This window comes from Phragmites australis, chromosome 7 (assembly GCF_958298935.1).
Source record: "Phragmites australis chromosome 7, lpPhrAust1.1, whole genome shotgun sequence".
In the NCBI taxonomy this organism is placed as follows: Eukaryota; Viridiplantae; Streptophyta; class Magnoliopsida; order Poales; family Poaceae; genus Phragmites; species Phragmites australis.
In genome coordinates, this window is record NC_084927.1 from 36,694,263 (window position 1) to 36,746,830 (window position 52,568).

Here is a 52,568-nt window from a genome sequence, read left to right on the forward strand (position 1 = left end):
TGATGATTATCACTGGTAGTGATAAATGCATAGTTAGATCCGGAAGAGCCACAGTCACACTACCTATGGGAACTACTTTGCACATTGAAGAAGCATTGTTGTACCCTGAATCTACAAGGAATCTCTTAAGTTTTAAAGACATTCGCGCTAACGGTTTCCATGTAGAAACTGGTGAAGAAAATGATAGGGAGTACCTATACATCACTAAGCGTGATAGTGAAGAAAGAATATTAGAAAAACTTTCCTCCATGAGCAGTGGCTTGTACTACACTCGTATTAGGGCACCTGAAGTGTTCACTACCTTAAAGACTGTATTCCGTAGTGCGAAATTATTCTCTCTATGGCATGATAGATTAGGTCACCTGGTCTTAGAATGATGAGGAGCATGATTACTAACTCACAAGGTCATGACATAAATGTGAAGAATTTCCCGAATCATGAAGATTTTGTATGCCCTGCATGTGCTACCGGGAAATTAATAGTGATACCATATGTCTTGAAGGTACAGGATGAAATCCCTGCATTCCTGGATAGAATCCAGGGGGATATCTGTGGTCCTATTCAACCGCTTTCTGGCCCATTTTGGTACTTTATGGTGTTAATAGATGCGTCCTCGAAGTGGTCGCATGTATGTTTATTATCTACCCGTAACCACGTCTTTGCAAAGTTGATCTCGCAGATCATACAAATCAGGAATAATTTTTCGGATCATCGAGTGAAGTCCATTAGAATGGACAACGCTGGAGAATTTACTTCGAAAGCGTTCGATGATTATTGCACTGGCATGGGGATTAAAGTTGAATATTCTGTACCGCATGCCCACACCCAAAATGGACTAGCCGAAGCACTGATCAAGAGAATAAAGTTCATTGCTAGACTGTTGTTGCAGCACTGTAATTTGCCTGCTACATGTTGGGAACATGCAGTTTTGCATGCAGCAGCCCTCATTAATTACACACCCTCCTCTTACAACATCCATTCACCTATGCAACTAGTGCAAGAGATGACCCCGAAGATTTCCCATTTACGCAAATTTGGATGTATGGTTTATGTGCCGATACCACCGCCACAGCGGACTGCTATGGGGCCTTTGCGGAAAGTTGGAATCTATGTCGGTTATGAGACTGCATCCATAATCCGATATTTAGAATCAGCAACTGGAAATCTGCATACGGCCCGCTTCGCTGACTGCATTTTTGATGAAAATAATTTTCCATCATTAGGGGGAGGAAATAAACCCTTAGATGAGAAATATCGGGAAATTATATGGCAGGCTGAAGGAATTGCGGCACATGATCCTCGCACTAGTGAAGCAAATGATGAAGTACAGAAAATCATCGACTTACAGAAATTAGCAAACAATCTGCCTGATCATTTTTGTGATTTGAAAAGCGTGACTAAGTCGCATGTGCCAGCACGTAATGGACCGGAGAGGGTGGAAGTATCAAAAGAAGGTACCCCTCATCTTGTCCTAGGAGCTCCGAAAAATAATAAAAGGACAAGAAATCCGGTTACTCAAGTCCCAAATAGCCGGAGACGTCTGGTGAAAGTGGGAAATGAGAGCTTACCACAGTCGGTCATAAAAGTGTCTCAAAGAAAAAAGAAGGGGAGCCAGTTGAGACCTAGCGATGGTATGAAATCTTAGAAAGTAGGCATACCATATTTGAATCTTCCCACGCAGGAAGAAACCAGCGAAAATGCGCACGTTGAAATCGACGCTGGTAAACTAAAGACCCTTGCCCCAAATCATGAAGAGCAAGATGAAGAAGCACCTGAAAGTGCAGCCCATGATGAAATAGCAATAAACTATGTGAATTTAGGGGAATCCTGGAATAGAGCAACCACGATAGTCGACACATACTTCGCAAATAAAATTGCCACAGTAATAGATTATGACCCTGAGCCTGCATCGCTCGCTGAATGTAGAATAAGGTCAGATTGGAAAGACTGGCAATAACAGCTAAACTGTTATCCCTGAACAAAAGAGAGGTCTTTGGGCCAGTATACCGCACACCTCCCCACATCAAACCAGTAGGATACAAGTGGATTTTTGTTCGTAAGAGGAATGAAAATAATGAAATTGTGAGGTACAAAGCACGACTAGTGGCACAAGGTTTCACTCAACGATCAGGCGTTGATTATGAAGAAACCTATTCCCCAGTGATGGGCGGAATTACCTTTAGATATTTAATCTCGATGGCAGTCAACCTAGAGTTGAAAATGAAGTTGATGGATGTTGTGACCGCATATCTTTATGGGAGCCTAGATTCGGACATTTATATTAAGGTATCTGAAGGAATACCATTGCCGAATCAGGATAGAGGAAATAGGCACCTTTATAGCGTACAATTGAAGAAGTCGTTGTATGGGTTGAAACAGTCAGGTAAAATGTGGTACAATCGTTTGAGTGAATTTCTTGAAAAACGAGGCTACACAAATAGCACAAATTACCCCTGTGTGTTCATAAGAAGGTCCCAGAATGGATTTTGCATAATATCTGTATATGTAGATGATCTGAATATCATCGGTACAGAAGAAGATATTGAAGAAGCAAGTTCATACCTGAAGTCTGAATTCAAAATGAAAGATTTGGGTAAAACCAAATTCTGCTTGGGCCTGCAGCTAGAGCATGTGGCAGATGGAATCCTTATACATCAGTCATACTACACTCAGAAAGTGTTAGAGCGGTTTGATTTTGAAAAATCATTTCCTGCTAAAACTCTTATGGTCGGAAGGTCATTACAAACAGATCAAGATCCCTATATACCTAGAAAAGAGGGGGAGGAAGTATTGGGAGCGGAATTCCCATACTTAAGTGCAATAGGTGCACTGATGTATCTGGCTAATTGCACTAGGCCAGATATAGCATTTACGGTAAACCTACTTGCACGGTACAGTGTAGAGCCCACTAAAAGACACTGGAAGGGCTTGAAGGATATTCTGCGCTACTTGCAAGGTAGCAAAGATCTAGGCCTATTCTACAGAAAGAATCAGGATCTAAGTCTTGTTGGATACGCGGATGCTGGGTACCTGTCAGACCCGCATACAGCAAAATCACAGACTGGCTATGTTTTCCTATGTGGTGGAACTGCAATTTCTAGGAAATCGTCAAAGCAGAGTCTTGTATCGACTTCGACGAATCACTTGAAAATAATAGCTCTATATAAAGCCGCACGAGAATGCGCATGACTTGGAAGAGTGATCAATCACGTGCAACAGTCATGTGGCTTGAACACTACTAACACCCCTACCATTATCTATGAAGATAATGCTGCATGTGTCGCACAAATGCAAACGGGATATGTGAAAAGCAACTTAACGAAGCATATCAATCCCAAGTTCTTTTATGCTCATGAATTGCATAAGATGAACGAAATAAAGGTAATGCATACCAAGTCGTGTGAGAATCTTGCAGACTTTTCACTAAGTCTCTTCCTGCATCTAGTTTTGAAAGATGTGTTCGTGGCATTGGGATGATGAGGCTTAGAGAATTGCACAGTTCAGGGGGAGATATTTCACATAACACCGATAAGAAGAATTAAATTTTAGTCAAGAAGATTAAGTACCCAAGGTTAATCATGAAGATTACTTTAAGAATTTGGGTGAATTGTACTCTTTTTCCCTTATATGAGTTTTCCTGAAGTTTCTCATGAAAAATGTTTTTAATGAGGCAATTCGTGTGACCATGTCATGAGCTATGTACTCTTTCTCCTAATTTTTTCCACTGGGTTTTTGAGGAGTTTTGATGAGACATATGCATTTCACGAGAAGTGTCCAAGTGGGAATGTTAGGAAACCTAGCAGGTTACGTATTAAAGTGGGCCCGTCTCGAATCCTAGTAGAATTGGAGTCTAACTCTTAGGAGTTTTTGGTTCTTTATATATACGGGGAGACCCCTCATTGTAACACACAGAAAAACAGATCAATAAAGAACATACAGTTTTCCCCTACGCTTGTGTCTTCTTTTTAAAATTATTCTCTCAGAAAACCGTTGGACTACGCTCGGCAGTAATAGTTTCTCAATAATTTCTATTTAGAAACAGAAGAATCTTTCTCAAACAAGTAGTTTTTTTTTAATTCTAGTAAAAAATCAAAAGAAACATTTTTATTTTTTTACTAACAGAAGAATCATTTAAAATAGTGTTTTTCACTAGAACCATCTCCTACTATCTTAAAAATCCGAACCTATTGAAGTAGCCGGATAATTACACAAATTAATTTTGATTTACCGTAAAAAACGTTTTCAGGAAGATATCGAATCCGAAATATTGGTAGGAGAGTCCAAAACCATGTCAGACGGGGACTTAGCTCTGCATTGGTTTGGCCAGAATTACTGTACATCGATGTAACGGTAACGACAGGGAAACGTACCGGCGCGCCTTTGGCTGCTTACATCTTCACAGTACTTGTATAGCCGCGGCGATAAAGAAACTTCAGGCCTGCTTGGTTTGTGCTAACGTAAATAAACTCTGGTACGAGTTTTTCATCAAAACAAACGACGGTAAAATGGTCACAATCGACAAGGTTTATCTCGAATCAAACAAATCCGCTCAGTTGTCGACGTCAAACTTGTCTGGCATGTACTATTCGTGCTCAATAAGTGAGGAGGCATGATGTACTACGACAGTACTCGATTGGATCTGACTGGAGTCAGTTGTCGCTGGAGTGCCACGTCATTTCCTTCTCTCTCTTTTTTAAGGCATGCCCTTTTTTTAACGGAGAAGTGATTTTGCAAGCACAGTTGGGGCTGTGAGCCAGGGACTATTGATTGGGCCAGCATTGTTCTGCTATCTCTGGGCCGAGCCGAAGGCCGAGCCGAAATTTCTCCAGGCCTTGTTTCAATAATAGCGTGTGATCACTGCATACCTGCATCATGGCGAGGTCAACATCGCTTCACGTCACGTAGGCATCACTCTGACACAAAGGGGCGGCGGTGAAGAAGAGAGAAATTTTATGAGGCCGCTGCACGCGGGCGTGCCATGCGATCACGCATATAGGGCGCGGATAAAGATCTCACAAAAACCTTACGCGCGTGGATGTCATAAAATTTGTCTCCCGATGAAGAGGCCGGCGATTACTACGGCTTTGAGCGCGCGCCGATGTAAACGCTGCACGACGCGAGTAGCCGAGTAGGGATGGCAACCCGTGGTATCGGGTACCAGCAAAGCAGATTCTATCCGACCTCCCACTTGAATTGTCTGACGTGACTCGACTCGTGCGTGACAAGCAAATTTCTGTACCCATGCCGGTGCTCACCGGGTACTAGAAACACATAGATTTGTAAATAAGTTAATATTATTACCGTTCAAGAACGGAAAGGTAAAAGCTAATCTTTTTATTACAATTCAGAACTTGTGTTTACATGTATTCACTGAACAAACATGGGCAGATCACTGATTCACAATTATTCAAGAAACTAGACTAAAAATATTAGAGAACACTAGAGGGGAGTTGAAGAATTCCTACACACAATCGTACAGAGACAGACGAGTACATTCAAACCTTACACAGGAGGCATAAGATACACACGACACTCAAGAGATTCCTCTTCTCATCTAGGATCCGAACTTGTGGGCGGCCTAGGCGGCCGGCGTGGGGCATGAGGATGGCAGCCAGGAGCCGCGATGAAGAAATCAATCCAAGTCATCGGATGGATCTATGCTTCTTGGGCGAATGGGTGGCTGCGCCTGGGGGCGTGCGTTCGGCGACGGCTGAGGGGTGCGAGCGTGTGGCGACGACCGGCTGGGGCAGGGTGTGAGGGCGGTAGCTGAGCGTGGAGCATCCGCGGAATGCGGCTCTGCACGTGTGCCTCGTACATCCGTGAAGGAAACTGAAGTCCAAAGCGCTATGGTTAGCAATGGACTGAGCTGAGAATTATTGGATTGGACCAGCATTGTTTATCAGGTATATCTGAAAATACCTAGATGTTTTATAGGTATCCTATCTGTTATACTTGTGAATAAAAACTCAGAACTATACTCACACCCGTGGTACACGGTACCCGCGATTCCTAGGATTGCATCCTAGACGCGAGTCACCAGGCACCACATCTGCAAACGCGACCCATACGAATGGTCAAGTTAACCAGTCAACGTCAGCACCGCGCTGATTGGATTTGACGCGATCATCTGATGGCGTGGCGCGAGTTAGGCTACGTCAGCGCACACCTAGACGTCGTGTCGGTCTGATTCTTTGATTGGACTTGAGATCTCAGCCCAAACCCCATCTTTATCTTCTTTGCTTGGTTATGAAAAAGAGGATCATCGGATAACACAAGCTAGTACTACTATGCACGGAGATACTAATTCTCGGCGCAAGTTGCTACTTTTTATAACTAAAGACAGTTAACAGTTCTCAGAATAATCGATGAAGCATGATTGAGTACAGTTGTTCGGTCAAATTAGTGCTCTAATCCCTTTAAAAAGAAAAACCAGTGGTCTGAACCCTTGTTACTTATTTTCCAACAGAGAAAAAAAAAATCAACCCGCAGAGTGGCATCTTTTCTTTAGCAGCCTTTTCACCACTGAATGCCGCCCTAACCCCACGTAACTCTCAACCAGTTCACTAGATATAACAGTGGCCAGTAGTGAAGTGTTTATGTGCGATCAGTGATGAAATTTTGGTTTAGCAACAAAATCGGTATAGTAAAATGATTCAGGATAACGATATATGATGCGCATGTGTTGTTAATACATTGCTTGGATATGCTTGTAGTAGCGTGCTTGGATATTCTCATGATAGCATAGTATTGTTGCTTGAATAATACACTTCTGGTAGCGTAGTCAGTGTTTTGATATGGATGTAACACACTCATACGAGTGATGCTATATGGATTGATCTTAAGTTAAGTTGAGAAAAATTTGTGCTCGTCTGGAGGACGAACGTGGTCGATGACGGGATCATAACTAAGTTTAAAGAGGAACTAATGTTCTAACGATTAAAAATATCATGCGAGACGTTCGAGTCAGAGAATAGTGCATGTGAAGACGATATTGCAGGTGTGCAATGATATGCATGCAATATAAGGGTGGACATCGTCGACTTTTGCGACAACAAGAAAAAAGAGAGAAGGAGAAATCCATCTAGGATTTTAAGAATTTTTTGAAGAATTCTTGTTGAATGTTTGCGAGAGACATCTTATTAACTTATCTAAGGAATAAAGATCGAGTTTTGCAAGTTGATGTATTGGTAATCTCATTCTCTTTCCTCGTTTATCTTGTTGCATGCCAATTTTGGTTTTTGATTGATTTTGTGTTTCAATGAGTTTTATTTGAGTTTGATCTATCCAAAACTTTGATAGGGTATTAAGTGATTGACCTGAAAATTTTCATTGGTTATTTTTGTGTAGTTTTTGCTTAATTTTGTGTTTCAATGAGTTTTACTTGAGTTTAATCTATCCAAAACTTTGATAGGGTATTAAGTGATTGACCTGAAAAATTTCATTGGTTATTTTCGTGTAGTTTTTGCTTAATCACAAATGAGGACTTGATCAATTTTCATCATAATTTGATATAGTCTGCTTGTGAAAGTTATAACTATTGATTTACATATCCGATTGACTTAATTTTTGTTAGAAACATTGCAAAATTGTATTAGTTGGCTCTATCAAAATTCCAGGTTGATCGGAGCTGCAGATTGAGATCTGCATTATTTTTACTAACGTGCCTGCAATCATTCACCCATTAAGGTGAATTGTTAATTATTAAAATTTGATTTTAGCTTACACAATCATTCACCCATTCTGATTGATTTATTAGTGAATAGTCGATTCTGCAGTTCCATCCTCCAGATACCAGCGAGTGTTTTTTTTTAATCTCCATGTGTATTCCTAGAGCACTCCATCCGATTCAAAATATACTATGCATGTCATTTTAGGATTCCTGCCGGCCATTTTTTTAACTTATACAGAAAATTTGCAACAGACCGCGACCCAAAAAAGCATCTCGAGATTAATTAATTATTTAAGTCCCCAGAGTGACCGGGCGCTGTGCGGAAATTCCCCAATTAAGGAGATCTCTCTCTCTCTCTCTCTCTCCACTGCTCGCTACTGTTCGCGCACGGAAATGTCGGCCTCCGCGTCGTCGCCGTTGCCAGCCGCCGAGGAGAAAGCGCAGCTGGCGCCCGTGGAGCACTGCAAGGGCGTGAACGGCCTCGACAAGGTCGTCCTCCGCGAGGTCCGGGGCAGCTCCGCCGAGGTAGAATGCTGTAACCCCCCCCCCCCTCTCCCTGTCTCTTCTCGATCAGCTAGTTCCGCCTGTTGAGTGTTCTGGCGGCCAGATCCCGGCGCCGATCCGTGGCACTTGCCATGGTGGTATGTGTTACAGAGCAGAGTTGGATGCAGTTGCTTTTCCCGTCACGTAGCCGTGCTCCTTAAGCTGGTTGGTGGTAGTAGTACTCGTGCAGCGGATTTCCTATGCGAGATCAGATTCATTCGTCACGGGAAGTACGGGTGGCTCGTTTCGAAGTGACTCGGTGTAGCAGACCATTGTTCTGATCCCGGTCGGAGTCTGTCCCATGTATTCAGTTTTGATTCTTTGCCTTCTCAGAAGTCGTTACTGAAGAATGGTGATCCAAAATTAACACAATACGAGAAGAACTAGCTATTGTGATCAATCATGGTGTTTCTGTAATTCCTGAACACGGAGCTTTGATACGCTAATAGAACCATTTTGCAGAATTCCTTGTACTCGAGAAGAAGCCAAGGACTCTGAAATTTTCTGAATAGCATGGAGTATTTTTGACTGGAGCTAAGCCGCGCTTCTGACCACCATTACCCATCATCGCTATAGAATGCCTCCGGTTGCTCACAACCCAAGATTTTGTTCTGCTGGTCTAACTGTGGGAACTGGGTACACAACAGACCTGGGTTTGTTGATGATTGGATTAGGTAAGCTCTGTAAAGGATGAAAGGGAGCTCACCAAGAGGGTTCTTTGTTTGGCTAACCGATACAACTGTGGAATAATGTCAAGGTTGGCATATTATGCACTTTTGTATTGGAGGAACGTAAATATATGTCGTGCCATGGTGAACGGTTAGAAATTCATGTGGCCAGCCATCCTAAAGACTATCCTTTTGCATGCTAGGATTAATAGGAGTGGTTCGTTACATTGACAGAGAGTTTGGTTGATGATTCGATCAATATTTCCACACCATTTGAAATCTCATGCTTTTGGGATTTAGGTTCATATGCATAGACTGGCTTACAGTGCAGCTATTTCTAGTGCATTCCACTAAAGACAGCCTTGCAATACTACAGGTGGGACATTTACCTGAGAATATCGCTTTGTTTTGCAGTTGGCTTACCCATGCTTCAATCTATTATCTATTTAGAATGTCCAGTTGTTTCATATCTTGTTGCTTGTGATCTTGTGATAATTTTCTTTCTGTTTTCTACTAAATCCTAATGGACCAATCCTGTTGGGATTGCTCTTTACAACCCGCATTCATTCCTTCTTGAATTTGACATTTCCTTGCTCCTAATTGCTCAAATATGTGAACAAGTTCCCCAAGTGGCTTAGTGAATAGTATGGGGTGGATCAGAGGCAAAAAGAAAAAAATACTATGGACACAGCCACTTATAGTTGGAATTTGGGATACCAAAGAACAACTTAACTGTTTGTGTAAAGGCCTACTTTGCGGAGCCTTATTATCACACATCAATAACTCCTCGTGGAGCTTCATTCAATCTACGTCTTGTTGTTTACTTTAGTCTTTACCATGGCATTGATGATGATTGATGAATAGTGGGGTGTTCATTTGGGCTGCTGCTCTGCCATGATGCACTTTCTGCTTAAGTATAGAGAATCATGAAGTCAACACCGGTAGATCATTGATGAGAATGCCATAAGATAATTTGAGCTGTTGGAGAGTGGACAAGCTTGTGCACAGTGCACTATCTGTCTGTGATGTTGGTCCAAGTTACCTTTTTGGGTTGTTGGCCCAGGCGCCCAGTCTCGCTGAAGCACTAACCTTTAATCTTGCCATGCCTTTATTGTACTTGCACAGTGCACTAATCTTGTCATTACAGAATCTACCTAAACATGCTTTTAGTCGCACCATCTCGTCGATCTTCTTGACTTGAAATTAACTAACGAGCACAACTGTTGCATCTTTGGCGAGTCAAATGAATAACAAGGTATTTGAGGTTAAGTAACCACAGACTGACATGCTGTTGCAGAAGGTCTTGCTATTAGAAACTCATCACTAAGTTGCTATAATAACTTTATAAATTATATTAACAAGAAAATTATTCGTCGAATAATTAGCTACATGGTTTCCAGTGGATGCATATAGGAAAATTATATTGTACTCATTTTTGAATTTTGCGCTATCAAGAAAGCTGTTACAATGGACACTATCATTTGTCAAATAATTAGCAACATGGTTTCCAGTGGATGCATATAGGAAAAGAACGGCACTGAAACAGAACAATACATTTATTAGAAATTGCATGTGCAATTATTTGCATCGTTTTCTTTTTCCTTTATGCTATTTTGATCTCCTTTTAAGAGCTATTTTATGTTGTGTTTTTTTTTGCCTGTAACTTATTACAAACATATGGTCATTTAATTATCATGCATTTCATTGCTTTTAGGTGTACCTGTATGGTGGGCATGTGACATCATGGAAAGATGAGCATGGAGAGGAGTTGCTTTTTGTTAGCAATAAGGTGCTATTATTTTTTTCTCTTTAGTATGAATACGTGCAAACGGCTTAAAATCTTTCAGCAGTGTGTAAATTACAGTGAGCACTTGTTTGTTTGATTGGATTGGTTGAACCGTTAGAATTAGGGTATGATCCTCGGCATGACTGTAAATGCCCTGGCTTTATTTCATCCAGTCTATAGTCTGTGTCCTTCTCCTAAAGTTCTTGCTCTTCAGCTGTTCTGTCTGTGCAACCTCAGTATGGTATTTACCCTGTAATGACTTAAGGACCATTGCATACACACTAACAATCACATACCTATTGTGAAAGGTAGTCTGCCACTTTTATGAGGTCAATACTAGGGGGGAGTTAATTTCTGCAGCAACAAGTTTTATCTTGTGTTATGGTTGATTGTTGAATTCAGTAAGTCAAACAATCTCTACATCAATGTTCACTGTAGTCTTTCTCATACACCTTGTACCTCTTTGTTATCATTTGCTCATATGTTGTCATAATAATGTGAATGTTCTGACACTTCTCTGCTGCTCTTTTGTGTTGCATGGAATAACACGTGAACCTGAATATCACTAGAGTATTAATTGCATCTTGCTCTTGATTTCCTAACATTGGTTGCTGCTATCGCTGTTCTATCAGGCTATTTTCAAACCTCCAAAACCTATACGTGGAGGAATACCAATCTGCTTTCCACAGGTATGCTATTGTCCTTCCACCACCTTTTTGCTTCTCTAATATCTTTTGCCTTGTGAATTTTAATTTTCTTAGTACTTCCGATGTAGTTTTCCAACTTTGGAAATCTGGAACAACATGGATTTGCAAGGAATAGATCCTGGAGCATTGATGCTGATCCACCGCCATTTCCAGTACCAACCTCCAATAGGGCTTATGTTGACTTAATCCTTAAATCCACTGAAGAGGATTTGAAGATCTGGCCTCATAGGTGAGCGCATCATTACATGCTGATAGTGATTTAATGCTATCGTAGGAAATCTGGAATGCTTATTTTTGTTATATTTCTTTGTTGTTGCAATAGAAGGCAAGCATAGCCGCCTCTATGTTCACTTGTATCAGTAAGAGCAAATCCTTATATTGCAGTTTTGAATACCGTCTGAGGGTTGCACTTGGTCCTGGTGGTGATCTGATGCTAACTTCACGTATAAGAAATACTAATGCAGATGGAAAGTCGTTCTCTTTTACCTTTGCATACCACACGTACTTTTCGATCTCTGATATCAGGTATGTTTGTTCAACTCTTGATCATGGCCATCATCTTTGAAATATTCAATCTGTCAGCATAGTTTCAGAAGTAATCTGGTAGCAACATGTTTATCCCCAATCTAAATTTGTTTGACCCAACACTGATATTAAATCACTACAATTGTTCCAACTCTTATCTCCTTTACGGTGTTTATATAGAAGCATTTTCTTCTCTGCATGTCTCCATGCTAATATTTCAGTGAGGTCCGAGTAGAAGGCCTGGAAACTCTGGATTACCTAGACAACTTACAAGATAGAGCCCGCTTCACTGAACAAGGCGATGCGATTGTTTTTGAATCTGAAGTGCGTTAGCAATGTCTTTTTACTTATATACCTTTATCCACTTTCCTTTGCATTATTACTCAAGAAAGCATATGTATTTTTTTACAGCTGGACAGAATATATCTGGGCACGCCGTCAAAAATTGCCATTATTGACCATGAGAAGAAAAGAACATTCGTTGTGAGGAAAGCAGGCCTTCCTGATGCTGGTCCTGTGATTGCTGATCTTTTCTTTGCTTACTACTGCAAATGATTATTGTCACTGAAATCATCCAAGAATGAAGTTGATGAGGTTTTGTACATTCTTTGATACAGTTGTTTGGAACCCCTGGGACAAAAAGGCTAAGGCTATGTCAGATTTTGGGGATGATGAATATAAACGCATGGTATGTGTGGAGGCAGCTGCCATAGAAAAGCATATTACTCTGAAGCCTAGTGAGGAGTGGACTGGAAAGTTGGAACTTTCTGCTGTGCCATCTAGTTATTACAGTGGTCAGCTAGACCCTGTCCGTGTGATTCAGGAATCAAGTGTCCCAGAGGATTCATTCAGCTAGTCTGTACTGTATTTCTGTGCAGGTAACATTTCTAGTAGTAATATGCCCTGCATAAAGACTGTGATCGTAGCCAAATACAAATCAAACATAGCAAGAATTCATTCAGCTAGTCTGTACTGTATTTCTGTGCAGGTAACATTTCTAGTAGTAATATGCCCTGCATAAAGGCTGTGATCGTAGCCAAACACAAATCAAACATAGTACTATGGCCAATTCATATTCTATTGTATTCTATTGGAGTTGTTTCTTTTAAAAGTATAGTCAGCCATATACATTTTCTTGTGCATGTACGCATTCTATTTTGTATAAGTGCTTAAGTTTGTACGTGATCTGTTGTGCCAGAACATGTGTTTGACATACTTATCTCTGGAGCAACCCAAGTGTTCATACTCGTTGATCAGCATATGGAATACATTGCCCAGAATCATGACAGATCATGAGGTCATTAAAGAAGGATACTTGGCATTATACAGAGTGAACAGAGTGACTTGTCTCTTATGTATTACCCCTTGGAAGTACCAGAATAATGATTTCAGTGGAGAGTAATAGGAAATCATCATAATTTACAGTTAAAATGGCAACCACATTGAGGAAGACTGGCTAATGTGCACATTGTAGTTTCAGTTGTTTAGAGCGATAGATATTTTCTGTGACTCTTAATTCTTGTGTTGGATTCACACTGATATGTTTCCAACATTGCAGGTAGACCATCAATTATATCATATGCATAAGGGACACTGGCAACAAGGAATGCCAGCACGTTTCCATTCTATTCAAATCTTTGTTGCTTTCTATTGGGAATGCATATCCGAAATGAGGAATATCAAAATTGGTTTCTTTTTTGGGGTCCACATGACATAAGGGACAAGTCAGTGTTCATATCCTGTACAGGGATGTTTGAGGCAGAAACATCTTCCATGTGTTGTAAAATAAAAGAAAAATTCCATCTTTCTTTGATCCATTCTTTTTATATTCAGATGTGTAAGTTCTATAGTGGACCTAGAAAACGGAGATGATGCGGAAATGAACACACATTGTGTAAACATTCTAATGCTGTGGCTGCGTAGCTGCTTGTGGTTGCAGCACAAAAACTTATTACATGGGCATTTTACTTCCCATGATTATCTAGCCCCTATTGGACCCTTGCTCCTTAATAATGTAAGTATAAGATCGTCTTGATTCTGGTGCTCCATGGCAGTCTCGTGTTACGGACTGATGAGGTGTTGCTTGTTTGGTCTTCCGAATCGGGCTGGTCTATGAATCAAGGATTGGTGTTTTCGGGTCCCTTCAAGGTTGTCATCAATGATGGATCATGCAACAGTATCTAGTAAAATAATAATTATGAGATATCTTGTATTCAAAACTGCAACTGTTTGACTGCACAGATGTAATCAGTTTCGACTGAAGGGAGTAACAGTAAAAAAATCATTTGGGTAGGCATTGATGCGCTAAGGCACCAGATTTGTGAGGGATTTAGTCCGTTCTGTTTGCAGTGCACTCAAGGGTGGACAGTTTTGGCAGATGATTAGATTGAACGGTCGTATATTTTTGGATGGAGAGTCCTGGTAGATATTGTTGGATTGATATGCAATATTGACATCATGGTGAGGATTCACTAAGCTACGTTCCCATCAGGTTCACACAATTCGAGTCCAGTGGTTTGCGAGATGAACTGATAGTTAAAGAGGACAGAAATAATGAGGAAGTTTAGGCAAGTTTTTTTATTATTTTGAATTCGAACACATTTTGTTGAACTATATGTTCTTCATTTCTTTTCTCCAATGCGAGGTGGCCTCAATTGATACGCTTAAGACTGACTGTTCTTCTTCTATAGGAAGCAACGGTGTGGAGTTCCCACATGAAGTTAAACTCAATTTAAACGAGGCTCAGGTATTCAGCTGGAAGGAGGGGGGCAGGGTAGGTCATTTCATGAATCAATTGAGAGCACCAGTCCAAGGCGATGGATGCTGTGTCCCCAGTTCACGGCCGGGCGAAACCTAAAGCTCCAGGTGTTGCCTAACACATGTCAAGTGTGGAGGGGGGAGTTGCAGAGCGACGTAGTTGAAAACTTTCTTGTTACTTAAACCCTAATTGCAATTAATACTATCGAGATAACCTATGCAGCTTCCTTGCTTATCGGATAGTTTGAGGTACCTCTTTTGAAAGAGACAAAAGCATAATTCAAGCTACTCAACCCTTGGTAGTTAATTGTGTTGGCCCTCTGCAAACCAATTGCTTTTCTTAGGAAGCAACCAATGAACCGGCCTCCTTTCCTATCCTAAATATCATGGAGTAATTAGTTAAAAGAGCCTAAAACCCTTGACAAAAGTGGTTTCTAGCTTTTTTTAACATACCGGAAGAGGGCATGCCTATTATATAAAAAAAGGGCAAATCCTACCAAACAAAGGATAACCAAAACAAATTCAAAATCCTATTCTCGAATGCTCATAAGTTCTCGAATGAATGGAATAGGATATGGGTGGCAATGTGTTCGGTTAGAGCCGGGTAGAGCGAGAATGCACCTGATCTGAAACCCGAGATCTTAAACCCGACCCGGCCCCGTCGGGGATTTGAGACTTAACCGCCACGACGTATTGCGGGAGGGCGACACAGGCAAGGCAACGACGGACTGAGGGAGAGCAGATGCGACAGCGGTGGAGCCACACAGGCGAGGCAGCGACGACGTACTGCAGGTGGGAGGGCGACATAGCCCATGGTGGCAATTGACGGAGTAACGGATGCTGAATCTGCTCTGACCTGGGTCCGACCCACTCCCGCCCCTGTCCTGCTCCCATCGGGTCCAAAACCCATGGATCTAGACCCAACCTAACCCATTACCACCCTTGAACAGGAAAATCAAGCTTTGGTCTCATGATCATACTGCAATCAGACTCCAAATCACCAAATAATCATAACTTCACAAGCAGATGACACATGGCAAACAGACCGGGAAGCAAAAGGCTTCTTCGCTGACGCCGAGCAGTGCCCCATCCTTTCCTTCTCTTTTCGGCTCCCCTGCGCGATCAAATCCAATTCAACGGCCGAAAAAAAAAAACCTCGAAGAAGAAACAAAAAAAAAAAAAAAAAACATAAGAAGAAAAAAAGAAAAGAGAGAGAGAGCCCAAGCCAAGACGAACACGAAGAAGCAAGGAGCGAAGCAAACACGAGCGAGCCCATCCCAACCACGAAGCAGCAGCAGCAGCCTCGCCGCGCGCCCGAGCAACGCTGCGGAGCAGCCCTCCGCGAGAGTCCGCCGGCCGGTGAGCAGTGGGGGCGCAATTCTTCCTCGGCTGGTCCCCGACCCGTTTCCGCCGCCAATCCCAATTGCTCCCCCCGGAGGTCAGCTCAATTCCTGCTGTTTCTCGGATTCGATTCGGTTCGTCCAGGTACGTTGTCACCCTCGCCGGAGATCCAGTCGGTGCGAGCTCGACGGGGTCGGGATCACGCCTCCATTGCTCTAGGGTTTGGGCGGGTAATACAATTGGCTCGCCAAGCCCCGGACTCTATGCTTGATTCGGGCTTGCTGCACCGCACCCGGGGCGGCTTCTTTATTTCGTGGCGATTGGTGCGGCGCCTGTGGAGATGAGATCCCCTCCATGGCCGGCGAGCTGGGAATTGGGTTACGGGCTCACGCTCTGCAGGAAGCGGCGCAAGCCCTAATGGTTTGATCCGAGCTGGGTACGGTGTGCTATCCCCGATTTTTGGTTTCTCTACCCCGAATACGATATCGGGGTTCGCTGTGGTGGTAATTGAATGGAAACGGTAAGGGATGAGGCCTGGCCAGTGGTTGCACCGCAGCAGCGGCAGCAGCCACCAGCGCCCCAACTGCAGCAGCAGCAGCAACAGAATGGCCGTATTGATCTCAGGGGGCTGAAGGCTCAGATGGAGAAGCGACTTGGTCCAGACCGTTCGCAGCGGTACTTTGGTTACTTGAATGGCTACTTGTCGCAGAGGCTCAGCAAGCCAGACTTTGACAATCTGTGCCTGCAGACCCTGGGGCGGGAGAACCTCCAGCTCCACAACCAGCTAATCCGTTCAATTCTTTACAATGCCTACCAGGCAAAGTGTCCACCTCCACCAATAGATGTGGGGAGGCCTCTGGTAGCATCGGCAAAGAAGGTTTCTCAGGCTGCTGAAGTGTTCAATACTTGCAATGGGGATGTCAGGTTGTTACAGGTTCAGGGATCAAGGCCCATGGGCACAGCGCAAATTCGTCCTTTGAAAGACCGGATGAATAACATGGGTCCAAACAGTAGGGTGGAGGCTGCTGTCAATTACACCCAGGTTTCTCATGGTGTTTCCGCAGCTCCAGAGAATGGTACTCTAAGCTCACTTGAGTTGAAGAGATCGGTGCATTTTCAACAATGTGAACCTGCAGAGCCATTGCCAAAGCGCCCCCATGTGGAGAAGTTGCCACCTGATAATATGCTCTTGCAGAGAAGAAGTATGTGCAGTGGTACAGATTGTTCTGTGGGAATGTTGCAAAGTCCTGTACAGGCTCCACTTGGAATTCCTTTTTGTTCAGCAAGTGTGGGTGGGGCAAGGAAATTGCCACCACCACCAATGAGTGCAGGTGACGATCGCTTTAACAGCTGCCTTGAGCATGGTGGCCTGTTCAACACTGAGGTGCTGCATAGGCGGATGGAGAAAACAGCAGAAACACTGGGCTTAGCGGGTGTCACAATGGATTGTGCCGAGCTTCTGAATAATGGTCTGGACATGTACTTGAAGAACCTGATTAGGTCGTCTGTTGAGTTAATAGGAGCTAGTTTTCAGAGGGATGCAAGGAAAGGGACACCATACAAGCAGCAAGCTTATGGAAAGCAGATTAACGGTGTCCGGTTGCCGAACCATGTTCACATGTATTCAGGCAGCAGACCATCGGGAGCCACAAATGAGATCAGAAGTAACCACTTGATCTCTGTCAATGATTTCAAGGTAGCTATGCAGCTAAACCCTCAACAGCTTGGGGAGGACTGGTCAGTCCTTCTCGAGAAGATATGTCTATGTTCTTCGGAGGAAAATGACTAACAGATTGCGCTTTCTACTTCACATGAAGTTTTGTACCAATGTGCCTCTTGGTGCCCCTCCGATGTACATTTGAGCTGGAAGTGGCAATAATGCAGGCACATCACAGAAGATGCACATTTGGGATCATGGCAGAATTCTGCTTTAACATTCAGGTGTCAGGTTTGTAGTGAAAGAAAACCATTCTTTTTTTCCTGATAAATGATGCCCAAATAAAGGAAAACATCTTCTGTCCAGCTTAGGCCTCATTAGCATTTACGAGGTGGATAGTGTTACATCCAAAAAGTCCCAACTTCTATGTAACATCTGGCATAAAGGAGACTATGGACAGCAAACTGCAAGTGCTGTCTTGTAACTTATAGGAAAATGTTCTGTAAGTTTCTAGGTCAGGATGTACATTATTGATTGCAAAATTTTCTAGGTATCTTCAGTACTAATTTCAGGGCTCTTGAATGTTTATTTAATTCTTTTTGTAACTGTGTTTTGAAAGTGATATTTTAGATCTCTAATCTTTTACCTTTCTCCCCGTATGTGCACATGTCTGTCTTCGGGATTTGGTTGGTGCCCTATACATCTTTTTGTGTATAAACTCCAGATAAAAATGAGAGATTCATGATCAAGCTGTGCTTCTGATCTTCACTTGTCGTCTGAAACAAATGGATGCCCTTTTGAAAATCGTGATACTTGATGCTTTCTTTTTATCGAACTTTTATTTACCATTTCAGTTTTTTTGAGCGATTTCCATATTTTCGTTTGGAAAGGATAGAAGATGTCTGGTGGTATTATAAGGCTGAGGGAAGAATGTTCTGTGTTCATAGTTACGCACTGCAACTCTGCAAGTATGTTGTATCTGAACTTGTGCTCTATCAAAAGTAGGGAAGGACACTGGATGATGACTGCGTTACTACATCAACTGTCTGAACTCTGAAGCTCTGTGTATTCCAAGCCTGTACTGTGAAGAGGCTAACCGGTAGTCCAAACATCCAAGTTCAACAAGATAATAGTGGAAACCTTTGATGCTTTGTATCTGCTAATGCACAACCTTTTCTGCTGGTGTTTTAATATGATGTGTAAGACTCTTTTGCGAAATATTGGAGCCTGGGACATTCTGGCTTTGTTTACCTGGAAGATCCTATTTCCGAAAGAGTAAATTTTACAAAACTATAATTATTTATACTATTATAACATAGAACTATAACTACTTTGATTCTCGGTAACAAGAAGCTACATCTTTTCAGCACATGTGTGATTGACAGGTAGGATTAGACCATATAGCACATGTATGACTAACGGGTGAGATCAAACTAAAAAGTTATACTTTTACGTTATTAAAGGCACGAATAATTGTAGTTTTATAAAATAGATTTTAGAAGTTGTAGTTTTGTGTTATAAAGGTACAAAGGAGTTATAGGCTTGTGAAATTTACACTTTATAAAAAGATTTGTTTTTAATCTTGTGTGTTTCTGTCGAGGATTTATTCCTGACTATATCCGAAAAATAACAGGGTTACCTTCGTGGATCAGATTTCGAACATGAAGCGAGGCATACGCGATGTATATAGGTTTGAGTTTTCGGTTAGAGTAATACCCTACGTCATATGTAGATGATTATGTATATGGATTTACTTGAGTATAGACAATGTGGCTAACCTATTACAAGGAGTAGATAAGATCTAATCTAACATAGAGTTAAAGTCACTGAGTTTCTCCTGCGTCAAGGTCCTGATGCTTATCTCGAGTGGTTGGAAAAAAGAGTCTCTCCTAGGGGATATAGGTCCCCGCCTTATATAGGGATGATGTACCACCTTCTATCTATCCATAATCGATAGGGAGTCTTTTTTTTCTTCACTCAAGTAGATAAATCTATTATGGATACTAGTCTTCTCGAGTTGAGTAAACAATCGAGGCTTTCTTAGTGTACACCTTTTAAATTTTGGGAGTTTCAGATACCGCAGATTCGATTTTGTAATATCCGGAGTTGTTAAGTATGCACAAGATATATCCCATCTCTATATGGTATATTCTATATACGTATATACCCTATAGTTAGATATTCGACAGTATCCCCTTAACTCTATTCAGCAGGAAGGATCTCTGCAAGCGCTTACTCAAGTACCCCAAGCCTAAGCCTAGTCGATAAGATAGATCTAACTTACAATTGAAAGAATCAAATAAGAAGAGGCTCTCTTTCGAGTATTGAGTGAAAACACTTTTAGTAGAGCGTCATGTTGTTATCCGCACTCGAGACTCGATAAGGGTCAGTAATATCAACTTCTCAATATCCGTCTCTTAGTAGAATTAAAAAGATCTCCAAAATTTGAAACAATGGGTATATGCGCATTAAATGCGATCAGACGGGCGTGCAGAGATTCGCACGATGCCATCATCCTATCTTTCACACCGAACGAAGCACCACAATTTTTATCTGAAGCTGAAACGATTTCCGAGTCTCACCTCAAGGCAAGACCTATTTAGTTATTTAAGGGTAGAGCTCCATTATCTTATCCCCGTTGTCTCCTTTGCAATTTCGCCTTTCGAACTCATCCACCATTTTTTTTATTCTACTCAAGAACTTGACCTTTCTCCTTGATCTTATGACAGAAATCTGAAAGTGCATCTAGACCCTCTATGTGAGTTTTGAATAATTGAGGATAAACGATTAAGGGACTAATGAGTTTATTAAGGTTATGAATAGATTTTAGTCCCATTGAAGTGTTAAAAAGCGTTAGCGTCCCTCAAAAAGAAAAAAGAAACGAAATGTAGTCACTCAATAGATTTTTTTTTTGAAATTGAGTATAGGTGTGCCATACTATAAAGAGGGATACGTATAAACTGTCTTGAAGATGTCTTAGTGCTCAAGGTACCCATTTAGACCAAGATAAGTGACACAAGTTACCCCACAAACACTAGGAAATTCTAAGCCTTTGTCTGTACCTGGATATTCCAGACTAATCTAGATACTCTGGGTTATCGGAGTCTTCGAGTTTAGCTCCGGAATGGGGTGCTCGGTTTGGTGTTGAAGTCCAACATAGAGGTTTCGGGTTGACCCAGATACTCCGGGTTGGCGGAGTCTCTGGACTTAGCTCCGGTAGAGGGTGCTCGGTTAAAGTTAAAATGTTTTATCCAGAGTCCGGGATGATCCGGATACTCAGGAATCTGGTGTTCTGTCCGAACTCTCTGACTAGGGTTCCAGCCGTGGCTTTTAGTTTCGCATTCAAGTGCCAACCCGGAGTCTCTGAGTTGAACCTGGATACTCCAGGTCAGTACAAAAGGTACTGTAATGGCTAGTTTTGGGGGGTTGAGTTTAAATACCCCCTCACCCCCTCCTTTTGATGCTGAACTAACTCGAGATAAAAGCATTCAAAGCCTCTTTAGAGCCCTTACACTCCTCTAGTGCATTAAATCTTGCAGGGATTTGAGAGTTGGGTTGGGAAAGTAAGATCGAGTGCTAGTGAGCATAAATTCATCATTTGAGCACTTGAGTTCATCATCAAGTCGTCGATTCGCATTCATTACTTTTGGAGCTCCTAGACGATTATGCGTCACCTGGAGGGCACCCAAACTTGCGGAGTGCCCTAGGAAGTTTGTGAAGGTCATCCTTGCCTCCGCAAGGAAAGAGGAAAGTTGAGTAAGCCTTGAGCTCGATCTTTGTGATCGTTCGGTGAGGATAAGGGTTGAAAGAGACCTAACTCTTTATGAGATACTTCTAGATTGGACCCGCCTTGAACATCTCAGGCCATCGTATCGACCGAAACTCGTGTATGAAAGCTTCAAAACCTCCATTGAATTCTTCAGGAGGAGGCAGGGGAGGACTATCACGTCTGTTCCTTCGAGTAGGGGTGTCACGTCGACCATCTCATCCTGGAGATCTGTGATCATAATGACGACAGTCATCCTCGCGGCATTCCTCACGACGATTATCATCATTGTATGTACATCATACCGAATATGAGGAATGCGATTCCTTAGGTCTTCCTGGTTCCTATGCTTATGGATATGGCAGTTACAATTTGGCCTGTAAAGTGGTGCTCAGGCTCGATCACCTGAGCTTTCCGTCTGGGATCTCTTAACTCGAGGATACTCATGTTTGTGGCCCCTCGAGTCAACGCCTTGCCTGCTGGGGCGCCTAGAGTTGCTGGGATTGTTTGCTCGATTGGCTTGGATTTTGACCGCATCGAGTAAGGTCCTAACCTGATAAACCATAGGGGTTAAAGGATTCGTCAGATCCAACTCCGGAAGAGATTTGAGAATTAGATGGGCTCCCTGGATATTAGCATCTATAGTGCTAAAAACATCGTTGCCCAGACTTGATTGGGGTCGAGATGATGCTGCTCCGTGGTTGATATTCTAGGGGAGCTCGTCCCTTGATGTTGGCGGCGGAGGTGTGCCCACCGGAAGTCGTTGTTGAAGACCATAAGGTATCTGACTTCCTGCGGTCCGTCGTTGGAGAGTTGTGTTAAGGACACGTAAGGCCCTAGCTGCAGATATTTCCAGTAGCGTTATCACCAACAACGCAGGTACCATGAGGGGCGGCTACCGCTGCTTGATCTTCGGGACTTTTTGTGCCATTGTTTACCATGGTATTTGGATCTATCACCATTGGGTTAGTAGATGGGGGTATCAGCTCCTCTAGCTATGAACACGAATCGATCTATACAGCTGCTATGGTTGGCAGTGGAGTCATCGTCTCCACCCTCGTTGTTGTCGATGTTCATGCATGGGAGAACATTGAGCTCCTTGGGATCCCACTCGAGATGTTCCACCTCATGGTATGTGTCCAATAGTCTGGATTCAATAATACCAGTGCAAATCAGTTCACCTTGATGGTCCCAGCAAAAATTAGTAGTTCCAAACGTGATCTCTGACCCGACTAAGTGCGATTCGAGGGTGATCACTATTGACCCAAAGTAGTCGTAGAAGCCATCGTCGGAGAATCCGGTGTTGATATGCATTTGAGACATAGTCGATCATCAAAGGAAGAAGACCACTACCTGGCGCGCTAATTATCAAGGATTTGTTCCTGACAATGTGTCCTGAAAATAACGGGGTTACCTTTGCGGATCAGAGATTGAATATGAAGCGAGAGACATGCGACGTATACAGGTTCGGGCCTCCGGTTGGAGTAATACTTTACGTCCTGTGTGGATGATTATGTATATGTATTCACCTGAATATATATAATGTGACTAACCTATTATAAGGAGTAGATCCGATCTAATTTAATCTAGAGCTAAAGTCATCGAGTTCCTCCAACGTCAAGGTCCTGATGCTTGCCTCGAGTAGCCAAAAAAAAAAGTCTCTCCTAGGGATCTGTGTCCCCGCCTTAAATAGGAATGATGTACCACCTTCCATCCATAATCGATAGTCTTTCTTGTCGCATAAAAAGATAAATCTGTCTTCTCAAGTTTGGTAAACAATTGAGATATTTTTAGTATACACCTTCTAGATTTTAGTAGTTTCAACTACCACATATTTAGTTTTATAATATTCGGAGTTGTTAAGTATGCACACGGTATACTCCATCTCTCTATATATAATAGTGAAATACTCGACAGTTTCATTCTGCATGATACTTGTAAAGAGGAAAACAATATTTGAGGAACCTTAAACACAATTTGAAATGTCCTCATAAACTGCTCTTCTCAGTTCTCAGTGGTGTCTGAGTTTTCTCTTTTCAGACAGGTAGCTTGCAGTCCGCCTCGAAGCTATGGAGCAAACTTTGCTGCGCATTTGATGTCTGTCTTCAGCTACCTATAGTTGATTGACAGATGCAGGGAATAAGGTATGAAATGACCAGCAAACCTAGTCATTAATCTCTTTGGCGTGCAAAACCAGTAATTGGACATGTGGGTCACCTTGACAGTCCTTTATGAGTCCGTGGTGTTCTGTAAACACTGTTATATTCCTTTCTATATTTCTATATGAGCAAAATCTGTGGAAATTGTAGCGGATTTAGAGCTGCTGCTCAGAGAATACTCACTGTGGTGCGTCAGTCAGGCTGTCAATCCAAGTTTGAACCAAAATTCAGACAGCCTGTCTGAATTTCCAGTAGCAACATTTTTCTGTACTAGATCTCACTAATATAATTGCTTATGTACTTCTAGCATTTTTTTTCTGGGTCCTTTCATCATTTATATTGATAAAAAAATTTACGTCTGCTTGCTGGGACAGGTGTCTACTGGGGATGGGATCGGTCAGCGGTCACCCTGAACTGAATATATTTCGTTGTTTTCTAGTGCCTATATGCCTGAGCTTGATGGCATGGCGCAGGTGGTTTTTTTTACACCTCTCGATTGGATATAGTTATAGACTTATAGTATCAGTTCGTGGATGCACTCACACAACACATACCCCACACACGCACTCACACCCTCCACGCACTCACAGCCCTACCACTACCTGCAGCATCGAAGATCGCATCCTTCAGAGATTGGTTCCTCCTGTAGCTCCATGCGCGAGGGGCTCTGGAATAAATCCGGAGGGGCACAGCCCTGATGCGCAGGTGGTTCTGATGATACCGAACGAGCAAGTAGAAAACTAGTATGATCTCTTCTTTCTTGAAAGCTGAAACTGTAAATATTTACATCTAGCAAAGGAAGGCACAGAGCTGTATGTACAGCAGAAACTCTCTCCTCACGGGTCAAAGCTGCAAAAGGCCGGGGCCCCGGCTCTCAATCAGCTGCAGCGCCGGCGCGGGTCCATCTTGTGGTGGCGGCGCGTCCAGACGAGCGCGCGGGCGCCCTTGGGCGAGGCCTCGCGCGCCATCCTCTCCGTCTCCGAGCTTTGCAGCATCTCCCACATCACCTGCACGTCCTCGTACGCGCACGTCTGGATGTCGTCGTGAAGCTTCACAAGGAAGCTGCGCCTGTCTGAAAATAGGCAATTCTCATCAGCACAAGCGACATGGTATGCGAAGGTACAGTAGTAAAAATAACGTTCCAAGATTTAGCGATTGATTGCAGGATTTGATCGGTTCGTGTTTAGAGCCGTTTCAGCCTTAATCAATTAATCAACTGTTCTTTCTAAAAAATCATTATATTTTGTAGTCCTTAATTATTGAGAGATTAGCCGATCGGGCCTACGATATATGCTAGCTAATCCTATTTTTGTGGAACGTGACAGGGAAATGGATTGATTTGATGCTTCTGGCGTCCATTCCTGCAACCGTCTGAAAGATGCCATCACGCCGCTGCCTGCTGCGGCACGTGTTGGTCTTGGTCGCCGCCCTCTGCTTGGCCATGGCCTCGTAGCATCAGCTAGCGGAGCTGGCCACTCTCGTTCACGGGGCACACCAAGCATTCAGAGTTTCAGACATGTCAGTCGGTTTTCTGCCCTGTCCAGGTGCGATGATCGGATTCAGTCGCGTCAGGGGCTACAAATCCATACCGGACGCCCACACTGCTGCCAACCGAGAACTCATCCCAACTAATTCCAGGTTAACAGACAAGCAGCGAATGGTATTCGATTCAAGGCCTATACTTCAAAGTTAAGATCGTTCGAGCGATTGATTAGTCTTACAAGTTGGGCAACGTCACACCCATGCTTGAAGCCCCCATACGGGAAGGAGAGATACGAGGGACAAGAAGACAGAGGCTAGACGAGAAAGGGGATGAGCCTATCAGTTCATCTTGTGTTTTAGTGTACATATTTAATCTATTTTGCTTATCTAGAACAACCGGAGTGCCTGGCGCCTGTTAATTTAGCGTACGCGACACGCACCTCCCCATGAGAAAGTGACCCACGAAGTAAATTGTGCATGGGTGTGACGTTGCCCAACCAGTAAGAGTAATCAATCACTCGACCGAGCTCGAAGCCAATTGCTTAGTTAACTACAGTGCCTTAGATTGATGTCTGTACGGGCTACACAGAATCGTGACAGGTGCACGTATCCACGTACCCACAATGAGCACAAAATTAAACTTGGTGACGCAGCTAGCTGCCAGATTGCTGTGATCTTACTAGAAAGAAAAGAAAAGAGACCGCTAATTCTTCGTTGTCGCCGTGCATGGATTAATCATGGTTAAATCAAAAGGTATACTATAATGCTGCATGCCACGGCGGCACTTCCAGAAGATATAAAGGCATGACGCATTGAGTTTTCGTCGGTGCATGCGCGCGAGCCCGGCCAAAGAGTGTGTCGCCTGGCGCGTAGGGGCATGCAGCTGGTTGGTGACTTTTCTTCAAGCTTAGAGCATCAATCATGCATGCACAGTACTACGAACTAAACTATGTATAGTTTCTCAACTCCTATCTATCTATCTATCTATCTATAGACGTGGGGATATATATTCTGGTAGTTGCCGGCTTGCCGCCCAGTACACGAGCCTGCCTGTCGGTTTATGTTGCAGCAGCAGTGCATCATGGCCTACCCACAGCTGAACTACACTCTTTTGAAAAGCACTCCCGTTGGCTATCCTCGAAATAAAATTGGTGCTGTATATATGTTCCGGCAAACTAGCTAGTTCTTTATTTCTCGCGATATATTACCTTTTTACTACCGAGAAATTTGTTCAGTTTTAGCTACCTTCGAATTCGTAACGCACACTTGGAGCAAGCAAACGAAGGGTTTTCTATCCCTAGAGGCCGGGGCAAGGCCAGGCGACCAACCTTCGAAGAACGAAAGCCAATTAATTCGTGGCCAGCAGGTTTTGTGTAACCAAGTTACTGTATAATTAAGCCATATGCAACTAACACGGTAATCTAGTGTTATCACGCATGGAAGTATACACACGCAGGTACAAGATGATGAAAACAAAGTCTATGAGTGCTACGGTAGTGTGTCGTATGGATCATCGAACCGAGAGTGAGATGCAAGACACCCCATATGCAGCCACATGCCACACAAGAAAAAAAAAAAACTTTTTCGTGCACGACAAAAAAAGGCTGCAAACTTCCATGCACGGATGCATTTGTACTGATCTTACATGAAGCTTGAGTTACTTGTCCTGTTGCACGGAAAGAAAACAACGGCCACGCATGCATGCCTCATGATGTACATATCATCATCGCTTCACTATTCTAATGCATGCACTTATGATCAGTTTAATTAGACGTGACGTGTGTTTAAGGATGAAGAAACGCGCCGGTGGTTGTTGACTTGTTGCCAGTCACGGGGGGAAAAAAATTCAAAACTAACATCCTTCGAGAGCTTTTCTACATTGCAATCTTACTGGAATCCTATGATCACTGGTAAACTAGACAGGAACTCGAACCAGATCAACCGCAAAGATATCGATTTCGATAATAAACTGATTAAGCCAATAAACCGATCAGGAAAAAACATTGATGAACAGGAAAGCTTTAGCTGCTGGGGTGTGAATGATGATGATCTTACCATCTTTCTTGCGGCGCAGCCGGGCGGTGAGGACGATCCACGTGCGCTTCACCGGCACGACGACCGCCTTCTGCCACCACTCCATCCCGGCGCCGGACAATCGCCGTCGACGGCGGCTGTGTATCTTTCCCGAGAGAGAGAGAGAGAGAGGGAGAGAGAGCGGGGAGGAAAGGAAATGAGAGCAGGAGCAGCCTATCTGTACCCGGGGGATGCCACCTAACTGTGTTGGACACCCTCCACGTTGCCTCGGGCTCTGCGCCAGGCGCCTATTCCTAATACGCCCCGTCGACGCCCATGACTCATCGTCTCTACCTCCATCAAACTTAATTAAGCTAAGCAATCTCATGATGGCCGTTTCTGATGGATCAACCAGTTTGTTGGTCTCCCACAAGCAAAGGAAGTGGAAAGCCCTTTTTTTATTTGGCCGGATTATAGTTTTGCCTTTGTTAACCATATCTTTATTCAGATTTAATCTGCATCTATATCTCTCATAAGTATTAGACCGAAAAATAATTTCACAGAAATCTTGAAGGAAAGGAAACGCCACAAGACCACATGTGAGATGTGGATTTTCTGCTAAATTCCTAGAAGATTATGGAATCCAAATATATTGTAAATCTACACATGCGTAGGGGCATGGCATACAATGACATAAGATATTCATATTTATTTTAGATGAAATAAGATATCTATATTGATGAGGAATTAATAATTATATATATAATCAATATGGTATATCCTAAGAATGGTTATCTATAGTATATGTATTATTAACCTAATACGGTAAGCTTCACAACTATCATGGGTAAATAAGGTATGCACCGATATTTCAGGTAGTTCATCGTTTTATATAAAGAAATTATGCATATATTGGAAAGGAGTCTTTCACATATTCGAAAGTAATATAATATGAAAATATTACACCCGCAGTTTTTAAGTGTAGTATGACTACTCTATCCGACTATATAAGTACTAGGAGGGTTACATAAAAAGAGAGAGATAGGGCCGAAGCTAGAGATCTTGAGCCAGATGGGAACCTAGAAGCAATATAATTCTTAGCGAGGAGTTGGATAAACAATAGCAAGCTTAGATGGATAGGAGCAGAGACAACCTTGAGATCCACAACAATCATATCATAATAAAATTTATTCGACAAGTGCTTCAGAATTTAGAATAGGAGAGAACTCATCAACATGGTAAAGCTAGAGCCGAAACTAGAGGGTGCACCACTTTGGCACCGTGTTGCTCCGCTACGTGATACGGATACACTAATACTTATTGAGAAAACAAGTGAATAAGTGTCTTGGTTGATATGTGTAATGGGTCATTGATAATGCTTGAGTTGAGTTGGACTTGGTTAGCATGTGTTTGTTGATATTTGTTATTGTACATGACTAACTCGAGTTGAAGGAGAATGGAATCGGAATGATTTTCTCTAAGTCTAAGTGATTTGTTTTCACTAGATTATCCGGTGCCTAGGAAATTAGCTTCACCGGATCCGGTGTGGTGCTGATACTGACGCCGGAGGTTTTCAGTTTGGTGGCAAAATTTGAAATAGGCATGGGATGGTTCGATAATGGCTACTTATGTTCATCAAACTATTTCCAGTAGAGCAGGATCCAAACTGAGTTCTAGTGAGTTGTACTCACCGGACAGTTTAGTAATGAGTTATGTGAACATCGGAGAGTGCACCATACCTTTTCTTGCAGAGAGCAATTTTTTAGTGCATGAGGGACTTTTGTGCACAAGATTATCCTGTGGTGGGCTGGGCAGTGTGCACACCAAAGTATATCACCAGACTAATTATTGCAGAGAGTAAATTTTCAGTGCGAAGAAAGAGCTACACTCACTAAATGGTTCGGTGTTTAGAGGGTGAACACATCAGAGCATCCGATGTTCATGATTTCTGCATGATGTGCTTTTATTTGAGCATTTTTGTTTTGAGCTAACATAGAGATGGTTTTAGAATAGGAGAAACATGTTTACTTGTTTCATAGTGTGCAGGTAATAGATGCAACTTGGCGGTCAACGACGGGTGATTGGGGCTAAGCAGGTGTTTGGTGTCAGACGATTAAAGAGGTCGGGTGAAGTCAAGGGTGATCCTAATTGTACATGTGGATGTCAAGCAAAGTATAAAACGAAGGATGAAGATAGTGTGTTGACAAAGTCAAATGAAAGGGATGCCGATGCAAGTGACAAGGCGGTCCGAGAGATCAGGAGCGGGAGAGACTTTTTGTTTTGAGCTATCCTGGAGATAGTTTTTGAGTGAGAAAAACATGTTTACTTGTTTCATGTTGTGCAGGTGACGGATACAACTTGATGGTGAACGACGGGTGATCGGAGCTAAGCGGGTGCTGGGTGCCGGACGATCAAGGAGGTCAGGCGAAGTCAAGGGTGATCCTAGCTGTACACGTGGAGATCAAGCAAAGCATGAAACAGAGGATGAAGATGGCGTGTTGACAAAATCAAACGAAAAAGATACCGGTGCAAGTGACAATGCGGTTTGAGGGATCAAGAGCGGAAGAGACTTGCTGGCAATCAGGATTGCAAGATAGAGTACACGTATCGACATCAAAGCGCTCGCTTAAGGTGTAAGCGAGTAACGAGTCACACTTTGAGAAGCGTGTATAGTGTTTCATGGTTGGGCCTCAAAACTGTAGAATGATTGGATGAGTATGTGGCAACATCGTGAAGCTTATGTCGAGGCGAAGCTAAGTTGCGAAGGCGTCGTGACCATTCGATGGACAGAGCAAGAAATTGATCAAAATGCTCTCAATGATAGGTATGAGTGTACTAAAAGAGAGAGGTATTTTAGTAACAAGCTAGAAAACTTAGATGTCAAATTTTCTAAACCTATAAATAGAGGGGTATGGCTATAGGAGAGTGGAAACCAGCCACTTAAGCCCATGTGTCACCCATTTGAGAGCTAAGTGGTAGATTTTTAGAGTAGATGAAGATGAGTACTTAGCCTATGTAATATGTGAAAGTTTATGATAGAAATATTCTTGTAATCCGTCTAAAACAGAGCTGATCTTTTTTATAATGAAGTTTATGGTTTTGCATATGCTTGAATCCCCTTTTTCTAGTCTCTCTCTATTGGTTTCCTTGTAAATTTGCAAGTTTTTCTTTTCCGGTTGTGAAATTTTTATTGATTTTCGTTTTTACCTTTGAGTTACGATTTTTCAACCTTAGAAAGTTATTATACTTGTTGCTAGAGGCATAAACGTTCATATATTCGTATTTGAGGGGGTTTTGAATCTCATTACCTCTGGACCATCGATTTAGAGAGTTACTTCTTTCGGTAACTGTCTTTTTCTCTGTTCTTCGTTCAACTTTCAAGTTTTTGTGCTCAAAGATATATGAAATGGTTATGAACAGAGATTGGTTCATATTCCATTCATAGAGTCATATTATCTTAGAATTTTTTTCTCATTTTGTCTCTCTAAAATTTATGTTTCCGCTTATGCGTTTTTGATGGGTGTTGGGTAAATAAAAAATAGATCAAATTTATTTAGGACACTGTTGAACTGAACTGAACAAGCAATGTTCATATCACGTTTAGCTATCTGAATTTACCAGTTACGATGCTCACATCAAGGCGTTTAACTGGAGTGAGCCGATCGGGTGTTGGAGCACTCACAGTCTTTTCCGAGAAAATTCCCGACGAAGAGGTCGTCGACGACGCCGCCTCGGGCGCCGACGGCGATGTTCATGTTGTCAGCCTCCTTCCCGAGGCGGTAGAGGTAGTCGTCCCCCTCCACATCCGTCGCTTCCCACGAGGATTGCTTCGACAGCCGCCGCCGCCACGCCGATTCGTCCTCCTCGCCGCCGGTGGCCGGCTGCGAGGAGGATGAGGCGGACGAGCACAGGAGGGGCGGGGGCGGCCTCGATTTGGGGCTCTGAAGGTGGAGGTAAGGTGCGGACGGGAGCGGAAGAGGAGGAGGCGGTGTTGGTGGGAGGAAGAGGCGAGGGAGGTGGTGACCATGGCGGAAGGCGGGGAGTGGTTGCGGACTTGCGGCGCGCTGATCGGCGGCCGTTGGAACTTGGAAGGCTTGGTCGTGGGCTCGTACGGCACTGGGAGGCTTGGTCGTGGATAGATCGTCGTGTTCCATCGCAAGATCGCATAAAAACTTGCGGTCTTCCAGTGTATCTTCAGCCATAAAAACTTGCAATTTCTGCATCGGAACTTCAGCCATCAGTGGTCGAAACCACCACATTGGCACATCGAGATTACATGTATCTTCCAGTGTTTACCCTATTACCGTATCGTGTCCTACCAACGTGTCGCCAACTATGTACATGCACGAGATCGATGAACGAGCGTGAGCTATCTAAAAGCTCGTTCCTGTGCAGGAGCAAGATGGAGGAGGAGCAGGTGAATGCATTGCGGCGATGCTGCTGTGGTCTCGTGATCCGTGAGCGCTCTCCTCTAGAAAGACCAGGTCCCGCCGATGCCTCGCCGCCTCGAGATACGCGACCAGGTCCACCAAGCCGTCCATCGACCACCGTTCCCTCGGCTGGTCACTTGCCCGGTGCACCACCACCTGCACCTCCGCCTCGCTGGCCGAGTGCCGGCCGTGGACCCTCCCCGCGACCGGCGCAGGGTCGTCGCGCGCGTCCAGCCGTGTTGTTAGCTCCAGCTCGGGGAGCGCGATGGAGACGTCCCCCTTGGCGACGCGCCGGCGGCAGACCGGGCACGTCGAGTGCGCCACCAGCCACGTGTCGACGCACTCCGCGTGGAACGCGTGCTGGCACCCGGGCAGGACGCGGAGCAGCTCGGCCGCGTCGAACGCGCCCAGGCACACCGCGCACTCGGTCGCGTGGCCCGCCGCCGCGGCGCCCATGTCGCCGAACCGGAAGGCCGGGAGCGCGCCCAGCACGGAGCTGCTCAGGCCGGAGCGGCACCGCTCGCACGAGGACGACGCGAACCCGAGCCCAGGCACGCCGCGGCCGCCGCCGGGTCCGCGGTGCTTGCAGTGCTTGGCGTAGATGAGGACGAGGAAGAGGGCCAGGAGCACGGCCGTGAGGACGCCCACGATGACGGCCACGTCCACGGCCAGCGGCGGAGGCAACGGGGGTGGCGCCACCCTCGGCGAGCGCATGTCGAGACGCGCCGGCAACGGCGCCGGCGGGGAGGGTGCCAACGACGGGGTCATCCTGTCCTGATCACGCACGGCATTCGAACAAATCGTTCGCCAAAAAAGATTTGCATGACAAGGTGTGGGAGGGACATATAGGCAGTGTTCGTGACGAGACGAGCTGGGATGGGGTGGAATGGAAGGCAGGGGCCGGCCTTCCCTGTGAGATAGTCGCCGATGGCTTAAAAATAGAGGAAGCTATCTTTGATCGGAGTAAATTTTAGCTCATGTTTACCAGTTTCGCGTTGTTCTGTACAATTCGCTACATAAGTCTGGAGAAATGATGAAGTCAATAATTCAACTGATAATGCATGCAGCACAATCACAATTGACACAGTCACGCTTGTCGTGCTGTGGTACAGGCACCAGAGAAGAATTTTCCAAGTATAGCAGCGAATCAAGCTGATCATGACGGCTCTATCACGACAGCCAACATTCGGGATGGAAATCACCTGAGCTTCTGCAGGCCGGCTGTGAAGCTGCAGACGGGCGTCGCGGCAGATGGCGCCCTGCATCTTGACGCGACCGCCGCCCGTGGCTCACGCGTTGCTGTCCCAGATGCTCGTGTACACCGCCACTGGTTTGCCGCTCGGGTGAGGCACACCATGTTCTTGAACTGCCTCACCGGGCGGCACGCCGTGACGTCGAATCCACAGGACAATTAGCAACAGAGAAACGCACGTGGCTGCCCCCAGCCCAGAGGATGAGATGGCGAAGTCATTGCTGAAGCTGCTGTTGCCGTGGCTCCAGAATAATGTTCGCAGGGCCTCATGTTTGGAGAAGTAGAGGACGAAGCAGAAATAACAGTTACCCGACCTGTTGCGGTTTCTGAACAAATTCTGACGAGTGCGAAATACAGATACAGGCACACGTGCATAGTGCACATACTTTGATTATAACGGATAAAGTGGTCAGCAAACAACAGCAAAGATAACTTAGCGCAGTACTATTAAAACGACAGCAGAGTATTTAACACAATACTGTTATTAAATTGCACGGCAGATAACACTAAACTGAGATAGTTGCAACAAGCATGTGAATTGCCAGACTTTATATGGGTATATCCTGGGCTCAGAAGAGGTGAAAATATAACAAAGTTAAAACAGAAAGAAAATTAAAGCACCAAAAAGGTACAAGGTACTATCCAAAAAAGGAGAAAAAAATGTGATAGTAACTCATAAGAAATTTCACCTGCTATAAATTTCCACAATATAGGCGGTTTTATAGAGAATATATGCCAATCTGTGGAGAGACAGGTCAGGTCTCAGGACAACTGATGAAGCTATTAAACATCTGCATCCTTTGTACTAAACTTCTAACTACATGGTAAGAATTTTATTCAATTTACCCTTGCATTGCACCAAATTCAAAAATACATATTAGTAGTAGCAGATGAAAGTTCGTGCTCATAAAAAAAAAAAGCCAAGGTCATTTAGTTACCAACCACAAACTCTCAATAGCCATACCAGAACAGAACAATATAAATAGAAACCATGGGGGCAGTGATCTTCTAAGTAAACTAAGTACCGACAAAAACAAAACATATCAAGGGCTATCCACATGGACTTTTTCATGGCACACACCAGTATCCACATGGACTTCAAATGGGAACATCTCATCATTGAAAATAATCAGTCTCTTTTCATCACTAAACATTATGCCATGTGCATGCAGCCAATAGGAAGCAACTAATATCCACTACAATATACTAAACTCCAACCGTGGTAGCAAGAAGCTGGATCGTTAAGAGCAGAAAGAGGTCCATCAGACAGACTACTACAGAAATCGCAACTACTGCTATTATCATAGCAATCACCACATGATTATCATGAATGCACCATCACAAGACATCATTAAACAATTCATCAAATATGAGATGACAGCAAAGTCAACACGGTATAAGACTAACCTACAAAGAACAAGAATTAAGTAATGATAAAACAAAATCGAAAAGATACAAACATATGACCATCGTAGCGCCATACATTGAAGTGATCATGCTGAGAAGCTTTGCAACTTCCGCAACCGCTTCACAGCAGACGGTTTCTTCTTCAAGATCTTCTTCGCAGATTTTGCCTTTGGCTTAGCCTTCTTCAATGGCGTGGGGGTTTCTTTTATGGGCCCAGGCTGAACTCCCTTTTTTAGTGCACTTCCTCTTGGAGTAGCAGATGGTGGCAGTCTCAAACACTGCGGTGGCAAAGGATTGTGAGGTTTCCAAACTATATTATTCTTCATCGAGAACCTCACCTTCTTACCACTCTTCTCTCCCTCCTGGGAAAGAAGATTACCTTCACTACCATTATCCCCGTCAGAAACTTCAGACAACCTATCTGCAGATTTTGATCGCTTCCTCTTCTTTGCCACTTTCCCATTAACTGGAGTTGCTGGTGAAGCACTTGAGCTGCCACCACCATTGACCATCCCAGCTTCTGCTGCCGCCTTCTCAAACTGCTTCTGAAGATTGGACATTAATGTCTCATCAAATGTAATGCCATCAGTACCATCACCCATCTGCTGGTCCTCTGCAGGAGCATCTGTACTCTGCTCCGCGACATCCCCTCCGTCAACAACCTCCATCTTATTCCTTTTCTTCTTTTCTTTCTTCTCCTTCTTGTCCTTCTTTACCTTCTTCTCATGCTTCGAAGCCTTAGCCCCTTCCTTCTCACCTTCAACCGACACAGACTTCTTGGCCTTTTTCTTCTTCTTTTCGACCTTTGCCTCACCCAAATCCATGTCACAGTCCACCCTCGCCACCACTGGCACCTCAGTAGCCTCAAACTCCGGCACAGGAATCTCAACACCAGACAGCTGCAACCCCTTTTCGACCTTCACAAATGCATCCCTCAACCCAAACACCACCTTCCGGTTCACTTGTATCGTCTCAGTCTTTGACCCAATATCCAGGAACCTCTTGCTGAATCCAAACAACAGTCCAACTTTCCCGAGCTGCTCCTCAGCACTCCCCTTCTCCACCTCCTCCCCCCTCTTCACCATCTCTAGCAATTGACTGCCACTCTCCAGGAACCTCTCAAATACACCAGCCTTGACCTTATTCACCATCACCCGATCGGACGACTTCTCCAACACAGTGAAGAACGGAGCCAACAGTGTGCCCATTGTCTGCAAGCTCACCGGGAGTACAGGCAAGAGCTCGTCAAGAAACGCCTCAGCGACATGGTACCCAAGGCCTCGGGAGGAGACAGCGGCGACGCTGTCGACTTCCGGGAACAGGGCCTTATCTAATAGGACGGATATGGTCTGAGAGGTGATGTCGGGGGCGAAGGAGTTGGCGGTGAGGAGGAGGAAGGTGTGGTGGAGGAACCGGCGGTTGAGGAGGTAGAACTTGTCGAGGCGGTGGACGTCGATGTGGGCCCACTCGCGGCGGAGGGTGGAGAGGTAGGCGGACAGGAAGGCGGCGCCGGCGGTGGGGGAGGGGGCCGCTGAGACGGCGGAGGCGAGGCGGGAGGCGAGGGCGGACTGGTAGAGCGGCTTGTCGGCGTGCCAGAAGCAGAAGAAGAGGCCCTTCCAGAGCTTGAGGAGGTCGGATGCGGAGAGGCGCGGCGCGGAGGCGGGCAGGAAGTCGGAGAGGAGGTGCCGGACCGCGCGCTCTCGGGTGCCGGCGTTGCAGGAGGCGAGGCGCCGCGCGATGTCGGTGGCCTCGGCGGACGCGTCGGCGGCGGTGGCGGCCATGGGTGGATGGGCGCAGGGGAGGGGAAAGGTGTAAACCCTAGCGCTTGGTCCGTGGAGAAGGGACTTCGGCGTTTGAAATGCCCCTGTGATTTTCGTTTCACCGGCCGTTTGGGTCTGAGCCTGACTGACGGGTGGGACCATTTGGTGCGTCAGGACGGGTGGGACCCTTTCATTCTCAACCTTCAACATGTTTTATTTTTATTTTTATATTTCAAATATCCAAAAATACAAAAATAAGCGTTGTTTGAAAAAATGGTACAACTAAGCTATTATCGCCGGCCAGAAGGGTGGTAGGCACTCTTAACCTTCAAAACACAATTCAAATTTTGGTAGCGCAGAGGATAGTAGTATCAAACACTCTACAAAATTTCATTCCAAACAATGACCTTTGCAACGAGAAACAAAAAAAAAGACAAAATTTCAGCACAAATGATGATTCGCTGCAGTTCCAGCACACCGTGTTCTTCTCTGGCTTCGGATAGTCAAAGTAGCAGCCTACAAGATTGAAACTTGTGTATCTATATCAATCAGTTTATTGAGACCAAGTTTTAAATTGGTTGATTAAATACATATTTACCAATAGATACTATCGTCTTCAACCAAAAAAAAAACTTTTGAAGAACAGACCTAGCGTTATAATTATATCCAGCTGCATGGAGTAATGTCAACCATATCTCCCTTTGAATAAAAATTGCTAAAACTGAAATATGGATAAAAAGGACATCATTTCAGTTTAGACTAAAAACTCAACACAAAGAAAAAGGAAAGATAATATTTATCCATGTAGTGAATTAAATAAGAAGAAAAACCAACCTTCATTCAGTTGAAAGGGGAGGGGGGGGGGGGTGAAAGGCAGTCATGCAAACACTATACTAAAAATCCTGCAAGGTTTGAAAGCTTGTGTATCTAGCTGCATGGAGTAATGCCAACCTTACCTCCCTTTGAACAAAAATTGTTAAAACTGAAGTATGGATAAAAAGTGGAATATGTCTCCACGGGTAAGAATCGAGCGCAGGGAAACAGCTAAGCAAGGGTTTGAGCGGGAAGGCTCTTGAAGCAAATGGAAGTTTTGAGGGCAGGAGTTGGCCTCGACGCTGAGAATTATTAGGCATGAACAGTGCTGGGTGCTTATAGTTATGGGTTTAAGAAAAAAGAGTGTTAAACATTATATAAATTATAATTTTTGATGCAAACAAAAACTACAGTTACTTAAATATAGTTAATTATCTTGTTAGCACTATATAAACAACGATGCTTAGGTAAGTATCTTGTTCTCCACTAAATACATGTGCTAGTGCAGTTGAAAAGAAATCTTATTTTTTTTTCTATAAACATCTCTTTTGAACATACCATTGTGCATGCTCCTATTCTTTTTTTGCTTGACTTTGCCATGGCAAAGTGAAAAGAGCCGCCTCCTTGAGTTTGTTTATTTAAAGGAGCCTCAAGTTTCGTGACGGTGACAAACTTCGAAGCCAGATAGGCCGATGAAGAATTTTTAAATATTTTTATTTTTTAATATTTGCAAAAATATATAACTATTTAAAATATATTATATATCTAAACTACCGTCGCCAGTTAGATGAGCGACAATAAGGTATCACCTATCCAATGAGCGACACCTTATGAGACCTATAATATAATAATCAGAAATTAAATATTCTGACTAACGTGGCATCCACGTCCATATGTCGTCCAATCAATAAACGACATATTTACTATAGTTCGTTGGAAGTGTGACATCTCTGTTAGGCTCACTGGAACAACGGTGACAATTTTTTATTGTTGTGACATAAGTCCTATAAAATACCGTTCATCCAACGAGCGATAGCAGTCTATATATGTAATATTTTAAAATGATAGTGTATTATTGTAAATATTGAAAAATAAAAATATATAAATAAAAAAATCGGACGATCGAAGTGTGCCACCACCGCAGCAGCGAAGAAGCCCACTTGGACAATTTCGGCATGGGACGACGGCCCATAACTCGGCCCCGTTTTGACGCGATCCATCATCCACACGCACGCCGCAACCGCCCGACACCATCGCGCATCTGCCGTCGCGGACTCGCGGCCGTCCCGCCCCATCCCGTCCCGCACACACACTTGTTGGTCGCGCGGCACGGCACTACCACAGCACGCTACGCGGCGCACACGGCACACCGTTTCAACAAAACGACGCCACGACGAGCACCGCGGCGTAGCCTGTGCCGCCGTACGTGCCGGCCCCATCCCACCCGCGCGCTCCTCCCGCGTCGACAGCCGCCGGGCGCTGACTCCATCGGCCTCTTCGTCGCCCGCTCCGCGCACTCCTCCACTCGGCTTGATCAGTCGACCCGGGGACGTGTTCCACGCCAAAAATTACAGTTAAAAATGAGCTTCACTACGTCGCTGTATGGCGCCAGGAATTGCCCGCCCGACTAATCTATTCGCAAGTTTGCCCCGCAAGCTAGCAGAAGGCCAGTAGCTAGCCAGCTCGCGCCGGACGGCAGTGCCAGCGCCCGCGCCAACGCGACGGCCGCGTGGACGGATCGGACCGGACACGCCACGCGGGCTAGCTCCCTCGGAGAAACCGATAACTATGCCGTCGCCTCGGCATTGGAAGGCTCCCCCCTCTGTCCCCGTCGCTTGCTCGCTCGTTCGCTTTCCACGGGTTACTAGTTGCGCGCGGCCGTGCTTATGCGAGGCTGGGAGATGCGCGCGCGGTAGTGGTCGCGAGGAGGCAGCAGGGGCGATCGAGTCCCGTGATCGTCGGCGTTTCATCAGGATTTGAGGTCTGGCTTCCGGTTGCCGGTGCAAGGTATGCATGCGCATCATCAATGGCTCGAGTACAAAAAAAATAAAGATCCTACCGAAGGTATCAAAGGTAGAAGGCTCCTAGGTTGGGTACTTGGTTTATGGGTGTCTGATGGGTGAACGTCTGCGTGCGAGTTGCGTATATGTGCTTACTAAGTGCTAGCTTTTAGTACAATTTACTTGTAGCGATGTTTTTGTAATCTGCTGAGGACAGAGAATTCAGAAGATAAGGAACACGATCCTGTCGTTCTTGTTTCATCATTTTGATAAGTTTGTGAGATGGGGGATTGCTAGAATGTGTGACTAGGTCATGCCGGCGATTTTCATTCTATTTTGTTTCTCATGCCTTCTCCGGTTTAGATATTTTTGGAGGATTTGTATCCCTTGGCGATTCTATTTAACCTGGCTTCAACATTGAGTTTGGGTCCAACCGTTCGTCAGTTCGTGATGGCAGTTTACTTGTACCTGCCTCTTGTCAATCCGATGATTATCGAGAAAAGAACTTTTGAGCATCTCGCTGTTGAAAATCTGAGATTGCTGATACTTTCACGTAAAAAATTGCAGAAATAAAAAACAGCAATGGCATCTACAAATCCAAATGTGGTCTTCCTCGTCTTCATCGTCATTCTTGTCATAGTCATCGTAATCCTGCTTGGTATCTGCTGGAAGTTCCTCAAGCCAAATATCATGAGGAAAGTGATGAGGTCAAGGAGCTCTGCTTCAGGTGAACGTATCATCAACTTTCACTGTGGATCCGATGAACTAATACAAGAAACATACTTTCATAACATTTTTTTAATAGAGCTCTGCATTTTTTATTTTTTATTTGGCATAACAGAGGTACCTGAGTACTTCAGCAGTAATATGAGTGGAAACCTGAGAACGATAACTTACTTTGATTATGCTACACTGAAGAAGGCAACGAGGGATTTCCACCAGAAAAACCAGCTTGGAAGAGGTGGCTTTGGTCCTGTTTATCTGGTAAATCTCTACGCCGAAAACATGGCAAGATTACACTGCATTTGTACTAGTTAGTGACTTGGGATATTATATGATGCTTGCCGCAATGCTATTGACCAGGGGAAACTAGACGACGGAAGGAAAGTTGCAGTGAAGCAACTCAGCGTTGGCAAGTCTGGGCAGGGTGAATCAGAGTTCTTCGCCGAAGTGAACATGATCACAAGCATCCAGCACAAGAATCTCGTTCGCCTCGTTGGGTGCTGCTCGGAGGGATCGCAACGACTGCTAGTGTACGAGTTCATGAAAAACAAGAGCCTGGACAAGATATTATTTGGTAAGCACAAAATCCTTATAGCAGACCTTAACATATCATTAACAATAGCTTGTTTCATGTGATTGTTTTGCCTGTGAAACTCTGTAGGGGGTGATGGCTCGTCGTTTCTGAACTGGAAAACCAGGCACCAGATCATCATCGGCATTGCGCGGGGTCTGCAGTACCTCCACGAGGAGTCGAACCTGAGGATCGTTCATCGCGACATCAAGGCCAGCAACATCCTCCTGGACGACAAGTTCCAGCCCAAGATCAGCGACTTTGGCCTGGCCAGGTTCTTCCCTGAGGACCAGACATACCTCAGTACTGCGTTTGCTGGCACACTGTAAGTCGCCACAACTAATTTCACGTTTACATTTCATAACTGTACATGGCAACGCAGCAAAACAAATTTTGATTCATTTTAGGGGCTACACTGCACCTGAGTACGCCATCAGAGGGGAGCTCACGGTGAAAGCCGACACCTACAGCTTCGGCGTGCTCGTTCTCGAGATCATCAGCAGCAGGAAGAACACAGATCTCTCTCTCCCAAACGAAATGCAGTACCTTCCTGAACATGTACATCACATTCTGAATCCAATTCTAAGCTACAAGACCGACATGAAATTTCGGCCTGACGAATCCTTCTTCCCTTCGAACTTTTCAGGCATGGAGGCTCTACGAGCATTCCAAGATCCTCGAGCTCGTCGATTCGACGGTGCAGACCGACGGGTTCGACGAGAAGGAGGCCCAGCAGGTGTGCCAAATCGCGCTGCTGTGCGTGCAGCCGTACCCAAACCTGCGTCCAGCGATGTCGGAGGTGGTGCTGATGCTGACGATGAAGAGCGATCAGTCCATCCCGGCACCGATGAAGCCAGCGTTCCTGGACAGGAAGAGACTCAAGGACAAGAACGTGACGTCGGACACGGCGGCGGAGATGAGGTCGGCGTCGTACTGGCTCAACACACCGTCGCCCATGATCGACAAGCCGTACGACATGAGCTGTGGCATATAGTGTGACGCTGAAGTCACATTGCGAGTAAGAACTGTTCCATATTCAGGGATTCAGGGAACTCATGTTTCAGCAACAGAGGTGCTGTGAATCCGACACAAATATTGTCGGATGCCTATTTCTGCGCACTCTTAGTCTTGTACAAACTCGTGCAGCACTAGCTTTTTTTTAAAAAAAATAATGAGTGCTGTAAACTTGATCGATGTTAGGAAAACGCGGGAGAGAGATTTACAGTGTTCATTTACATACATAGTTTACACTCTTCTTGGCTAAGAACTCAGAATTTACGGTGATCCACCGATGTATTATACAGGGCATCACTTTGTTACGAGATCGTCAGGCTAAACTGTGTGGTGTTTTTGTTTTCCACAGTTATCTAAAGGTTGGGGTTTTCATGTAATAATTTAAGAGTATAATATTTGCTTTGTCTTTCCTGCAGATATGAGCAACTTCTGAACTAGACAGTTGTGATGCATTCGATAAAAACGTGGTTCTTTTTTGCTTGTATATTGGAATAAATTGATGAATGGTATCTTGATCTCTTAATTCTTCAATGTTAAATCTGGAAATGTCAAATTTCTGTTTTTATAAAAATGGCTTGATATTACTAAAAAAGTCGTATGAAGCGCATAGTTTGAGAACGACATATAAGTAAGAGATATAAGTAAGATAGCATACTCATTTCTCCGACACCACTACTGATAAGCAATTGACAGATTTTTTTTTAGAAAATAGATAAAATCATCCGGCCTTTTGCATCACAGCCAAGCAATTGACAGATGCATTTGGTGAAAGATGTTGGCTCCAAAAACCCAAAGCAACATCTATTTGAAACCAAATCAGCGGTTCTCCTAAAATGACATATAGTATGTTGAACTGGAGGAGGTCCTTCCGTTCAACAATATAAGGTGCATTTTATTTTGAAAAAGTCAAATTTTATAAATTTTAATTAATAATTAATTAAATTATATGCATGTTTAGTACGTTAAATTTGTTTCAATAGATTTATCTTTTAAAGTATTTTTAATATAATATTGATTTTATATCAATTGATAATATATTATAAAAGAAATTAACCGTCCAAGTTTACTAACTATTTCAAACAAAATATGCCTTATATTGTTGGTGGAGGAATATTATTCTTGCAAATTTTGGAAACCTTATTTTTTCGAAATACATAAGAGAGCTATGTATCTTTGTGTTAAGAGGAGATAGGTGCTTAAGGACCTCACAATCGCCGATCAGTTAGGCTACATCAAACTCCATCTGTTAGGTATCATTGTTCATGATGTGAAAGTGAAGCCGTCAAATACCACATCAAACTCCGAAATGATGGTTGTAATTTCTAAGAATTTAAGTAGGCTACAAGGAACCACGCGACATGACACTATAACAGTCTTTGTAATTGCATCGTTTCATTCAACAGCACGACATGTAACATTTGGTTCGGGGGCACAAGATAGAATGGAGCAGATTCATTTTTTTACTGTTTGGATAGAAAACAGTAAGATGGAATGATCTGTAATCAGAAATATTCTTCAAAGATTTGGAACAGAGTCATTAAAAAACGATGTAATATAGTTATCTCATTTTAAATGTGACACTAACGATAAGCCTAAAATACTAAAATAGATTTGTTCTATCCCAACCAACAAACAAACGTCTATATATAAATGAAATCATATTATACTCAAATATATGAATAAAATATCTCACTCTCTAACCAACCCAAATGACTTCTACCTAAAGAAAACAGAAACACACACAAAATAGAATCCATCTTCGCGGCTTCACCTGCTCACCTTGACCCTATAAATGCATGTCTTTAAGGTTGTGAGATATCAGTATAGATCTAAATCTTAGAATCCTACAATATTATAAAGTTAAAATGATATTATCCCACTATATATCTTAAATTTATAATATCATATTCTAGATGAGACTTCTATACAATCCAACAGAATTGTTAAGATCCTATATAGGATCTCGACGAGAGTTATGTAGGATCCCACTAAATCTCTAAGATCTATACATAATTAAGTTCTATTAGTTTAATTTGATATATTTTATTAGTTTATATCTTTGAAATCTATATTTTATGATGTTTCACGCTTGTTAAATATATTTTTAATAAAAAATAAATTAAACTCTAAAAATAAAAATCTTATAGGATCGTGATCCTATGTTCTGATTCTGTTAAAAAAAAAGAAAACGATCCTATCTAAAATTCCGATCTAAAAACATTTCCTGTATGTACTCTCTAGCCTAGTCTCTACTTCACAGACTTCAGTCAACGTATCGATGCCCCTCGAGCAAAAGCTTCTGAATGGATCGGAACGGCTGTAAATGTTACGAAATTCGACGAGAAAACTGTTGATAGTAATAGTACTCCTTTATTTCTTTTTATAGGATGCGCACGTATTTCAAGATTCAAAGTTCACGATTTTTAAGCCTATCAATTTGTGGATTTCTTGTTACAAAATTAGTACTATTGAATTAATATTTGAAAGTAGTTTTCCATGACCATGATTATATTGTCATGTGCAGTATGATATAAGAGAAATTAGATACCAAAGTGTAGACGCAGCTGCGCGGTGAGCACAAAACGAACTAGATATCAAAGTGTATTTTTAGAGACGTACCGAGTCAAAGGTGCATTACATTTGGAATTCGAGGGTGCCTAGAAACCAAACTAGCAGTAGCTTTTTGGGGTCGTACCACCAAGAGTAGATTAGCTCTAACGGCTGTTACCCGAACACGGATACGGTGATAGAATTTGATTTGAATTTGAAGGTCCGATTCAATAAAGAAAATTTAAATATATAAAATACAATTTAAAATCTAACACGAGTATTAGAATACAACTCAGATTCATATATCCGATTTAATAAATAAATTTAAACACAGCTATCAAATAACACCGGCTCTGATCATTAGAGCTGCATATAGACCTGATTTCTTCTTGCACACAGGTCTAATTTTGCAGTGAGACAATGTAGCACGACAAAAGAGAAGAGCATTTACTCCTCGTGTTCAATTTTTTATTGTCCCCTTAAAAAGAGAAGCTAAGCGCATTCATTGTGGTAGTCAGGACGAGTTCAATGCGCCTGGTCAAGAAAATCGTTTGAATCTGAATCCTGAAAGAGAGCCTTGGGGCGCACCACATCCTGGTTTTTTTAGAGAGAGGAGACACGCCCTGGGTTAGCTAGCCCCGCTGCGGCAGGCTTAACGGCCCCCGTCCGTACGTACGGAGCACGTTACTAGTAATCGCGATCCGATTCAGATAAGATAATGAGATCGAACCTGCTCCCTCCCAGCTCCTGGCACCTGCCATGCAGCTAGTAGTATGTGTTGAGAAACTGTTACTATCAAATATACTTTAGTGATTTTTTAAAAGAATAATTATAAAAGTAGGTACAAGCGTAAAAAAAAATTGTCTATTCTTTATTTATCTGTGTTTATAATGAGGGGTGCTGCTCCGTATATATAGTGCCAAAAATTCTTAAGAGATAGAATCAAATTTTTTCAAGAGATCGAGACGGACCCACATTCGGTTGTGAAACTCTAGATTTTCTAACAGTATGATTCTCGTGGTATTGGGCCATTCACAGAGTCGTCGCAACCGTCACCTAAACCAGTCGCATTTGATATCGACGAGCAATAAATAATTAATGAATATATATATTTAATAGAAATACTCTTTAGAAAAATTTGGTAGGTTTTAAAGTTATCATAGGATAAATAAGATATGTGCTAATGAAAAAATATGGTAGGTTTTAAAATTATTATAAGATAAATAAGATATGTACCGATGTTCTACACGAAAATCATATCAGATTATGAATGAATATTCAAAAGTAATACGATCTCGTAACGTTACCCTCGGAGTTTTCTAGTGTGATACGAACTCTCTGCCTCGACTATATAAGGAAGATAGTATGTCAAAAGGGAGCCTAAGCCAGGGGTCAAAACGAGGATCATAAGCTAGAAATCTCGAGCCAGATCGAATTTACAGCAAAGAACCAGCTAAGTAATATAGAACAAGCTTAGTTAGATAGGAGCAGATGTAACCTATTAAAATCTATAACAGAGTTATAACATAACGAGATTCATCCGAAAGGGCTTAAGACTTAAATACTAGAGAACTCGCAGAGAGCCTAAGGATTATATCTAAACACATTCTCATTGTAAGGTCTTTTTTTAAAATTAATTAAAACGAAACAACCAGACATAAGATTATTATCTTAATAGAGGTATAAATCTGTATAAAATCTCATGTCTTTTTTTTCATACTCACAATTAGAAAATAAAAATCCTTACTTCATATATGTATTTATATAATAAATTTTACCGATCGTCTAGAGATATAACTGAAAAATCAACTATGTTTTGGTCATTATTATTTGCTCATATCCAGACACGTTGCACATTGACGGGGGCAAAGGCAACCGAGGGTATTGACTCCAAGCTAGCGCATGGCAGAGGATGCAGGTAGTTTTATATGCTCATCACGTGCCGCTGCTTCCGGTCGGCCCGCCCTGTCGCCGGCCTCCACTTGGGCAGCCTTTCACCCTTCCTCGCGGAGACATCCCGGAAATGGCAGCTGCGAGAAATAAATCTGAGGAAAAATGCAGGCCAAAGTTTCCGTTTTTGCATCATGATGTCTTCCAAATAAAATTCCCTGTACCTCATCGAACGGCACTTGGAAGGTAAAAGCAAGGCTACGCACTATAAAGTACAAGCGTGTATATGCTGCTAAGTTAGGGCCTCGTATACCAAGATATACTCCGTACTGATGTTACCTAGGTTTGCCATAAAAGTTCACCAAATTCAGACTGATATGTAAACGGACAAAAACAACATCGCCACTTGGCTGGATCTTACCACCCAAATCGAGGCGCCCGTCCACCTTCGTCCATTCGGCTGCCCCTAATCCGCCTCCTTCGTGAAGTCACACCCTAAACCCGCCGTTTTTATCGTGTCTCTATAGCAAAAATGATTTTTATTAGATTAATAGTATGATTTTGATGATTAATAATGACATAGTTATTGAGATTAATATGTTTATCAAAAATATATGTTAATAGATCTTACAAATTCAATACATAAAAAAGCCACCGAAACTATAATAAATTTTAATTGAATTGGAAAAGTACCATGAAGATTTATCTCACCGGATGATCCGGTACAGAAGAGTTTGCACTTACCGGAGCATTATGTCCAGAAGTTATTAGCCTCACTAGATAGTCCTGTGTTAGGGCTGAGTATACACTGGAGTATTTTTGTAAGTAGAGTTCAAGAAAGTTACGCTCATCGAAAGGTCCGGTGATGAACCGATAAACACGCCAGAGCATTTCTGATAGAGTGTGAGGATAGCCTCACTGGATGATCTGGTGCTCAATGAAGCCGTGAAAATGCACATCTACGTCGTGAAAATGCGAGGCTATAACAAGAAAGCCGTGAAAAAGACAGTGCATTACAGCAGAACCAAGTTACTACACAGTTTCTATTGGTACATGTTAATCCATGTAAAGTTTTTTTACAACCGATGAATGTCTAGTAATATTCTAAATTATATATGCTTTTACTATACTTACAGGGACTTTGTCACGACTTAGGAAAGGAGATATCAGAGGAAGCGTTACAACGTCTATCAGTTGCCTAAGCAATCGTGAGTATATATACCCCTAAGTACTACTCCACTCTCATGTATATAACCCATTGTAAATCATATATAATACCCTTTTATTCCAACACACAATGCAACAGTGAGGAAGTGGCATGTTGATTCTTACATAGCTACTTAGACTTAATTTGCATTAATTTAGATATGATAGGAAGTTAGATACAAGATAGATATTTGGATATCAGCTATCTCATGGTAAGCTAGATAGATGTGTAGGTGTTCATGCCTATCTTTCTGTTTGGAGATTTGTGGATAAGTTGCAACAATGATTTTGTTCTTATATATGTGTTTGTGAGGGCCCATGAGAAACATAACTTTTATGCTGCTGCATTCATAGAATATTTGGAGATTAAATTTGAACTACTCACTTTACTCCTTATGTTGCAATCTGTACACCATTGAAATTAATGTGTGCTGAAATTTTCTTTCATCGCCATGCTGAAATAATTGGCAATCCGTACATCATTGAAATTAATATATCTATTATATTTAGGTGATCTTATTCTAATGCAATAATTAATGCATGCTGAAATTTTCTTTCATCGCCATGCTGAAATAATTGGCAATCTGTACATCATTGAAATTAATACATCTACCCTATTTAGGTGATCTTGTCCTACTGCAATAATTAATACGTGCTGAAATTTTCATTCATCTCCGATGCATTGGTAGATCTAATTATACTTGTCACATTAGTTGTGAAGTTCTCATATTTCAGCTCTCAGATTTTGCAAGGTTTATTGATTGTAGCAACATGGAGAAATAATAGCAGATTTTGTATTGCTGATCTACCTCTCATTCACATGCAGACGACTGGTTTGTCTCATGTTGGTTCGGAATCTACTAACAACAGCATTGATGTTGATGGCCATAAGGTGAGGACCTCGACGGCACAAACATTGACAACAATAATGATTCCAGCTACCGTCAGAGTGGAAACCATGCATGTGCATGATGGTTGCAGCTTGATCACTTTCAAAACATAATGGCACTTCATAGTTTCATCTTTTGAAGTGTTGTGCCTATGCATATGCTTACTAGGTTGGTATGAGAATGTAGTGGTATGACTCCATTTGCTAACCTCTAGCTAGTGTAGTGGTGGTGCTGAAAATTTATGGCGTTTGTGGGCTACTTCTTTTGGGAATGCATGTGATTGATTGAACTGATGCTGAACATTTGGACGGCATGTTTGTATGGTATATGTAATGATAGATGTGGTCTGGTTGACTTGATAAAATTGTTTGAATCAGAGTTTGTGATGTGTGTGCTATGTTCTCTATATGATTCAATTGTGATATTTGTGCCAAATTAAATTCAGCCTACTTGCTGCTTGAAGTTTAATTTCCTTGACGGCCAGTGTAATCTTTATTTTGATGGTAACAACCACGACAAGATACTGCCATTTCCCTGTTAGCCAAATCACGACAGAAAATGTAATATTTATTTTGATGGTAAAGAACCGACATAACATTATCATTTTTCTCTGTCGGTGATAGCTGATAGAAAATATTTCCTTGACAGTTTTTCACTGACAGGAATAATAAATGAAAACTTGACGCATTCGAAATTTCTTGTGGGCTAGCCATCAAAAATTGCCGTAAAAATAAAAAAAATTGACGGCCAACCGTCAGGCAAATTCTATTTCCCTGTCGAGCTAGCCCTATCGGCTTTTGTCTGTCCAAGGAAATTGTTTTTGTCGGTTTTTGCCTTTTCCCTATCGGTTTTAGGCCATCAGGGATATTCCTGTTTCCAATAGTGCACCATCTATTATGATTGATGGAACATTCACAATGTATCGTTAGCTCCATACAATCAAGTGTATTGCACTTGTACATAGTGACAATTCCATGCCAAGTATACGGCCAGGGAGAGCAGCCTTTTCTTCCTCTGTTTGCATCTTTATTATTCAACATGTCGCAACTGTTTTTTTTAAGATGACAGGAGCACTGTTATTGATTAAAGAAGAAAAGAGGTTTTTATAACAAAACACATCCCTTGATGAAAACGAAGGGATAAGAAATTATAAAAGATCAAATAATAAAGATGTTAGCACACAATAGCACCAAACACTTCTAATGTACACACAAACGAGAGAGCTACACAAACGCCAAAAACACTCATATTTTTCGATGACATTTTCATTTGCCAAGATTGAAACCTAATTTGATTGGAGATTAGAATTTTGGAAAGTTCTCATATTTCTTTCCTTTTAGATATTCCAACTCACGTAGATAAACAAACATTTATTATCTTTCTCAAGAGCTTCATAACTGTGTTGCATTGTGGCTGTCCACCAATCAGCAAAGTTAGAAAAAATCTCAATTAATATGTCTTTAAATCTATGTATTTGTGTCTAGTTTGCTACCTGCACCGAAACCTCCTTTACATACACATATTCACAACCAATCCTTTCTTGGTTAATTGAACCCTATAGGACAGCCACCATGCTTTGTTTCGTGGGGATCGATTAAGGGAGCAGCTAGCATATGACACCGCGATAGCAACAGCAATATATAAACCGGGCTGCTGGCCCGCGCGAGATGGCAACGATGCGGCTGGCAAATAATTGCGAGGACCGGACATCTAATCAACAAGACCAGTCAATTCATCAGGAAATTAAGTCCGGCAATGGTGGCAGAGGGACAGATCTCGACGGGAAAGATTGCATCGTTGTCCAGAGTTTTCAATCGATCCAAGATGCTGGATGATATGTTCGCACAGGTGATCAGGGGCAATTACTGAGCTTCAGTAGTACTACCGCTGAGTAGCTAATTACACCACTGGATGTTGTCATTGATAAATCACGTCCGATATTTATTGGGATCTAAAAAAAGTCTGATATTTATTGGACCTGGCTAACAAAATTTCCAACCAGTAAACTGAATTTGCGCAAACGGTATACCTTGTTACGTTACCTATTTTCCATATGTTCAAAAAGGCATTCCTACTCTAACAAATAAAAATGAATGGGCTAGTTTATCGGCACATGTTGCAAACTTGATGCCATTGGATGTCACCATATCTCTCCGAGCCATCGTGCATCCCGTTTGGGAGGAACCAATATAATATCCTAAGCATTTAAAAATAATAATAATGCTATCGGTGTACGGATCGAAATTGCTAGGACGGATGTGTGTTTTGTGTAGAGGGAGGTGTTGAGTTGGAAATTTGCAATACAAAATTGGAAATTTTAGTTACTTGTGTTCAAAGTTTAGATTCTGTTGAGTTGAAATAGAAATTGGGATTGAAAGCTGATGATTTATTTTTAAAAGTTTTGATGTAGTTGAAAACTAAAAGTTAAACTTTTAAGTTGAGAGATTATGATACCATGTTTAAATTTTCATTTATTTAAGTGGAAGTTTTCCCTTTCTTTCAAATGTTGGACATCTCAAAAACTGAAAGTACTTTTTTTTTTCATCCCCGTGAGGGGAGGCGGGGCTAAGGGTTGACATATGAATTGTCGGTACGGGTGAGTTTGTGTACATCGCAAGAAGAGAAGCCTCGGTAGCTAGTAATAAAGTTTCTAACGAGGGAGTGCAAAATAGAGCAAATAATTAGTGTCCGCAAAAGCAAAAGTAAAAGAAATATTCGTACGTGTAACAACAGGGTTGCTTTGGAAATGAAAATAAAATTGCTTTCTTGTGAACTTCACCCTCACAAAAAGAGAGAAAACTTTGCATGTATTCTCTTTTAACTTCACAAGGCATGCATGTACTTGTATGGAATATTTGATCGTGGCCTCTCAAAATAATACTACGAGATCAAGAAGAGGCCAGCTAGCTGTGTTATAAGTTGACCTTTTATTTCCAACGAAATAGATAAAAGGACTTACCTAGAGAAAATAAGAAGAAGAAGGAGGGGAGAACGAAATAGGTTATAATTAAGCAAGCAATAAAAAAATTGTTGCTAAAAATTTGGAAGTGCATTAATTGGCATTTGAGGTGGTCGATCAATGTGTTCACCACTTCACTCCCACCTTTTCAGAAGCAAGCAAAAAAGGATCACCTTTTCTCTTCATCTCTTCACCGAGAAGACTCCCTTCAATCGATTCTTGATGTTAGTACTCACGATACCGTATTCCTCAATCCACAATTTTGTCTATCTCTTATTTTTCCTAGACAAAAATTAGCTTTTCCGCAGTCCTCCTGTGCACAGGTGCACTCCTAGTACGGTCCACTATTTCCCGGAGAACAGTACGAAGAAAGAGAAGTGAAAGCTCGCTCAAACATTTTACAGCGGCCAGTAGATGCAAATCAACAACTAAGATCAATATATATATACCAGCACAATAGATCAAGAAAATGAAAATATGACTAAGGTAAGCAAGAAACACTATACTCGTATCTCTATCTCTTTCAATCAACAGAATAGCCTTGCTGATCACTTCGCAAGCCAATCAATACAAAGGGGAAAAATCAACAAAAAAGAAGAAAAAAAACTAGGGAAAAAAGAAGAAAGGGAAGCAGAAGGGAGTAGTAATACTCGCTCATCTCTTCTCCTTCTCATTCTTCTCCTCCTCGCCATGCACGCACGCAAGATCAGCTTGCGCGCCCAGTGATGGCAATGGCCTGCGCCAGCCAAGCGACGCGACAGCAAGCCGCAGTAATGAGTTGCTAAGCTAGCTACTCATCTGTTGTGCAACGGGTTGGGCCCCGTCGGCACGCGCCGCTTGGCCTCGTCGACCAGCTCGCCGCCGCCGCCGGCGCGCCACCGCCGGCCAAGCCCGATGCTGACGAGGCCGACGACCATTACATCAAAAGCACTCCTCCTGCCGCTGTCGCGGGCGGCTGCAGCGTCGCTGGCGCTTCCCTCGCTGCTGGTGCTGGGAACAGCGCGCGACTCGGCCACGCAGGCGGCCGCGGCCGCGAGGAGCACTAAGCACGCGACCACGGCCGCGCGAGACCACCGCCTCCTCATGTGGCCGCGTGCAGCTAGCCGCCGACGGACAGTGACGGCCGATGACGCGGCGCGGCAAGCTTAACTAACAAGCGAAGGTTTTGACGTGTGGATCGAGCTAAGCTGGCTGTTGGGAGGAGGAGGAGGAGGAGGAGGAGGCAGTGGAGCGACTAGAGTGGAGTCAAAGCGGGTAAAAGCTCATAGCTGCAGGTAGCCGAGGTTCTCGCTGCTGCAAAACTGCAAAGGGTTTTATGTAGGTGGGGTGTGTGCACCCATCCCTCCACGGCTCCACAGTCCACACTCCACGCACAGTGAGGCAGAGGGCAGCTAGAGGCCACTGGAGGATACCACCAAACCGCATTTAAGGATCTTCAATTCTCTGCTCCGCTCCTGCCGCTGTCTCGGCTGTGGAGAGAGAAGGAAACGCCCACACCAGGCCACTTTGTACAGAGCAAAAAGGTGCGGAGGGGATGGAAAGTTTGGTGAGCATGGGCCCAACGCACATACACGGAAAATAATCCTAGAAATCTTATCTCATGTATTTGGAGACATATATCTAATTTATAGCGTGATAGTAGTATATGTCAAAAATTACTATAAAACTTATAATGAAAAACAAAAAATCTATATGTAATAAAAAATAAAAAATAAATGATCACTTATCAAACTATAACTTAGATTCAAACCCTAAATACATAGCACCAGATCTCATAGATTATTTTCCCACACATACTCCCTCCGTCTCCTCTCTCCGCCAACCACAAAGGACTATTTGGTTTGAAAAGCTGACTAGCTTGATCCACGTTTGACAGTTGACACCTGGTGCAAGTGCAACATCACAACAGGTTAATTTTCTCTACATATATATGTATTCTGTAATCAGTCCTTGATCCTTATGTTATTGCCGGAAAGGATATGAAAATGCAATGCTAAGTCTGCACCGTTCTACTATGAGTATGTTTGAAG

The 52,568-nt window shown here is 43.0% G+C and overlaps 7 protein-coding genes and 1 long non-coding RNA gene across 10 annotated transcripts; 4 read left to right on the top strand and 4 right to left on the bottom strand.

Annotated features, from left to right (window-relative positions):
• Positions 1–7,982: 7,982 nt before the first annotated feature.
• LOC133925149 (putative glucose-6-phosphate 1-epimerase) lies at positions 7,983–13,884 on the top strand. Of its 2 annotated transcripts, none has more exons than XR_009910906.1 (9): positions 7,983–8,194; positions 10,595–10,669; positions 11,299–11,355; positions 11,442–11,602; positions 11,758–11,898; positions 12,120–12,222; positions 12,310–12,409; positions 12,516–12,886; positions 13,457–13,884. XR_009910906.1 is itself a non-coding variant. In XM_062371004.1 (9 exons), exons 1-8 carry the CDS (start codon positions 8,063–8,065, stop codon positions 12,752–12,754), a joined length of 1,008 nt encoding a protein of 335 aa, XP_062226988.1. In that variant the 5' UTR covers positions 7,984–8,062; the 3' UTR covers positions 12,755–12,776; positions 13,457–13,884. The 2 variants fall into 2 exon arrangements, 1 of the variants encoding a protein (XP_062226988.1); XM_062371004.1 differs by having other exon boundaries at positions 7,984–8,194; positions 12,516–12,776.
• A 1,922-nt stretch (positions 13,885–15,806) lies between these two features.
• On the top strand, positions 15,807–18,212 carry LOC133925148 (uncharacterized). The gene has a single exon (XM_062371003.1). The coding sequence runs from the start codon at positions 16,508–16,510 to the stop codon at positions 17,783–17,785; it is 1,278 nt and encodes a 425-aa protein (XP_062226987.1). The 5' UTR covers positions 15,807–16,507; the 3' UTR covers positions 17,786–18,212.
• Positions 18,213–24,450: 6,238 nt separating this feature from the next.
• On the bottom strand, positions 24,451–27,280 carry LOC133925150 (uncharacterized). The gene is made up of 2 exons (XM_062371005.1): positions 27,116–27,280; positions 24,451–24,650 (listed from the first exon to the last, which is right to left on the bottom strand). The coding sequence occupies exons 1-2, from the start codon at positions 27,198–27,200 to the stop codon at positions 24,457–24,459; spliced, it is 279 nt and encodes a 92-aa protein (XP_062226989.1). The 5' UTR covers positions 27,201–27,280; the 3' UTR covers positions 24,451–24,456.
• Positions 24,557–26,235, top strand: LOC133925154 (uncharacterized). Its single transcript, XR_009910907.1, has 2 exons — positions 24,557–24,697; positions 24,904–26,235. It is a non-coding gene; the product is annotated as an uncharacterized LOC133925154 (long non-coding RNA).
• A 4,166-nt stretch (positions 27,281–31,446) lies between the features above and the next one.
• LOC133925156 (RING-H2 finger protein ATL43-like) lies at positions 31,447–32,445 on the bottom strand. The gene has a single exon (XM_062371007.1). The coding sequence runs from the start codon at positions 32,269–32,271 to the stop codon at positions 31,447–31,449; it is 825 nt and encodes a 274-aa protein (XP_062226991.1). The 5' UTR covers positions 32,272–32,445.
• Positions 32,446–33,473: 1,028 nt separating this feature from the next.
• Positions 33,474–36,024, bottom strand: LOC133925155 (uncharacterized). Its single transcript, XM_062371006.1, has 2 exons — positions 34,239–36,024; positions 33,474–33,602 (listed from the first exon to the last, which is right to left on the bottom strand). Exon 1 carries the CDS (start codon positions 35,941–35,943, stop codon positions 34,249–34,251), a length of 1,695 nt encoding a protein of 564 aa, XP_062226990.1. The 5' UTR covers positions 35,944–36,024; the 3' UTR covers positions 33,474–33,602; positions 34,239–34,248.
• A 2,261-nt stretch (positions 36,025–38,285) lies between these two features.
• LOC133925157 (cold-responsive protein kinase 1-like) lies at positions 38,286–41,475 on the top strand. 2 transcript variants are annotated; one of them, XM_062371010.1, is made up of 6 exons: positions 38,286–39,462; positions 39,577–39,719; positions 39,819–40,032; positions 40,120–40,354; positions 40,437–40,587; positions 40,676–41,475. In XM_062371010.1, the coding sequence occupies exons 1-6, from the start codon at positions 39,318–39,320 to the stop codon at positions 41,021–41,023; spliced, it is 1,236 nt and encodes a 411-aa protein (XP_062226994.1). In that variant the 5' UTR covers positions 38,286–39,317; the 3' UTR covers positions 41,024–41,475. The 2 variants fall into 2 exon arrangements, with proteins under 2 accessions (XP_062226994.1, XP_062226992.1); XM_062371008.1 differs by having other exon boundaries at positions 38,286–38,742; positions 39,303–39,719.
• A 9,319-nt stretch (positions 41,476–50,794) lies between these two features.
• On the bottom strand, positions 50,795–51,897 carry LOC133923697 (uncharacterized). The gene has a single exon (XM_062368983.1). It carries the CDS (start codon positions 51,621–51,623, stop codon positions 51,333–51,335), a length of 291 nt encoding a protein of 96 aa, XP_062224967.1. The 5' UTR covers positions 51,624–51,897; the 3' UTR covers positions 50,795–51,332.
• Positions 51,898–52,568: the final 671 nt, after the last annotated feature.

Coding starts and splice junctions, on each gene's coding strand:
- LOC133925149 (XM_062371004.1), top strand. CDS start 8,063: ATGTCGGCCTCCGCGTCGTCGCCGTTGCCAGCCGCCGAGGAGAAAGCG. Junction 8,195..10,594: donor TCCGGGGCAGCTCCGCCGAG/GTAGAATGCTGT, acceptor CATTGCTTTTAG/GTGTACCTGTATGGTGGGCA. Junction 10,670..11,298: donor TGCTTTTTGTTAGCAATAAG/GTGCTATTATTT, acceptor CTGTTCTATCAG/GCTATTTTCAAACCTCCAAA.
- LOC133925148 (XM_062371003.1), top strand. CDS start 16,508: ATGGAAACGGTAAGGGATGAGGCCTGGCCAGTGGTTGCACCGCAGCAG.
- LOC133925150 (XM_062371005.1), bottom strand. CDS start 27,200: ATGGAGTGGTGGCAGAAGGCGGTCGTCGTGCCGGTGAAGCGCACGTGG. Junction 24,651..27,115: donor GCTGCGCCGCAAGAAAGATG/GTAAGATCATCA, acceptor GCCTATTTTCAG/ACAGGCGCAGCTTCCTTGTG.
- LOC133925156 (XM_062371007.1), bottom strand. CDS start 32,271: ATGACCCCGTCGTTGGCACCCTCCCCGCCGGCGCCGTTGCCGGCGCGT.
- LOC133925155 (XM_062371006.1), bottom strand. CDS start 35,943: ATGGCCGCCACCGCCGCCGACGCGTCCGCCGAGGCCACCGACATCGCG.
- LOC133925157 (XM_062371008.1), top strand. CDS start 39,318: ATGGCATCTACAAATCCAAATGTGGTCTTCCTCGTCTTCATCGTCATT. Junction 40,033..40,119: donor CCTGGACAAGATATTATTTG/GTAAGCACAAAA, acceptor GAAACTCTGTAG/GGGGTGATGGCTCGTCGTTT. Junction 40,588..40,675: donor TGCAGTACCTTCCTGAACAT/GTACATCACATT, acceptor CGAACTTTTCAG/GCATGGAGGCTCTACGAGCA.
- LOC133923697 (XM_062368983.1), bottom strand. CDS start 51,623: ATGAGGAGGCGGTGGTCTCGCGCGGCCGTGGTCGCGTGCTTAGTGCTC.